Source organism: Rutidosis leptorrhynchoides, chromosome 5, assembly GCF_046630445.1.
Source record: "Rutidosis leptorrhynchoides isolate AG116_Rl617_1_P2 chromosome 5, CSIRO_AGI_Rlap_v1, whole genome shotgun sequence".
Taxonomy (NCBI): domain Eukaryota; kingdom Viridiplantae; phylum Streptophyta; class Magnoliopsida; order Asterales; family Asteraceae; genus Rutidosis; species Rutidosis leptorrhynchoides.
Window position 1 is genome coordinate 459,773,997 of NC_092337.1, and position 72,089 is coordinate 459,846,085.

The 72,089-nt window shown below is 35.0% G+C and overlaps 1 protein-coding gene across 1 annotated transcript; it reads right to left on the reverse strand.

The window, feature by feature from the left end:
* Window positions 1-22,336: 22,336 nt before the first annotated feature.
* On the reverse strand, window positions 22,337-40,723 carry LOC139850215 (uncharacterized). Its single transcript, XM_071839801.1, has 4 exons — window positions 40,582-40,723; window positions 25,222-25,413; window positions 24,191-25,071; window positions 22,337-23,647 (listed from the first exon to the last, which is right to left on the reverse strand). Exons 1-4 carry the CDS (start codon window positions 40,721-40,723, stop codon window positions 22,337-22,339), a joined length of 2,526 nt encoding a protein of 841 aa, XP_071695902.1.
* Between the last annotated feature and the right edge of the window lie 31,366 nt (window positions 40,724-72,089).

Sequence of the window (72,089 nt, forward strand, 5' to 3'; positions counted from 1 at the left end):
TCCGGTCATATAAGATTTCAAAAGGTGTGACGTTAAGACTTGAATGATAACCATCGTTGTAAGAGAATTTGGTTAAAGGTAAATGAAATGTCCCGTTCTTATTGCTTAAAAACGTTCCATATTAATTGATTTCGTTGCGAGGTTTTGACCTCTATATGAGACGTTTTTCAAAGACTGCATTCATTTTTAAAACAAACCATAACCTTTATTTCATAAATAAAGGTTTAAAAAGCTTTACGTAGATTATCAAATAATGATAATCTAAAATATCCTGTTTACACACGACCATTACATAATGGTTTACCATACAAATATGTTACATCGAAATCAGTTTCTTGAATGCAGTTTTTACACAATATCATACAAACATGGACTCCAAATCTTGTCCTTATTTTAGTATGCAACAGCGAAAGCTCTTAGTATTCACCTGAGAATAAACATGCTTTAAACGTCAACAAAAATGTTGGTGAGTTATAGGTTTAACCTATATATATCAAATCGTAACAATAGACCACAAGATTTCATATTTCAATACACATCCCATACATAGAGATAAAAATCATTCATATGGTGAACACCTGGTAACCGACATTAACAAGATGCATATATAAGAATATCCCCATCATTCCGGGACACCCTTTGGATATGATATAAATTTCGAAGTACTAAAGCATCCGGTACTTTGGATGGGGCTTGTTGGGCCCAATAGATCTATCTTTAGGATTCGCGTCAATTAGGGTGTCTGTTCCCTAATTCTCAGATTACTAGACTTAATAAAAAGGGGCATATTCGATTTCGATAATTCAACCATAGAATGTAGTTTCACGTACTTGTGTCTATTTTGTAAATCATTTATAAAACCTGCATGTATTCTCATCCCAAAAATATTAGATTTTAAAAGTGGGACTATAACTCACTTTCACAGATTTTTACTTCGTCGGGAAGTAAGACTTGGCCACTGGTTGATTCACGAACCTATAACAATATATACATATATACCAAAGTATGTTCAAAATATATTTACAACACTTTTAATATATTTTGATGTTTTAAGTTTATTAAGTCAGTTGTCCTCGTTAGTAACCTACAACTAGTTGTCCACAGTTAGATGTACAGAAATAAATCGATAAATATTATCTTGAATCAATCCACGACCCAGTGTATACGTATCTCAGTATTGATTACAACTCAAACTATATATATTTTGGAATCAACCTCAACCCTGTATAGCTAACTCCAACATTCACATATAGAGTGTCTATGGTTGTTCCGAAATATATATAGATGTGTCGACATGATAGGTCGAAACATTGTATACGTGTCTATGGTATCTAAAGATTACATAATATACAATACAAGTTGATTAAGTTATGGTTGGAATAGATTTGTTACCAATTTTCACGTAGCTAAAATGAGAAAAATTATCAAATCTTGTTTTACCCATAACTTCTTCATTTTAAATCCGTTTTGAGTGAATCAAATTGCTATGGTTTCATATTGAACTCTATTTTATGAATATAAACATAAAAAGTATAGGTTTATAGTCGGAAAAATAAGTTACAAGTCGTTTTTGTAAAGGTAGTCATTTCAGTCGAAAGAACGACGTCTAGATGACCATTTTAGAAAACATACTTCCACTTTGAGTTTAACCATAATTTTTGGATATAGTTTCATGTTCATAATAAAAATCATTTTCCCAGAATAACAACTTTTAAATTAAATTTTATCATAGTTTTTAATTAACTAACCCAAAACAGCCCGCGGTGTTACTACGACGGCGTAAATCCGGTTTTACGGTGTTTTTCGTGTTTCCAGGTTTTAAATCATTAAGTTAGCATATCATATAGATATAGAACATGTGTTTAGTTGATTTTAAAAGTCAAGTTAGAAGGATTAACTTTTATTTGCGAACAAGTTTAGAATTAACTAAACTATGTTCTAGTGATTACAAGTTTAAACCTTCGAATAAGATAGCTTTATATGTATGAATCGAATGATGTTATGAACATCATTACTACCTCAAGTTCCTTGGATAAACCTACTGGAAATGAGAAAAATAGATCTAGCTTCAAAGGATCTTTGGATGGCTTGAAAGTTCTTGAAGCAGAATCATGACACGAAAACAATTTCAAGTCAGATTTCCACTCGAAATAAGATTGTTATAGTTATAGAAATTGAATTAAAGTTTGAATATGATTATTACCTTGTATTAGAAAGATAACCTACTGTAAGTAACAAAGGTTTATTGATCTTGGATGATTACTTGGAATGGATTTAGAAAACTTGGAAGTAAACTTGCAATCTTGGAAGTATTCTTGATTTTATGAAACTAGAACTTTTGGAATTTATGAAGAACACTTAGAACTTGAAGATAGAACTTGAGAGAGATCAATTAGATGAAGAAAATTGAAGAATGAAAGTGTTTGTAGGTGTTTTTGGTCGTTGGTGTATGGATTAGATATAAAGGATATGTAATTTTGTTTTCATGTAAATAAGTCATGAATGATTACTCATATTTTTGTAATTTTATGAGATATTTCATGCTAGTTGCCAAATGATGGTTCCCACAAGTGTTAGGTGATTCACATGGGCTACTAAGAGCTGATCATTGGAGTGTATATACCAATAGTACATACATCTAAAAGCTGTGTATTGTACGAGTACGAATACGGGTGCATACGAGTAGAATTGTTGATGAAACTGAACGAGGATGTAATTGTAAGCATTTTTGTTAAGTAGAAGTATTTTGATAAGTGTCTTGAAGTCTTTCAAAAGTGTATGAATACATATTAAAACACTACATGTATATACATTTTAACTGAGTCGTTAAGTCATCATTAGTCGTTACATGTAAATGTTGTTTTGAAACCTTTAGGTTAACGATCTTGTTGAATGTTGTTAACCCATTGTTTATTATAACAATTGAGATGTTAAATTGTTATATTATCATGATGTTATGATATATAATATATCTTAGTATGATATATATACAGTTAAATGTCGTTACAACGATAATCGTTACATATATGTCTCGTTTCGAAATCATTAAGTTAGTAGTCTTATTTTTACATATGTATTTCATTGTTAATACACTTAATAATATATTTAATTATCATTTAACATAATTAACCAAGTGTATCAATATCTTAATATGATTCATATGTACCTAGTAAGACGTTGTTATAACGATAATCGTTATATATATCGTTTTCGAGTTTCTTAAATTAATAGTCTCATTTTATGTATATAACTCATTGTTAAAATACCTAATGAGATACATACTTATAATAAAATCATGTTAATTATATATATAACCATATATATGTCATCGTATAGTTTTTACAAGTTTTAACGTTCGTGAATCACCGGTCAACTTGGGTGGTCAATTGTCTATATGAAACCTATTTCAATTAATCAAGTCTTAACAAGTTTGATTGCTTAACATGTTAGAAACACTTAATCATGTAAATAACAATTTCATTTAATATATATATAAATATGGAAAAGTTCGGGTCACTACAGTACCTACCCGTTAAATAAATTTTGTCCCGAAATTTTAAGCAGTTGGAGGTGTTGACGTATCTTCTGGAAATAAATGCGGGTATTTCTTCTTCATCTGATCTTAACACTCCCAGGTGAACTCGGGTCCTCTATGAGCATTCCATCGAACCTTAACAATAGGTATCTTGTTTTGTATAAGTCTCTTAACCTCACGATCCATTATTTCGACGGGTTCTTCAATGAATTGAAGTTTTTCATGGATTTGGATTTCGTCCAACAGAATAGTGAGATCTTCTTTAGAAAAACATTTCTTCAAATTTGAGACGTGAAAAGTGTTATGTACAGCCGCGAGTTATTGAGGTAGCTCCAGTTGGTAAGCTACTGGTCCGACACGATCTATAATCTTGAATGGTCCAATGTACCTTGGATTTAGTTCCCCCGTTTACCAAATCGAATAACGCCTTTCCAAGGTGAAACCTTAAGCATGACCATTTCTCCAATTTCAAACTCTATATCTTTTCTTTTACTGTCCGCGTAGCTCTTTTGTCGACTCTGGGCGGTTTTCAATCTTTGTGGAATTTGGATGATTTTCTCGGTAGTTTCTTGTATTATCTCCGGACCCGTAATCTGTCTATCCCCCACTTCACTCCAACAAATTGGAGACCTGCACTTTCTACCATAAAGTGCTTCAAACGGCGTCATCTCAATGCTTGAATGGTAGCTGTTGTTGTAGGAAAATTCTGCTAACGGTAGATGTCGATCCCAACTGTTTCCGAAATCAATAACACAAGCTCGTAGCATGTCTTTAAGCGTTTGTATCATCCTTTCGCTCTGCCCATCAGTTTGTGGATGATAGGCAGTACTCATGTCTAGACGAGTTCCCAATGCTTGCTGTAATGTTTGCCAGAATCTTGAAATAAATCTGCCATCCCTATCAGATATAATAGAGATTGGTATTCCATGTCTGGAGACGACTTCCTTCAAATACAGTCGTGCTAACTTCTCCATCTTGTCATCTTCTCTTATTGGCAGGAAGTGTGCTGACTTGGTGAGACGATCAACTATTACCCAAATAGTATCATAACCACTTGCAGTCCTTGGCAATTTAGTAATGAAATCCATGGTAATGTTTTCCCATTTCCATTCCGGGATTTCAGGCTGTTGTAGTAGACCTGATGGTTTCTGATGTTCAGCTTTGACCTTAGAACACGTCAAACATTCTCCTACATATTTAGCAATATCGGCTATCATACCTGGCCACCAAAAATGTTTCTTAAGATCCTTGTACATCTTCCCCGTTCCAGGATGTATTGAGTATCTGGTTTTATGAGCTTCTCTAAGTACCATTTCTCTCATATCTCCAAATTTTGGTACCCAAATTCTTTCAGCCCTATACCGGGTTCCATCTTCCCGAATATTAAGATGCTTCTTCGATCCTTTGGGTATTTCATCCTTTAAATTTCTCTCTTTTAAAACTCCTTGTTGCACCTCCTTTATTTGAGTAGTAAGGTTAGTGTGAATCATTATATTCATAGATTTTACTCGAATGGGTTCTCTGTCCTTTCTACTCAAGGCGTCGGCTACCACATTTGCCTTCCCCGGGTGGTAACGAATCTCAAAGTCGTAATCATTTAACAATTCAATCCACCTACGCTGCCTCATATTCAGTTGTTTCTGATTAAATATGTGTTGAAGACTTTTGTGGTCGGTATATATAATACTTTTGACCCCATATAAGTAGTGCCTCCAAGTCTTTAATGCAAAAACAATCGCGCCTAATTCCAAATCATGCGTCGTATAATTTTGCTCGTGAATCTTCAATTGTGTAGACGCATAAGCAATCACCTTCGTCCGTTGCATTAATACAAAACCGAGACCTTGCTTTGATGCGCCACAATAAATCACAAAATCATCATTCCCTTCAGGCAATGACAATATAGGTGCCGTAGTTAGCTTTTTCTTCAATAATTGAAACGCCTTCTCTTGTTCATCCTTCCATTCAAATTTCTTCCCTTTATGCGTTAATGCAGTCAAGGGTTTTGCTATTTTGGAGAAATCTTGGATGAATCTTCTGTAGTAACCAGCCAATCCTAAAAATTGACGTATATGCTTCAGAGTTTTTGGGGTTTCCCACTTTTCAACGGTTTCGATCTTTGCCGGGTCCACCTTGATACCTTCTTTGTTCACTATGTGACCGAGGAATTGAACTTCTTCCAACCAAAATGCACACTTTGAAAACTTAGCGTACAGTTTTTCTTTCCTCAATACTTATAGCACTTTTCTCAAATGTTCTTCATGCTCTTGATCATTCTTTGAGTAAATAAGTATGTCATCGATGAAAACAATGACAAACTTGTCAAGATATGGCCCACACACTCGGTTCATAAGGTCCATGAACACAGCTGGTGCATTAGTCAATCCAAACGGCATAACCATAAACTCGTAATGACCATAACGCGTCCTAAAAGCAGTTTTTGGAATATCATCCTCCTTTATTCGCATTTGATGATATCCAGAACGTAAATCGATCTTCGAATAAACCAACGAGCCTTGTAGTTGACCAAATAAGTCGTCAATTCTCGGCAGTGGATAACGGTTTTTGATGGTAAGTTTGTTCAACTCTCTGTAGTCAATACACAACCTAAATGTACCATCATTCTTCTTGACAAATAAAACAGGAGCTCCCCATGGTGATGTGCTTGGTCGAATGAAACCACGTTCTAATAGTTCTTGCAGTTGGCTTGCAGTTCTTTCATCTCGCTGGGTGCGAGTCTATAAGGAGCACGAGCTATTGGTGCAGCTACTGGTACAAGATCTATTTGAAATTCAACAGATCGATGTGGAGGTAGTCCCGGTAATTCTTTCAGAAATACATCAGGAAATTCTTTTGCGACGGGAACATCATTGATGCTCTTTTCTTCAGTTTGTACTTTCTCGACGTGTGCTAGAACAGCATAGCAACCTTTTCTTATTAGTTTTTGTGCCTTCAAATTACTAATAAGATGTAGCTTCATGTTGCCCTTTTCTCCGTACACCATTAAGGGTTCTCCTTCTTCTCGTACAATGCGAATTGCATTTTTATAACATACGATCTCTGCTTTCACCTTCTTCAGCCAGTCCATCCTAACTATTACATCAAAACTCCCTAACTCTACTGGTATCAAATCAATCTTAAATATTTCGCTACCCAGTTTAATTTCTCGATTCCGGCATATATTATCTGCTGAAATTAATTTACCGTTTTCTAATTCGAGTAAAAATTTACTATCCAACGACGTCAATGGACAACTTAATTTAGCACAAAAATCTCTACTCATATAGCTTCTATCCGCACCCGAATCGAATAAAACGTAAGCAGATTTATTGTCAATAAGAAACGTACCCGTAACAAGCTCTGGGTCTTCCTGTACCTCTGCCGCATTAATATTGAAAACTCTTCCACGGCCTTGTCCATTCGTGTTCTCCTGGTTCGGGCAATTTCTAATAATGTGGCCCGATTTTCCACATTTATAACAAACTACATTGGCATAACTTGCTCCGACACTACTTGCTCCGCCATTACTCGTTCTGACACCATTTGTTCCTTTCGTTCTATTAACCCCTGGTCCGTAGACCTCACACTTCACCGCGCTATGACCATTTCTTTTACACTTGTTGCAAAATTTGGTGCAGAACCCCGAGTGATACTTTTCACACCTTTGGCATAGCTGCTTCTGATTGTTGTTGTAGTTGCGGTTGTTATTGTTGTTGGGATGATTGTTGTAGTTGCTGTTGTTGTTGTTGTTGGGCCGTTTGTTGTAGTTGCGATTGATGTTGCGATTGTTGGGATAATTGTTGCGATTATTATTGTAATTGCTGTTGTTGTTGTATTGGTGATTCTTATCACCGTTTTCCTCCCACTTTCTTTTGACTTGCTTCACATTGGCCTCTTCAGCCGTCTGTTCTTTAATTCTTTCCTCAATCTGGTTCACTAGTTTGTGAGCCATTCTACATGCCTGTTGTATGGAGGCGGGCTCGTGTGAACTTATATCTTCTTGGATTCTTTCCGGTAATCCTTTCACAAATGTGTCGATCTTCTCTTCCTCATCTTCGAACGCTCTCGGACACAATAGGCACAATTCTGTGAATCGTCTTTCGTATGTGGTAATATCAAATCCTTGGGTTCGTAACCCTCTAAGTTCTGTCTTGCGCTTATTGACCTCGGTTCTGGGACGGTACTTCTCGTTCATCAAGTGCTTGAATGCTGACCACGGTAGTGCGTACGCATCATCTTGTCCCACTTGCTCTAGATAGGTATTCCACCATGTTAACGCAGAACCTGTGAAGGTATGCGTAGCGTACTTCACTTTGTCCTCTTCAGTACACTTACTTATGGAAAACACCGATTCGGCCTTCTCGGTCCACCGTTTCAATCCGATCGGTCCTTCGGTTCCATCAAATTTCAAAGGTTTGCAGGCAGTGAATTCTTTGTAGGTGCATCCTACACGATTTCCTGTACTGCCAGATCCAAGGTTATTGTTGGTATGTAGCGCAGCCTGTACTACGGCTATGTTTGAAGCTAGAAAAGTACGGAATTCCTCTTCATTCATATGCACGGTGTGTCGAGTAGTCGGTGCCATTTCCTTCAAAATAGTCAAATGGAACAAGTTAGTCATACAGAATATTAAGAGTAGTTAATAGTCTTTCGTAGCATAATATGAACTCATTTATAAAAGCTTTTTCTTCATATTAGCGTTTTATAAGTTTAAATTTGGGTAATACCTACCCGTTAAGTTCATACTTAGTAACTAATATACAATTCAACTACTACAATTCTATATGAAAAACTGATTATAATAATATTTCGCGTTCAAACTTTTATACAATATTTTACAAACTTACAATACCGCTTATTTTACATAAAGCATAAAATATAGCACAAAATAACTTTGATACAAGATAGTTGTGAAGATAATTCTAGCTAGTACACAAGTCGTTCAGCAAAGGCAATAAAGACACGTAATTCATACGTCCAGAAACAAGTCGTGCATTCTGGTTTTACTAGGACTACTTCCCATCCTTGGTCTTGTGGAACATAACCGTTATGGCCGTTGATAAGACAGCGTGTTGTAACGTCGTCAAAGGGACGAGGGTTACGTAATGACCAACAGTCTCGTAATAACCTAAAAACCTCATTTCTTACCCCAATTACCGACTCCGTCACTTGTGGGAACGTTTTGTTTAATAGTTGTAGCCCGATGTTCTTTATTTCACTTTGGTGAGAAGCGAACATTACTAACCCGTAAGCATAGCATGCTTCTTTATGTTGCATGTTAGCCGCTTTTTCTAAATCATGAAGTCCTATATTCGGATACATTGAGTCAAAATAATTTCTTAACCCGTTGCGTAAAATAGCATTTGGGTTCCCCGCAATATATGCGTCAAAGTAAACACATCGTAACTTATGAGTTTCCCAATGTGATATCCCCCATCTTTCAAACGAAAGTCTCTTATAAACCAAGACATTCTTGGAACGTTCTTTGAATGTCTTACAAACTGATTTCGCCGTAAATAGTTGTGCCGAAGAATTCTGACCAACTCTAGACAAGATTTCATCAATCATGTCTCCGGGTAGGTCTCTTAAAATATTGGGTTGTCTATCCATTTTGTGTTTTTATACTGTAAAATAGACAAGAGTTAGATTCATAAAAAAATACTTATTAATACAAGCAATTTTTACATATATCATAAAGCATAAGCACACTATATTACATATATTACACCACACGAATACAACTATCTTATTCCGACTCGCTCGTTTCTTCTTCTTCTTCGGTTTTGGTTCGTTTTGCCAAGTTTCTAGGGAAATATGATGTTCCCCTAATACGAACTGTCGTTTTCCACAACGGTTTAGAAAAACCTGGTGGTTTAGAGGTTCCTGGGTCATTGTTACAACTTAAGGGCTTCGGGGGTTGACGATACATATAAAGTTCATCGGGGTTGGAATTAGATTTCTCTATTTTTATGCCCTTTCCCTTATTATTTCCTTTTGCCTTTTTAAATTCAGTTGGGGTAATTTCTATAACATCATCGGAATTCTCGTCGGAATCCGATTCATCGGAGAATTGGTAATCCTCCCAATATTTTGCTTCCTTGGCGGAAACACCATTGACCATAATTAACCTTGGTCGGTTGGTTGAGGATTTTCTTTTACTTAACCGTTTTATTATTTCCCCCACCGGTTCTATTTCCTCCTCCGGTTCCTCCTCTTCCGGTTCTGATTCTTCTTCCGGTTCTGATTCTTCTTCCGGTTCTTCTTCGGGAACTTGTGAATCAGTCCAATATATATTCGACTGTTCGTTATTATTAGATGAGTCAATGGGATTTGTGCTAGAGGTAGACATCTATCACACAATATCAAATATGTTAAGAGATTAATATATCACATAATATATACATGTTAATAATATATAGTTTCCATCAAAAATGTTAAGCAATCATTTTTAAAGAAAACACGGTCGAAGTCCAGACTCACTAATGCATCCTAACAAACTCGATAAGACACACTAATGCAAATTTTCTGGTTCTCTAAGACCAACGCTCTGATACCAACTGAAATGTCCCATTCTTATTGATTAAAAACGTTCCATATTAATTGATTTCGTTGCGAGGTTTTGACCTCTATATGAGACGTTTTTCAAAGACTGCATTCATTTTTAAAACAAACCATAACCTTTATTTCATAAATAAAGTTTTAAAAAGCTTTACGTAGATTATCAAATAATGATAATCTAAAATATCCTGTTTACACACGACCATTACATAATGGTTTACCATACAAATATGTTACATCGAAATCAGTTTCTTGAATGCAGTTTTTACACAATATCATACAAACATGGACTCTAAATCTTGTCCTTATTTTAGTATGCAACAGCGGAAGCTCTTAGTATTCACCTGAGAATAAACATGCTTTAAACGTCAACAAAAATGTTGGTGAGTTATAGGTTTAACCTATATATATCAAATCGTAACAATAGACCACAAAATTTCATATTTCAATACACATCCCATACATAGAGATAAAAATCATTCATATGGTGAACACCTGGTAACCGACATTAACAAGATGCATATATAAGAATATCCCCATCATTCCGGGACACCCTTCGGATATGATATAAATTTCGAAGTACTAAAGCATCTGGTACTTTGGATGGGGCTTGTTGGGCCCAATAGATCTATCTTTAGGATTCGTGTCAATTAGGGTGTCTGTTCCCTAATTCTTAGATTACCAGACTTAATAAAAAGGGGCATATTCGATTTCGATAATTCAACCATAGAATGTAGTTTCACGTACTTGTGTCTACTTTGTAAATCATTTATAAAACCTGCATGTATTCTCATCCCAAAAATATTAGATTTTAAAAGTGGGACTATAACTCACTTTCACAGATTTTTACTTCGTCGGGAAGTAAGACTTGGCCACTGGTTGATTCACGAACCTATAACAATATATACATATATATCAAAGTATGTTTAAAATATATTTACAACACTTTTAATATATTTTGATGTTTTAAGTTTATTAAGTCAGCTGTCCTCGTTAGTAACCTACAACTAGTTGTCCACAGTTAGATGTACAGAAATAAATCGATAAATATTATCTTGAATCCATCCACGACCCAGTGTATACGTATCTAAGTATTGATCACAACTCAAACTATATATATTTTTGAATCAACCTCAACCCTGTATAGGTAACTCCAACATTCACAGATAGAATGCCTATGGTTGTTCCGAAATATATATAGATGTCTCGACATGATAGGTCGAAACATTGTATACGTGTCTATGGTATCTCAAGATTACATAATATACAATACAAGTTGATTAAGTTATGGTTGGAATAGATTTGTTACCAATTTTCACGTAGCTAAAATGAGAAAAATTATCCAATCTTGTTTTACCCATAACTTCTTCATTTTAAATCCGTTTTGAGTGAATCAAATTGCTATGGTTTCATATGGAACTCTATTTTATGAATCTAAACATAAAAAGTATAGGTTTATAATCGGAAAAATAAGTTACAAGTCGTTTTTGTAAAGGTAGTCATTTCAGTCGAAAGAACGACGTCTAGATGACCATTTTAGAAAACATACTTCCACTTTGAGTTTAACCATAATTTTTGGATATAGTTTCATGTTCATAATAAAAATCATTTTCCCAGAATAACAACTTTTAAATCAAAGTTTATCATAGTTTTTAATTAACTAACCCAAAACAGCCCGCGGTGTTACTACGACGGCGTAAATCCGGTTTTACGGTGTTTTTCGTGTTTCCAGGTTTTAAATCATTAAGTTAGCATATCATATAGATATAGAACATGTGTTTAGTTGATTTTAAAAGTCAAGTTAGAAAGATTAACTTTTATTTGCGAACAAGTTTAGAATTAACTAAACTATGTTCTAGTGATTACAAGTTTAAACCTTCGAATAAGATAGCTTTATATGTATGAATTGAATGATGTTATGAATATCATTACTACCTCAAGTTCCTTGGATAAACCTACTGGAAATGAGAAAAATAGATCTAGCTTCAAAGGATCCTTGGATGGCTTGAAAGTTCTTGAAGCAGAATCATGACACGAAAACAATTTCAAGTAAGATTTCCACTCGAAATAAGATTGTTATAGTTATAGAAATTGAATTAAAGTTTGAATATGATTATTACCTTGTATTAGAAAGATAACCTACTGTAAGTAACAAAGGTTTCTTGATCTTGGATGATTACTTGGAATGGATTTAGAAAACTTGGAAGTAAACTTGCAATCTTGGAAGTATTCTTGATTTTATGAAACTAGAACTTTTGGAATTTATGAAGAACACTTAGAACTTGAAGATAGAACTTGAGAGAGATCAATTAGATGAAGAAAATTGAAGAATGAAAGTGTTTGTAGGTGTTTTTGGTCGTTGGTGTATGGATTAGATATAAAGGATATGTAATTTTGTTTTCATGTAAATAAGTCATGAATGATTACTCATATTTTTGTAATTTTATGAGATATTTCATGCTAGTTGCCAAATGATGGTTCCCACATGTGTTAGGTGACTCACATGGGCTGCTAAGAGCTGGTCATTGGAGTGTATATACCAATAGTACATACATCTAAAAGCTGTGTATTGTACGAGTACGAATACGGGTGCATACGAGTAGAATTGTTGATGAAACTGAACGAGGATGTAATTGTAAGAATTTTTGTTAAGTAGAAGTATTTTGATAAGTGTCTTGAAGTCTTTCAAAAGTGTATGAATACATATTAAAACACTACATGTATATACATTTTAACTGAGTCGTTAAGTCATCGTTAGTCGTCACATGTAAATGTTGTTTTGAAACCTTTAGGTTAACGATCTTGTTGAATGTTGTTAACCCATTGTTTATTATAACAAATGAGATGTTAAATTGTTATATTATAACACATGGTGGTGATTAGGTTGATCGAGTCCAATCACCATCACGTGTCATTAGAACTTTAGTGTGAATTACCGTAATATAACCACGTTGATCGAGTGTCGTTATATTACGCTAACTCATACCTCCATTCCCACATCACTCCATAGATTCAGGTTTGTGTAATCGTGAAGATTTAAAATGAACAAAGTGTAACGACGTCTCTAACGTGACTCGTACTAAATCGAAAGAAATAGTGCAACTCTAAAGAAGCGTTCCCCGAGGGAAGTGTATAAATGATTGTTCACGTCAATGCGGTTCAAGTCGAACGATAATGTATTTAGGTATGAAAAGAGTAACGAATCATGATAACGAGTAGTACGCAACTGTAGTGATAAATAGTGATGACGATACTCACCTAGAGTAGTGGTGGTAATAACAATAAGTGGTAGATAGTAAGGAACACGGTGTGACACCGATAGTAAGTTGAAACGGTGGCGAATAATAATCTGGGAGACAGAGTTCCCGAACAAGTGTGACTAATGAAGTCGTCGTCATCCTTACGCGTATGAATCTTGAATTTACGTGTGTTACCAGAAAGTGGCAAAATACGGATTCGTAAGATGAAAACTTGGTACCATTAAGAAGTTTGCCTAAGAATGATTCAAGTATAATGCACAATTAGTCAAGTAAGTGCTATATATAGAAAATGTATGTCAGAATGCAATGGCTAACTATCCGGTTGTAGTCTAGATTCACTAATGCGTCCTAACGACTCTGTCAGACACACTAATGCACATCCTAGATCCCTACAACCAACGCTCTGATACCATCTGTAGCGACCCGACAAAATCGTCATTGACGGCGCCGCTAACTTAGGTCCCGTTACGTGGTCGTAGTCCCTATATGAGACTCGTTTGACCAAAATTATGTCACGTTCTTTTGAAACGTATCATGCTTACAAAGTTTAGTTTACAAAACCGTTCGACAACAATTTTAAGTTTACAAAAGTTACAAAGTGTAAATGAAATAACTTGCGACATAATATAAGTTGAAAATCACGGTTGCTATAAATAGCGTAAGTATGTAAACATTTGTTTGAATCCAAAGGTGCTATCACTAGCGTATGCATGTATGCTTGACTCCAATCAAAGTAATCAAAGTGTGCGGAAGCATGTATCAATTAGCCAAGTATGAACCTGACAAAACATGTAGAAAACTGTCAACGAAAAACGTTGGTGAGATCATAAATGTATTTGTAAAAGTATGTTTTTAAATCACAAGGTTTAGTATCAAAGCGTATACATCTATAAAGATGTGTTTGTATCAAAGCGTATACATCTCGAAAGATGTTGTTTGTAAACCATAATATTTAGTATAAAGTGAATATCAAGCGTATACATCCCAAAAGATGTTGTCTGTATCACGAGCACCCAATTACCAAAACTTAACTGAATCTTACCTCTGCATAATAGTGTTAGAACCTACACTATACACCGAAAATACGTTTCATCCGTCAGACGAGGGTTCGTCAAACCCGTATGGCCACACAAAATAAGTTCTCGCCCACACCCTACAAGTGTAACTAATGGTAATTGGACTTGAGGATTTTCGTTCTAACTCGTATGTATCTTTGCTCTTGTATTCGTATTTGTGTTCAAAGTATGAAAGTATAAACCGTATAAAATGTATATAAAGTATATGTTTCTCAGCCCACGATTTAAAAGTATAAAAGTATTTGAAAGGGTGGGACTATGATTTCACCTCGAGTGCACGAGTATAAATGTACTTCACAAAGTAAACGCGTGCATGAAAGTTGTTTAGCCTTGACCTAAACAAGTAAGTTGTATCAATTAACCGGTTACGACACAAGGTCGAGCGAAATGTGTTCGATTAGTCCTATGGCTCGTTACGACTCGAATAGTATAGCATGTGAATCACGTTGTCAAGTTTCATGCAAGAATCAAGTATAAACGAAGATTAGAACGATTGCATAAACGTTTGTTTAAGTTTGACTAAAAGTCAAACTTGGTCAAAGTCAACGAAAAAGTCAACATGTTCAGGTCGGGTCCCGAACTATTTTTCTGTGCTAATTATTCATATATAAGCATGTTCGAACAAGTTACATGTGAATCGGAGGTCCATAGCATAGCAAACATTTTGCGTGAAAATGAAAAGTGAAACAGTATCTGGAATGCGGCAAATGCCGCGCCGCGGCAATTGGGGTCGCGCTGCGCCATAAGGCGTGGCCTGATGCCTGGTCAGTCTCAATTGTTCAAGTCTTTTCCAAAACTAAATTTAGCACAAAATACAAACCGTAAACACTTAGAATGCGTATCTTATATCGTTGGAAAGCTCTTTTGACAAGGAATACAACTAACTACTTTTCATCAAGCAAAAGCATCAATTTCAATAACCGAAAACTCGTCAATCGATCAATAAAGGTTTATTTTCAAAGTTTCAAGTTCATCAAATGCATTTTAAGTTTCGGGAATCCAATTCACACATGTGATATGCCGTTTTGGAGTTAATGAAACATATATTACAACTATACATTTACAATTTACTTTTCATGGCATTCAAGCATCAAAAAGTTTAAGTCTATCAAACCCTAACCAAAATCCACAAAAATCAATATTCATGTTCTTGAAGTTTTCTTAATCAACCTATGCATCAAAACGAAGCTAGTGATACTAGTAACACAATTAAAACATGAACTTTAACAATTTAACAACATTAACTCATCCAAAATGCAAGATTAAGCAAACCCATTTCAAATGTTCAAACTAGTTACTCAAAATAACAAATCGAGCAAACAAAACATATATTCATGTTACACACGAGCCATAGACACTAACTAACACCATTTCAAGTCAAGAACACGAATTTAAAGAAATCTGGAGTTTTAGAAATGTTACCCAAACGAGATGAAATTGGTACCAAAATGTAGAGGATGAAGAGAGGATCACGAAAATGTAATTTGTTTTGTTGCAAGTCTCCTAGATCCGAAATGGATGATGAATGAATGATTTGAGTGAAAATGAGAGAAAATGGAAGTAGTGAAAATGGTGGGAGATGGTGAAATGAATGGGTGGAGGAGAATGGGGCTTGACTAGTTGACCTAGTCAACTAGTTTGGCCCCTTGGCAACTTCGGTCCCTCAAGTTTCAAAGCGGGTGCGGGAATTAACCAAACGAATATTTTAAAAACGCTCGAGTAAACGAGTGATGTTATAATTAAATAATGAAAATATTAAAACGCTAGTCAACGAAAGATACGAATTTAAATAACGAAGGATATTATTTTTTTAAAAAAAAAGGCAGTGTTAAAAATAAATTTAACGGAAAAACGCTGGATATTACACATTTGGATGCTTTGTTACTCCAAACTCTTCAAATATGTATATAATATTATAGTGTGTTAAAAGTTGTAAATTAGTGGCCAACATCCCATGATAATAAAATTTAACATTTTTAATATCGATATATATATATATATATATATATATATATATATTTAAAAAAAACATCCTTATTCTTAAATTCTGGCTTCGCCTTTGGCTGTTTCACCATCTTTCTTCCTTTTTTACTTCATTCTGAATCACTCCATATATATATATATATATATATATATATATATATATATATATATATATATATATATATATATATATATATGTCAAAAGTTCAAATGAGAACAAAAAAAGGGCGAGAATTGCCAGAAACATTAAATTACAAGGAATTTCACATTTGAGTAGGTTGAATCACATATAAATGTTTATGGAGAGTAAGATTGAACAAAAAATAATTTAAAAACCCTATAGTTTAACTATATAATCAAATATATAATTTCTCGTTCACATGTGCAGGTGTGTTTGTGTAACATACGAACATTTTATATAATTCACAATTGAACATGTAATTTGTGGTTGTGAACATTTCTTTTCCAATGATATGAACATTAGATAACACTTGTAAGCAATTTGTTGAATATAAATGCATATAAACCATTTAATTAAAGAGTTCTCGCAGTTCTCACTCTTTTTGTGATTCTCGTTTGGGGGTCTATGTAGCTGTTGCGCCCGCCCCCCTCTTAGTCAATGGGGCAGCAGGTTCGACATCTACTACATATGAGAGAATCTACTTCAGATAACCACGCCTCTGCTAGGCAGCGTGTCGACCTGGTCTACGAATCTATTCTAACTATTAACATTCTTCACGATCAATATTATCTTGAATGTTATTTTTGTCGATCGTTTTCCCGCCTAAATAATAACATTCATCACGAAATATCTTTTTTAAATGTTCATATTTTCGTGTAATCCTGATGCCTGAAAAAAATTCCAACAAAACGAAAAAAAAATAATTTTTTGCTTCCCCCCGCCTGGTTACTTCTCCATTGACCCTGGCTATATATATATATATATATATATATATATATATATATATATATATATATATATATATATATATATATATATATATATATATATATATATATATAACTTTTTTTAACGGCCACAGAATCGATTATATTAAAAAATAACAAACGCTCTCTAGCAAGGCGCTAAAAGAGAATTACAAAAACGTAGCAAGCCACAAGTTTCAATTTAAAACTAAATGACCCCTATTTAATATCCAACGAAAAGTAGGTAATCTAATAACATCAAAAAGACTACTAGAACGACAAAAAGGACTATCAAAGACAACGCCATTACGAAATCTCCAAATAACCCAAAGTAACGTGCATACGATCGCCACGATCCGGTTCTTACTCGAAGACGGCAATCGGATCCCTTGAACCCACGAATAACACGAGTCACACGAATCGAAAATAGGCATGTCACAATTTAACCAAACCCGAATCATACGCCACAACTCAACAACCATCGAACATTCGAAAAAGAGATGATCACGGGATTCAACACCATTATTACAAATAGGACACACAATTGAATTTAACTCTATATAACTTAATTGTAACTTTTAACAACTGGTACGAGGTGACGATAACTTGTTGAAGATAGAAGAAGCATTATGTATTAAAAAACTAAAGTCAATAAATACTTCATAGGTGCTCTCATACTTGCACCCCTACGACAATCATGCCGTTATATGTTTTGGATAAAGTTTCATTAGACGGTTGACTAATACTAACACCATATTTAATTATTAACGTGCAAACTTAAAAAACAATATATATGTAATGTACTCCGTAAACAATTAAGGACACAACGTTCATGTTGTTGATGGTAGATAAATTATATGCCGTTAATCCATAGCAATAATCTAATTTACATGTTTAATTCATCAACTTCTATTATCTAAAAAGTAAAAAGTATAAATTATTTAACCACAAAAGTTTCTATTTTCTAAAAAGTTACCACAAAATTTTTCATTTTTACAAAACAGCCACCAAAGTTTTCATCTTTTAACTTTTTAAAAATTAACCCCACAAATTATTTTTAAAAAATCAACCACAAAATTTATCATTTTTTACAAATTAATCACAAAATACCCTTCTCTAAAAAATAGAGTATAAATTGTATACTTTCAATCTTTTTAACATTAGCTACAAAATTTCAATTATTTAAAAAAATTACCATAGAACTTTTCATTTTTACAAAGCAACCACAAAAGTTTTTATATTTTTTATTTTTTTTAATCACAAAATTATCTTAAATGTAAAAAGTATATATAGTATACGTACTTCCAACCATTTTGTAACATTAAACACATAAGTTTTAAATTTTTAAAAAGTTACCACAAAACTTTTCATTGCTACAAAACAATCACAAAAGCTTTTATTTTTTAATTCTTATAAAATAACCCCACAACTTTTCATTTTTTACAAATTAATTGGAAACCTTTTCATTTTTAACAAACTAACCACAAAAAATAATATATAATATACTTTTCACTTTTTTCACCTTTTGAACACAAATTTTTCCGCTCTTTACAAATCAATCACAAAATTTTACTATTCTTACAAATCAACACATTTTTTTTACCATCTAAATTTATATCCTTTTTTTTGTCAATCGAATTTAACTAACGTTATCATGTTGTGAGGGCATCCGCACGTAGTTTATATTGTAACTTATAAGTTACGCTCTCTGTTTTGACCAACCACACCTTAGTTATTAGTTGATATTATTTAATTGTTTTTAGAAGCTAGCATATAATATTTTCTCAACAATGATATACGACCTAAAATTAGATAAAACTAATTCGACGATAGAGATGGAAGTGTTTAAATCTGGTAACTTCAACTCGGCCTACGTCAGAGCTACTTATGCCTATCGTGTGAGAGATAATTTGAGCTCAACTAAGAAGCCCGCTCAGATGGTAACCCAATCTAATTATTCAACAACGAATTGAAAGTTTTTTAACTAATAAATTATGTTCCTCATTGTTATTGATGAGGATTGAATAACAAATGTTTTTAATTGTCTATATCCTCTTTTTTAACTTCTAATCTAAGTGTTAAAAGAACCATCTCCATAATTAAACTTCGCGATAAATTTTTACTTGTAGTTATATAACATTGATTTTGATTATAAATAATAATTCAAAGATAGAATTATTCTTTCCGTTTATGAAATGTGGAAGTACAAAAAAAATGGGAAGTGATCCTAACACACCACTTTTTGATTCATATACGTACACCTAATTACGTATTTTAACCTTAATTATATTATACTTATAATAATAATAATAATATAAGTTTAACTTCTTAGGGGCATAACTGTAATTTTATGTGACAAAAGTATACATGGATCAAAAAGTGGTGTGTGAGAATCACCTCCCCAAAAAAATTTCACGAGCTGAGTAGGCACCATGCATATTTAATCACTAATTAACTAAACGTGTAAAACACTCCACTTGGAAGAAAAACATTCTTATTCTTTAATACGTTATACATATGCATCAATGACAATATATTCGATCTCACGCATATAATAAGTGAAGGCCTGTAGCATCAATATAAACCAAATTGTCAATTAAAGAACATGCATGTACTTACTTGTTGCAATAGCTGCATAATTTTCATAAAATAATGTAGTATTATTTATTGTTGATCGGCTAAATGATTTATTAATGACAAAACCAACCTAATTAATAACTACGTAATATTTATGTGAAGAGGATGGTACGTTGAAAGTGAGCGTTGTTTGCGTAGAATTGTATAAACACACTAAAATACACACTCCATCGCAAGAGTTCAACACTATTAAGAACACGCATGCAGTAACAAAAATTCAATCTCTCACAAGAAACACAAACACAAACTACAATCCTTGCTTAGACAATTTTTAGTGGTGACGGGGTGATGCGCGTGGTGAAGTGTTTTTGTGGGGTATATTTGGCAAAGGTGATGGCGTGATGGAGTTTGTAGCGGTATGGGGTGATGATTGTGTAATAGTATTGAAATAAAGAACAACAGATTTGTATGAAAACTGATCGTGTTATTGATAATGATAATACTTGAATTGGTTTTTTACAATTACAATGTGTATGTATATATACACAGACACCAACGGTTGTATTCTATCTAAGGCAAGGAGCCTAATGAATAAATAAGGAAACTATGAGCTGTATTCTGGGCTGTCATTGTGCTGTATGTCAGAAGGGAAATGATGTAGAGCTGATCCCAAATAAGCTAAGTCTTTTACTTGTTTTCTAACACTCCCCCGCAAGTTAAATAGTGGGATCTTCGATATTTAACTTGAAGAGAACATCTTTAAAGAGCCTTCCATTGACAGACTTTGTTAGGATGTCCGCTAGCTGGTCTTCAGATCTGATGAATGGAAGGGATATTATTTTGGCCTCAAGTTTTTCTTTGATGAAGTGTCTATCAATTTCAATGTGTTTGGTACGATCATGTTGAACAGGGTTTTCTGAGATTGCAATTGCTGCTTCGTTATCACATATGATTTCGATGGAGTTTTGAGGAGGAAAACCAATTTCGGTCAGAAGTTTCTTTATCCACAAGGCTTCGGTTACTCCTCTGGCAATTCCTCTAAATTCGGCTTCGGCGCTTGAAAGTGCGACAACCTTTTGTTTCTTACTTCTCCAAGTGACTAGGTTTCCACCAACGAGAGCAAAGTATCCTGATGTTGACTTTCTATCTCCTTTCTCTCCTCCGTAACCAGCGTCTGTAAAAATTCGTGTTTTTAAGTGATCGTTCTTCTTGAATAATACCCCATCTCCAACTGTGCCTTTAAGATATATGATAATTCTCCATACTGCATCCATATGGTGTTGTTGTGGTTGATGCATGAATTGACTAACAACACCTACATCATAGGCTATGTCAGGGCGAGTATGAGCAAGGTAGATGAGTTTCCCCACGATTCTTTGATATTGACTTCGATCAGCTGACTTTGCCTTGTCTTATATGTATAATCTTTGGTTCGGAATCATAGGAGTATCTGCTAGCTTGCAGTCGATCATTCCTGTTTCAGCAAGAAGATCGAGAATATTTTTTTTTTGACATATAAAGATTCCTTGATGTGATCTTAAAACTTCAATTCCCAAAAAATATTTAAGTCCTCCTAGATCTTTCATTTCAAATTCTTTGAAAAGATTAGTTTTTAAGTTTGAAATTTCTTCTTGATCATTCCCGGTGATGATCATATCATCTACATATATAATGAGACATGTAATAAGATTGTTTCTCTGTTTTAAAAATAAAGTGTTATCAGAGTTGCTCTGTTTAAAGTCGTATTTTTTCATTGCTATAGTAAAGCGCCCAAATCAAGCCCGTGGGGATTGTTTTAACCCATAAAGAGATTTTTTAAGGAGGCAGACTTCCCTTTCTTTAAAGTTTGATGTGAAACCGGGAGGTCCTTCCATGTAGACTTCTTCCTTGAGTTCTCCATGTAGAAAGGCGTTTTTTACATCAAATTGATGAAGTGGCCAGTCTCTGTTTGCAGCTACTGAGAACAGGACCCTAATGGTATCGATTTTTGCTACCGGTGAAAAAGTTTCTGAGTAATCAATACCATAGGTTTGAGTATAGCCTTTGGCCACAAGTCGAGCTTTGTATCTTTCAATTGTTCCATCAGCTTTGTGTTTTATTGTAAAGACCCATCGGCAACCAACTGGTTTCTTTGATTCTGGAAGAATACATTTTTCCCACGTATTGTTTGCTTTGAGAGCTTCCATTTCAATGTCCATTGCTTTCCTCCAGTTAGGAGATTTTAGGGCTTCTTCTACTGAGTTGGGAATTTTTTCAGAGTATAATGCGGAAGTGAATTGTTTGGCCTTTGTTGATAAGTTTCTTTTGACGATGTTTGCCATTGGATATCTTGATCTCCGGGGTTCCCTTTCAGGTGAGTACCTCCTTGGTGGAACTCCTCGAGTTGTCCTTGGAGGAAGAATGTACTGAGATTCAGTCGGTTATTCTGGTTCTGTTTGTTGTTCAGGTTCATTTTGTGGTTCACTGTCATTTTGTGGTTCAGGTTCATCTTGACCTGGTTCAGGCCCATCTTGGTGTTCGGTTTGACCTGTACTATTTTCCTGTACTGACATATTTCTTTCATTCTCAGGGTTAGTAGCATTAGTTTCAGTAAATTCAGTACAAACCTCAGTACGGTCGGGGAGATCTTCGGCTGTGGTACTGACAGATGGAGTACTATGAGTTACTTCTTCTGATGATGGTATGTCTAGCCAACTCACATTGTCATCGGATGTCGTCTCCCCCTGACTTGTGTGTTGGGTAGCATAGAAGTACTCGGTTTCCAAAAAATCACAGTTCATGGTAGTGAACATGTGCCTTTTCTTAGGACTGTAGCACCTATATCCCTTTTGATTGACACCATACCCGACAAAGACACATTTCTCAGCACATGCATCAAGTTTAGTTCGTTCATTTTTAGGTATATGAACAAACACAGAGCATCCGAAGATTCGTGGGTTAAGAGTGAGATTTGAAGGTGGTTTATAAAATTTTGTTAAGGCTTCGAGAGGATTTTTAAGATCTAGGGCTCTAGTGGGGAGTCGATTAACAAGATAAGTTGCGGTGGCAAGGGCTTCTGGCCAAAAACTTTTTGGAACATTTGATTCAATCATTAAAGCACGAGTAATTTCTAAGAGGATTCGATTTTTCATTTCTACCACCCCATTTTGTGGAGGAGTATGTGGACACGTAGTTTGATGAATAATGCCATGTTTTTCACAAAAAAGACTCATTTGGGAGTTGACAAATTCACCACCATTGTCGGATCGAAGAATTTGTATTGTACTTTTAAATTGAGTTTGAATCATGTTAAAAAACATGGTGAATTTGTCAAAGACCTCATATTTGTTTTTTTTAAAAAATGTCCACGTCATACGAGTACAATCATCGATAAATAACAGAAAATATCGAAAGTTATGGCCCCCATTTACCCTCGCAGGTCCCCATACATCAGAATGAACTAAAGCAAAAGGACGTTCAGTTTTTGTATTACTCGTTTTATAAGAGTTTTGGTGGCTTTTGGCCTGAATACATGTTTCACACTTAAGTGTTTTATTTGAAGAAAACAAATTCGGAAATAAAATACTTAAATAACTAGAAGAAGGATGACCAAGACGTCTATGCCATAACCAAGCTTGTCTGTCAGGGGTCCCGTGAGCTAGTAGAACATTACTGTCTTGAGTAACCTCGTCAACATAGTATAACCCATCACATTCAGTACCTCGACCAATTATCTCTCCCGTTCTGATGTCCTGTAAGATACAAAATGTTGGGTGTAATAACACAATACAATTAAGTTCTTTAGTTACGTGAGTGACAGATAATAATTTGTGAGATAGGGCGGGAACGTATAAACAATTTTTAAGTTTTAATGTTGGGGATATTTCCACCGTTCCTCCCCCTTTAACTTGGATAACCCCTCCATTTGCAGTATTAATCTTACTTTTGTTTGGTTTCGATTTATGAAAAATATCATTTTTATCAAACGTCATGGTGTCCGTAGCACCGGAATCAATAATCCATGCACCATTTTTTGTTGTATTTGAAACGACATTAGTATAAGAAACGTTGTTATTATTTTTTTTAAAAACGGATTTATTTTTTATTGTCAAATTATTGTTATTATTAATATTACTAATAGTATATTGATTATCAGTATTATGATTATTATTATTATTACTATTATTATTATTATTATTATTATTATTATTATTATTATTATTATTATTATTATTATTATTATTATTATTATTATTATTATTATTATTATGAATTAAGGACTGTCCAGAAAAAACATTTTGATTGGAGGGTTTTTTTTGTAAACATTGATATTTAAAGGTGTTATGTGGAGGGGTAGGGTCTAGGGAGGGTGTATTCTGTAAAATTGAAAAAGAATTTGGGGATAAAATCCCCAACCCTAATTCACCCGTTGTCATCCCCAAACCCATCTTACCTGCATTTGTCTCAGTGAGTAATCCGAAACCTGCTTTGGTGGTGGTGCCGGAGTTGTTGGCCTGTTGGTTACCTCCGGTAGCCGCCACCGGTGTTACAATTGCAGCTTTGCCTTTTTTATGGCCGTTGTTCGACCACTCAGGGTATCCTATGACCTTGAAGCATTGCTCCTTCGTATGCCTTTTCATGCCACATTCGTCGCATTTCAGATTGTCTCGATCCCGGGATGATGACGAATAGTCTGACCGGCGGTGATTATTAGATATAAGGCCATGGCCATCAGACTCTTTTGATCTTGATGCCGGAGCAACAAGGCCTGAAGCGATGCCGGAGTGGGTAGGAATATCGGTTCGAGTACCAAAGATGGTTTGGTGGGCATTCTCTTTACGAATGGCAGCATATGCTGCTTCAACAGATGGTAATGGTTCGATTCTCAATAGTTCTCTTTTGATATTATCATGTTTCTGATCTAATGCATTTAAAAACTGAAATAGTTTTTGTTCAGACCGAATGTTATTGTATTTGATAATATCATTGGGATGTTCCATGGGATTTGGATCCCTCATCTCAATTTCCCCCCAAATACCCTGTAATTTAAGCCATAGTTCCTCTACTGACTTACCTTCTTGTTTGATGTTGTTTGCTTTTACATGGAGGTCGAAGGTCTGCAGCTTATCTTTTCCTGAACTATAGGTTGTAACAAGGGCATTCCAGAGAGCTTTTGCTGTTGGAAATTGAGTTAAGTTGCTTGCAATCTGTGGCTCAATATTTTGAATAAGCCATGAGAAAACTACAAGGTCTTCTTGGATCCATTTCTAGTTCTTGCTGTCTGTTGGATCTTCAGTGAGATGATTGAGGAGGGCATCTGATTTACCTCCTATTGCAACCTTGATCATCCTAGACCAAAGAGCAAAGTTTGAATTGTTGAGGCTAACATTGATCTTCAATGAATCAGAAAGCCTTTGTGATTGAGATTCCAGGTTTGTTTGAAATAACTTAGCCAATTGGCTGGTTAATTCAGCAATTTGATTGTGTTGAGTTTGGCTGCTGTCACCCATGATGGCCCCTCAAACAGAAAAAAAAACAGGTAAATGATGAGAATAAAGTGTTTGATTCGATCAATCACTGCTCTGATGCCATATTGAAATAATGAACAAGAGATTTGTATGAAAACTGATCGTGTTATTGATAATGATAATACTTGAATTGGTTTTTTACAATTACAATGTGTATGTATATATACACAGACACCAACGGTTGTATTCTATCTAAGGCAAGGAGCCTAATGAATAAATAAGGAAACTATGAGCTGTATTCTGTGCTGTCATTGTGCTGTATGTCAGAAGGGAAATGATGTAGAGCTGATCCCAAATAAGCTAAGTCTTTTACTTGTTTTCTAACAGATAGGGTTATTTTATTATTTTTATTGATTTAATTAAAATGTAAATGCATTTATCTAAATTCTGATTGGTTGATCCTTTCTTCACTCCATTTTCCTGTCATGTGATGCTCCCATCACGCCCGCCATTTTTTCATCCCATCACGCCTCATAGTGGCGTGATAGGGGCTTGATGGTGGAGATTTTGAGACTATCACGTTGCATATTGAATGGTCTTATTACAGAACTAAGAAGGATTATAATCACTCTTCAAACAATCACAGTATCCAGATTATACTAATGAACTCACAAATCCTAAAGGTTACAACAAAAAGAAAGAGAGAAACAAGAGAGTAGATGAAAAAATATGAACGACTAAACACAATGTAATGTATAAACCCTAATTTAGTCCCTGAACTTTTATTTACTCACTTTAGGGTGTGTTAATGTATAAACACAATGTAACTATTTACTTATTGAAAATATAAAAATAACTATTTGACTTTTTTTAAATTTTATGTGGACATTTATTGAATGATTATGAATAAGAGAAATGAAAAATAAAGATAATGATTTGTTACAAATAAATATTATAAATGTATGTTAAAAGCTTATAATAACTTTATTAAAAGAAATTTTAAAATTTAACATTTGAGTACCTTTTTTTTTTTTTTTTTTTTTTGGCAATGGAGTTTACCCGGTGAATTTTATTAAAAAAAATAATGAATGTTTACAAAGAATAATGAATCTTACTAAAAAAAAATTATTACATCCATCCCTTTACAAGTGTTCATTATATATAAAATACACAAATTTTTATGAAATCCTACTAACTTCATTTTTTACCAATATAATTCATCAAGATGACACGTATGTGTCAAGTCATCTTCACATAAGCTTGACAAATATTTATCAAATCAAAACTTTATATATACTGATAATAGCACATAAACAATAGGTTTATATAGCATACACTAGTATTTTAGATATATAGCATACATCGAAATAAAAATGAAAACATATGATTGAGTTAGAACTTTGCATACAAGAGAACCCAAAAAATTTAGTGTATTTTACACAGACTGAGCTCAGTCTGCCGCATGCTGATGTCAGTTTGTATGTGATTCTTTGAGTTATCTTCTATGCAAAGTTCTCTATGAAATTTTATATATATATATATATATATATATATATATATATATATATTCTCTTGGTAGTCAGTGTATTGTAGCAAAGGAATTACCTTATTTTTGTAAGTAAATATTTATTAGTCTGTATGTCATATATTAAATTATGAACTCACACTTCATTATTAAACCAAGGAAATTCGAAGGGCGTTTGTGAAAAAGTTTCCAATTTAAGCATGAAGGATATCAAGGTGGGCATGTCGGGTTCGATCATGTCTTTGTATGATAACGTTAATGATACTGATATTTGTGAGACGATCAAAAGCTTGTTCGATGATGCTCGTGAAAATTGCGGTGGTGACGATTTCTCTAATGTCCTTCTCTTTCAATTTTAACAATAATCATGTAAGAGAATTCGACAAGAGACAGTCAACGTCAATTTAGAAAAGGTAGCTTCTTAGGTATTGTCGTCTAGTGATTTTGGTTGTAGTGCTTTCGATTCCTTGTATGTTGTTTTAGCCTGAGTTTGAGTTGCAATTTTTTTTTTTTTTTTTTTTTGCTTTGTATGCTGTTTGTGATTTTTGATTAGACGTGTGGGGTTCGATTATAGATACTTTCTAGTTAGTTTTTTGTAACTTTCTAGGTTAGAGCATTGTCTCATCACTTGTTTATGTTTCCCGGTTGAAGAAATTTTTTTTTTTCCGAAAACGTTTTCAGTTTTATATAACTTATCTTATTTTTAAACAAAAAGATAAACCCTCACTTTAAGTATCGAACAAGTACAAACCAAAACCAAATTTTAGCTGAAAAGCTAATTAATGCCTTAAAGGTACATATTAAATACTTTAAAATTATTCTAAATTATCGAACGTTCAAAAAAATGATTAACCGTTAATTGAATGTTTTAAATATAAAGGAATGAAAAAGAAATGTGAAAAAAAGAAGTGAAATAAAATTTGATCGGTTAATGGTCGGTTAATTGAACGGTTAAAAAAAGGTTAACAGTTGGTTATTTGAACGTTTAAAGTTAAAGGAATGAAAAAAGAAGATGAAAAATAGAAGTGGAAAAAGTACGATCGATTAATTGAAGTTTAAAAAATGGTTGACGGTTGATTAATTGAACGTTAGAGAATAAAAGATTGAAAAAGAAAGGTATGAAGTAAAAAAGGAAATGAAAAATTGGTGCTAAAAAAATAATTTTTTTATTGTTTTAGAAAAATTAAAATACAAATTGACCAAAATACAGTTGTGGACAAAACAAAGTGCTACTGTTTACAGGGGTATGGGGTATGATAGTAAAAACCCCAGCCCTTTTAGTATATGTATATAATATATAATATAATATAAATATAAATATAAATATAAATTTTATGGAATGTATTTATATATCCTTAAGTCTTTAATACACAAGATCCTCAAAATCTTATTTTCATGACTATATAGTTTATTCTAGCTATCAATAAGTGACTGATGTTTTGTTATGGGATTGATTGCGGTTGTATTTGAATTTCTAGTATAAATTTACTTTCTGGTTTATGATGGTAGTTGTCACAATTTTTTGCTTCTTTAGTTAAATATATATAGAGCATTCGGAGGTGTTTGGTTGATAGCAAGATTGTGTCAGGTGGTACTGTTTTTTAAGATGGCTTGTTTCTTCGGTTCACATGAATTGCATCTCTCGTTCCTTCACTATGGTTCATCAGATTGTCACAAGTCTACCGTCAAATCTAAACACGTGGTTTACTTTTTGATGGATGGTTGTAGAGTATGAAACACGAGTAGGTGTTTGTGTCATTGTTAGTTGTTTCTTCTGTGTTTGTATTAGTGCAATGTTTGCTAAAGTCTTGGTTATTGTCAATTAGACTGATTAGATTGAATCAATATGAATCTTATTTAGATCTTCGAATGTGTTATAAAGCTTATAAATAAAATGGTATACAATTATTTATTAAGTAAGAACAAGAAGATGTCTTCCTATACAGGAGGTCAGAGGTTCAACTCCCACTCGCTACAAAATTTATATTGTTGATACTCGTTCATTTCATGGGCCTCGGAGATTATGGACATCTTGAGTTTGCGCCTCAGCCGGTGGGTTACTGAGAACAAAGGAGAGGGATATGCTCTCAAATCCTCGATCAAACTTGTGTTCCCCAAGCGTTATGAGATGGGGGGGGGGGGGACTCGGGAAAATACTAATGAAATAAGCCATAACGAATGTCAAGATATACAACATTTCACGATTAGGACATAAATACTATAGGATGAAAATGATTCACTCACCAAGAAGACCGTCTACTCGAGCTGTAAGATCCAATATGACCATTCTGCCTCAAATCCAATATGATTGTAATTTTGTAAGTAAGAGAAGAAGAAGAATTTGAGGCCCAAACTAAAACAAATGATTGTGATTGTGTAGTTGAGGCAGGCGATCACTTCCTGCAAATACTTTCCTGGCGGGGTTCCGTGATCTAACCTTAACCTCTTTCATATATCTTTTCGTTTTTTCTATTTTTATTTGGTTGGCAGGGTCAGGGCCTCTCGAAACCAATTCACTTGAATGAGAGAGAGGCGGCAGTCGACTATAATACAGATTTCGAAACACAGTTAAGATATAACATTTTGTTATAGGCTGGCTTGGTTGGACAACGATGGATTGCCTGTCTGACTCGGCCTGGCCCAGTCCGGTCGCCCTACATGACTGATGACCCTTACACTCTTCCACGGACTGATACATTGATTGAATGCTCATATGGGAAAGTTGACTCCTGGCCCAGGAGTAACCTTCCTTGTCGCCAAAGAATTTGACCGAGCTTTCGAAGAACAGTTTCCAAAAATGTCAAATGCCCTTTATGATTATGAAATTTTCGTTTATCTTTCGACGTGTGAGTTTCCTCCCGAGAGGAGTAGGATTGTCACGATTCTTACCAAGAAAATAATCGGGTGATCAGTGGGTGTCGACATCGTGTTCGATCCTGTGAGTGACTCTTAACCGCCAATCAAAAAAATTTTTATCAAGAAATTCTCAATATAAGATTAAAAAAAAGTTCGTTTAATGAAGTTGGGAGGCATGGAATCAAAATACCAAACGGATAAGTTTTAGGTTGCTTACGAGTGGCCTTCGTAAGAGAACAAAATGTACGGCATTTCGTTAAGATTAGAAAGCCACTTCAATATTACTCCTTATATCTTGTTAATGTGTTTATTTTAATTAGTTCACAATTCATTAAATAAAATAGTAATAGTATGTAACTCTACAGAAGAATATTCGCAAAAACCACCACCTAACTACGTCGTCATTTGACATGCTCAGATCACTTCACTATTTCACATTTTCACCGTATGTATATGTGTTATATTACATAGTATGTACCAAACCAACAAATTGTAACATCCCGTGATTTTTCGTTTAATTTATTTTAACACCGTCTTTTTTTTTTATATAATATCTTTCGTTATTCAAATTTGTATCTTTCGTTAACTAACGTTCATAATATTCTCGTTATCTAATTATAAAGTCATCCGTTACTCGAACGTTTTTAAAATATTCGTTGGGTTAATTCCCGCACCCGCTTTGAAACTCGAGGGACCGAGATTGCCAAATGGGCAAACTAGTTGACTAGGTCAACTAGTCAACCCACTTACCACATCCATTCATTTCATCTCCACCTCCCACCTTCATCCTCCTCTTTCTTTCTACTTCCCATTTTTGAACTCAAAACCCTCAAACATAAAATCATCATCTAAATCCGATTGGAGAAGCAAACATCAAAACAAATTACATTTTCGTGATCCTCTCTTCATCCTCTACATTTTGATACCAATATCATCAAGTTTGGGTAACATTTCTAAAACTCTAGATTTCTCTAAATTCGTGTTTTTGACTTGAAATGGTGTTAGTTAGTGTCTATGGCTCATTGTGATGTCGTGTATGTAATTTGTATGCTCGATTTGTTGTTTTTGGTGTAACTAGCTTGAATATGAAAATTGCTTGCTTAATCTTTGATTTTGGATGATTAAAAGTTGTTTAATTGTTAAAGTTCATGTATTAAATGTGTTACTAGCATCATTAGCTTCAAATTGATGTGTAGGTTGATTAAGAAAACTTCAAAAACATGATTATTGATTTTGAGATGTTTGACTAGGGTTTGATAGTTCTTGACATGAATTTTTGGATGCTTGAATGTCATGGAATGTTAATTGTTAGTGTTTAGTAGTAATGTATGCTTCATTACCTTCAAAACGGCATATCATATGTGTGAATTGGTTTCCCGAAACTCAAAATGCAATTGATGAACTTGAAACTTAGGAAATGGACTTTTATTGTTCGCTTGATGAGATTTCGGCTATTGTAAATGATGTTATTGTTGGACCATAAGTGCTTAGTTGTATTCCTCGTCAAAATACCTTTCCAACGATATATGGTAGGCATTATAAGTGTTTGCGGGTCAAGTTTTGTGTTAAAATTGATTTTGGCTCGTGCATAGTTTTGCAAAAACAGAAAAATGTCTGTACAGGTGGTGGCGCGGCGCGCCCCTTACCCGCGCGGCGCGCAGATTATGCTGGACAGATTCTGACCTCTTGGTCCCAATTCATGCGAAATGTTTGACTAGTTACCGACCTCCGATTCACATGAAACTTGTTTTAATATACTTGTATATGAATAATTAGCATAGAAAATTTGTCCGGGACCCGACCCGAACGTGTTGACTTTTTGTTGACTTTGACCGACCAAAGTTTGACTTTTTGTCAAACTTAACCAAATGATTATGCAACCCTCCTAACTTGTTTATATACTTGTACCTTGCATGAAACTTGACAATTTGATTTCACATGCTACATAATCGAGTCGTAACGAGCCATAGGACTAATTGAACAACTTTGACCTTTCGTGACTATCGTTATTGATACAACCTAATTGTTTAGGTCGAGACTAGCATTGTTCTTTGCACGTTTACTCGTTGAAGTACTTTATTAACTCTTGCGCTCAAGGTGAGATCATAGTCCCACCTTTTCAACAACTTTTATACTTTTAAATCGTGGGCTGAGAAAACATATACTTTGTTACATCTTGTACTACTTACTTTTATGTTTTGAACACAAGTGTGAAAACAAACATTCCACGTGCGAGTTAGAACAAAAATGCCTCAATTCGATTATCATTAGTTACACTTGCAGGGTGTAAGCGAGAACTTATATTGTGTGGCCATACGGGTTTAACAAACCCTCATTCGGACGGTTCGCTACCGTTATGCGGATGAAATATATTTTTGTGTTTTAGTGTGGGTTCTAGCACTGTGTGATGGGGTAACGTTGGTTAAGTTTTGATAATTGAGTGCTCGCGTATAACAACACTTTTGGAATGCAAATGATTTGGATAATCTACGTTATGGAAATACAAAATCTTGTGGTTCAAAAACAACGTTTAATACTTACTAAACCTATGATTTCACCAACGTTTTCGTTGACAGATTCTTCTATGTTTTCTCAGGTTTTGAATGCTTAGTGATACATGCTTCCGCACTCTTTTGATACTTGCTTGGATGTCGAGTATACATGCATTTTGGAGCATCTTTTGAACTTATTTAAACTGTGTCGCATAGTTTTCATTTGTACTTATAACGTTGTAACTTAACTTGTGGTCAATTATCCTTGTAAACTTTGAAACAATCTTTACACTTGAATGGATGCGACATATTTTGGGTCAAACGTCTGTTTTAAAGACTTATGACCAGGTAATGGGACCTACGTAGTCGACGCCGTCACTTGACGATTTGTCGGGGTCGCTACAAGTGGTATCAGAGCCTTGGTTGTAGGGATTTAGAGTTCATTTGTGTCCACCCCGAGTCATAGGGTACATAGGTGAATCTAGACTACAACCGGCATATAGACTGAAGTAGGAATTACTTGACTATTTGTGCATTTATACTCGAACTCTTCAATCATATCTAACTCGTATTCGATCTTGATCTTACGTTGATAAATTTTGTTGACGCGCCACCTTGACTTTATGAGGTAATGTTAAATGCACATGAGAATCAGGGTAATATAATTTCCGGGATTATATTACGGTGATTCATATGGACATTCCGACATTATGACATAAAGAATTTAAGGCGAGTCAAGGAAAATTTTCTCTACATCATCATTCCCTATCATGATTAGTATTATTGAGAATACTAATCAACGATATTCTTGTGTCTTGAAGGAACAATGCCTCCCCGTCGCGGACCACGTAATGAAACTTCCGAACAAGCTTTTCAATGCATGATAGCCACCGCCATAGGTGCGGCTATGGCTAGTATCTCCTCCGACATCAATAACAACCACAACCACAACAACCATGGAGCCGGTAATTCAAACGAGGGTTGCTCCTACAAAACTTTCATGGGGTGCAAACCTCACACCTTCGATGGGACCGGAGGACCGGTTGTGCTCACCCGATGGTTTGAGCAAACAGAAGCCGTTTTTAGCATAAGCGGTTGTCGGGACCAAGACAAAGTCAAATATTCCACCCACACTTTTGCCGGTATCGCCCTCACATGGTGGAATACGTATGTGCTGTCGGTGGGTATCGATGAAGCCCACACACTCTCATGGGCCGACTTAAAGAAAAAGATGATCACCGAATACTTCCCGCGCGAAGAGACCCGTAAGCTCGAACACGAACTAAGAACTTTAAAAGCGATCGGGAATGACCTAAAGGCATATAATCAACGATTTTCTGAGCTATCCTTGATGTGCCCAAACCTCGTGACCCCCGAACCTCTAAGGGTTGAACTTTACATGGATGGTCTTCCCAAGAGCATCAAACAAGGAGTAATGTCATCCAAACCCAGTAATCACCAAGAGGCCCTGAATATGGCCCGTCAATTGATCGAAACGGTAGACGAGATTGAAGTGCCGGCACCTAAAGCCGAGGATGAGTCGGGTGACAACAAAAGAAAATGGGAAGCCCCCCAATCGAGTAACTACAACAACAACTTTTCCAAGGAACCTCTCACCCCCGTCGGCAAGAAAAGTTATGCCGGGACACGACCTTTTTGCAACAAATGCCACAAGCATCATTTTGGTGAATGTGGCAAGCTAATTTGCCATCGGTGCCAAGGTAGTGGTCATATTGCCAAGTATTGTGGAAGTACCGCCCCCGTCACTCAAAAGGGGCCCGACGCACCAAAGCCGAGTATTTGCTACAAATGTGGCCAATCGGGTCATTTTAGGAATGAATGCCCAAAGAATAAAGCAAAAACCAACGCGCGCCGTTGAACTTACAACATCGACACCTAGGATGCCCGAGACGATGATGGACTAGTCACGGGTACGTTTCTTCACAACAAATCGTATATTTCATACTTATTCGATTCGAGTACCGTTAGACGTTTTATAACCAAGGATTTGACTCGTGCTCTTTATATTCCACCTCTTTCCCCCAGATACTACTTAGACGATTTAAGCGACCAACGGAAAAATATTGTGTGCCTATAAATATTATCGGAGGATATACGTTAAGAAATTGAACTCGACACCAATAAAACTAAGGAACTCAAAACCTATTCATTAAGGAGAAATTGTTGCCCTACAATTATGTATAGATTATTGTGAACTAAGAAATTTTCGGTTGGAAACCGATACCCTCTCCCTCGCATCCATGACCTCATGATTATTTGCACGAATCCCGTATGTTCCAAATCGACCTCCGTTCCGGTTATCATCAATTGGGGGTTAAGGGAGACGATGTCTCCTAAGCCATTTTTCCGAACTCGCAACGTTAGTTGTAAATCTCTCTTAGTACCGTTTGATTTATTTAGGACTCTGTCCGTATTCATGAACCTCCTAAACCACGTATGCAACTTATCTAGACAAATTTGTTATCGTATTTATGGATGACATCTTAACTTATTTAAGTAAAGAAGGAAAACGAACAACATCACCATCTTACGCTCGAACTTTTGAGAAAAGAGCAACTCTATACCAAATTCTCCGAGTGAGAATTTCTGTTGAACGAAGTCCTATTTTCTAGACCATGATGTTAATGGTCAAGGCATTACAATCAATCTCGAAATCAAGCCACATGTAATCAGGAAACTCTACCAACTCGGACTTGTATTCGTAAAAATCTTAGATCTCGTCTGTTATTACCGAAGATTCATTTCTGACTTTTCTCGTGTTACACGACTTTTAAACTCGTTAACTCGCTAAGGAAAACTTTAAACCTCTCCGTGTTCGCACCTTGAGCGTGATTTTTCACACCAACATTTCTAGTTAAAAATCGTATAGCAACAGATGGAACTCAAACATGGAAATATTTCTACTTGAACGCCGAAAGGCATACTCCCTCGACTCGAAATCAACGGAACGGAAATTCGTTATTTTGCACGAAGAATTCGAATACTAAATTGTGGATCCGATCAATATTCTTGTCATCACGTACCACACTACATACCTCTGTTATTTCACCGTTACCGTCTGATATTACTGGAAATTAAGATAACACACAATCCAACGATACTTCACTCTTCTTTGACTTAACGCCCTTGTATTTCTAATAATCGGCCAACTATTATTCAACCCCGAACTATACAACCACGTGTACTATCTCGTTCTCTTTCAGACTTCAACTTTTGACAACTAGAGGCACGTTATGGCAACCTCGAGATGCAAGCTCATCCTATTCTAAGTCCTCATTTCACTCCTATCTTTATCGCTCGCATTTCCGTTTAAAGAAACTCCTTGTAACATTTCTCCATGGATAGAGAAATTCATCATATTACATTAGTATTCGCCACGAGGGTGAATAGTCCTAACGAACATTTTTCGAACCCTAACTGACTTGTTCAAACGTATCTTAATAGATTCTATTCCAACACGGTGTATCTTTGTCAATTATTCCGTATCGAAATACTCGTTTCACTTCTAGTTTTACAAGAAACCTTGGAGACCCGCTTAGACATGAGTACCGCGTACCACCCACAAACAGACGAACCGAACAAACGAACGATTTACGTCTTCGAAAGACATGTTTCAAACTTGCATGGTCGCTTTTAGTAGATCCCTCATACAACAGTAGTTACCACTCGTGTGTTCACACGCACTTTCCGAAACCCTATATGACCGCTAATGTCATACCCCTATTCGTTGGACCAAAGCATGTGGCAAACAAAACACCGAATCTTAACTCATCCAAGAAACAACAATTGAGATAATCCAAGTCCGAGAAGGGCTCGAGACGACCCGTAGTCGCCCAAAAGAGTCATACCAAACTTAGATGAAAACCTCACAAATCCCAGTGTGTAACCGCGTAATATTGAAAAACCGCACCTTGGAAAGGTGTGATCCATTTTGGGAAATCGAGAAAGGCTATATCCGCAATATCGAACCTTTTGAAACCTTGGGGCGTATTGGAACCGCTTCCTATCGTTTAGAACTTCCGACTCAATTAAGTTTCCGTTTACCCTACATTTCGTGTAACAAACTTAGAAACGTGTCCTGCGGAACAGGAACGTGCAATCCTTCTAGATGCACCAACTATTGATGACAAACTCCTCCTCATAGGAAAAACCGGCTGAACTTGTGGATCGTAAAACCAAGCCCTAATACAACGTAACACCCCGACTATCCGGATTCGTGGAATGTCCAAGAAAGTACCTTCAATAATTCGTAGAGTTACTACACTAAGTCTCGAGTAAGAGACATCGACTATTACTTCCAACTAAATTTCGGGACGAAATTTCTTTTGAGGTGTGGATAATGTAACATCCCGTGATTTTCCGTTTAATTTATTTTAACACCGTCTTTTTTTTTATATAATATCTTTCGTTATTCAAATTTGTATCTTTCGTTAACTAACGTTCATAATATTCTCGTTATCTAATTATAAAGTCATCCGTTACTCGAACGTTTTTAAAATATTCGTTGGGTTAATTCCCGCACCCGCTTTGAAACTCGAGGGACCGAGATTGCCAAATGGGCAAACTAGTTGACTAGGTCAACTAGTCAACCCACTTACCACATCCATTCATTTCATCTCCACCTCCCACCTTCATCCTCCTCTTTCTTTCTACTTCCCATTTTTGAACTCAAAACCCTCAAACATAAAATCATCATCTAAATCTGATTGGAGAAGCAAACATCAAAACAAATTACATTTTCGTGATCCTCTCTTCATCCTCTACATTTTGATACCAATATCATCAAGTTTGGGTAACATTTCTAAAACTCTAGATTTCTCTAAATTCGTGTTTTTGACTTGAAATGGTGTTAGTTAGTGTCTATGGCTCATTGTGATGTCGTGTATGTAATTTGTATGCTCGATTTGTTGTTTTTGGTGTAACTAGCTTGAATATGAAAATTGCTTGCTTAATCTTTGATTTTGGATGATTAAAAGTTGTTTAATTGTTAAAGTTCATGTATTAAATGTGTTACTAGCATCATTAGCTTCAAATTGATGTGTAGGTTGATTAAGAAAACTTCAAAAACATGATTATTGATTTTGAGATGTTTGACTAGGGTTTGATAGTTCTTGACATGAATTTTTGGATGCTTGAATGTCATGGAATGTTAATTGTTAGTGTTTAGTAGTAATGTATGCTTCATTACCTTCAAAACGGCATATCATATGTGTGAATTGGTTTCCCGAAACTCAAAATGCAATTGATGAACTTGAAACTTAGGAAATGGACTTTTATTGTTCGCTTGATGAGATTTCGGCTATTGTAAATGATGTTATTGTTGGACCATAAGTGCTTAGTTGTATTCCTCGTCAAAATACCTTTCCAACGATATATGATAGGCATTATAAGTGTTTGCGGGTCAAGTTTTGTGTTAAAATTGATTTTGGCTCGTGCATAGTTTTGCAAAAACAGAAAAATGTCTGTACAGGTGGTGGCGCGGCGCGCCCCTTACCCGCGCGGCGCGCAGATTATGCTGGACAGATTCTGACCTCTTGGTCCCAATTCACGCGAAATGTTTGACTAGTTACCGACCTCCGATTCACATGAAACTTGTTTTAATATACTTGTATATGAATAATTAGCATAGAAAATTTGTCCGGGACCCGACCCGAACGTGTTGACTTTTTGTTGACTTTGACCGACCAAAGTTTGACTTTTTGTCAAACTTAACCAAATGATTATGCAACCCTCCTAACTTGTTTATATACTTGTACCTTGCATGAAACTTGACAATTTGATTTCACATGCTACATAATCGAGTCGTAACGAGCCATATGACTAATTGAACAACTTTGACCTTTCGTGACTATCGTTATTGATACAACCTAATTGTTTAGGTCGAGACTAGCATTGTTCTTTGCACGTTTACTCGTTGAAGTACTTTATTAACTCTTGCGCTCAAGGTGAGATCATAGTCCCACCTTTTCAACAACTTTTATACTTTTAAATCGTGGGCTGAGAAAACATATACTTTGTTACATCTTGTACTACTTACTTTTATGTTTTGAACACAAGTGTGAAAACAAACATTCCACGTGCGAGTTAGAACAAAAATGCCTCAATTCGATTATCATTAGTTACACTTGCAGGGTGTAAGCGAGAACTTATATTGTGTGGCCATACGGGTTTAACAAACCCTCATTCGGACGGTTCGCTACCGTTATGCGGATGAAATATATTTTTGTGTTTTAGTGTGGGTTCTAGCACTGTGTGATGGGGTAACGTTGGTTAAGTTTTGATAATTGAATGCTCGCGTATAACAACACTTTTGGAATGCAAATGATTTGGATAATCTACGTTATGGAAATACAAAATCTTGTGGTTCAAAAACAACGTTTAATACTTACTAAACCTATGATTTCACCAACGTTTTCGTTGACAGATTCTTCTATGTTTTCTCAGGTTTTGAATGCTTAGTGATACATGCTTCCGCACTCTTTTGATACTTGCTTGGATGTCGAGTATACATGCATTTTGGAGCATCTTTTGAACTTATTTAAACTGTGTCGCATAGTTTTCATTTGTACTTATAACGTTGTAACTTAACTTGTGGTCAATTATCCTTGTAAACTTTGAAACAATCTTTACACTTGAATGGATGCGACATATTTTGGGTCAAACGTCTGTTTTAAAGACTTATGACCAGGTAATGGGACCTACGTAGTCGACGCCGTCACTTGACGATTTGTCGGGGTCGCTACACAAATAAACTCGATACATAGTACTCTTGAAGGTGAATATTTTTTTATATATTATCCTTGTTTCATTATAGTACTCTTTGAAAATTACTAAACAGTGATACAACTTCATATTATGTATAGTAAAATATAGGGCATTATCAATCAATGATAGTATTATATATATAAATCCAATTATATTCTTATTCATATTCATATTCATATTCATATATTGTTAAAATTAGGAATATATGTGGGGTCAAAAACGAGTCGTTTTCAATAATTTAATGAATTAGTGTGGTAGCTAGATATCGTCAATTGTAAGCATATATTTTTATATTATATTTTTAAAAATAAAAAGATGAAGAGCAGAATCAAAGTTATCCCTTGCCATTGGAGAGGGAACAATGAAAATGATTGACATAACCCTAGGAAATATTAGTATTCTTATTTTCATGCTTTCAAAATTATCACTAAAGTACTAAACTCAAATTTACAAGGATTAAAATTTGTCTTAATTTTTTTTACAGTCCATGTAACTTATACGTAATAAATTGGTGAAATAGTTTTTAGGGATTTTTTTATATAGTCCTTCTAGTTTGTAAATGTTGCTAAAACAGTCCTTTTGCTTGACAATCACATTCCTATACGGAGGTATTCCAGTCATGAAACGCTATGGGAAAATAAAAGGCGCATGCATTTTCTATTACTTCAAACTAGATAAAAGTCTTACGAAGAAATCTCTTTATCTATAGAACTTTGAGAGAGATGACTTTCTCTACTTTTGGAAGTTTTTCACTCCGGGTTAAAAAATGACTTGTCTTTATTCTAGAATACGGGAAAGATTTTCTACATCTCATCCCCCCATACCTCGCATATGCGAGATTGAGTTTTGTTGTTGTTGTGGAGATAAAAGTCTCTTCTAATATTGTACAATTTTTCTTTATGATAACTGTAGATGAAGATTTAAGGATCTTAGGTCGCTTGCAAACAATCCTAGCGGCGGAATACACTAGAATTGGGTTAAACCGAGATATGGGTCGTATCGGGATCGAATAGATCAAACCTAGGACAATTACTAGATTAGATCGACGCATAAACGAAGTATTTCGGTGGTATTTGGTGTTAGGGTTCGGCAGAGACGAAAACCTGTCGATTAGGGTGAATGGGATGAGTAACCTCAACAAAGAAGTCTCAACCCGAATATATACTGCATATCAGACACACTCGGTCGACTGTGTAACACAGTTGGTCGAGTGTGTAGACACACTCGGTCGATTGTGTGAGCAGTTTAACTAATTGATTGTTTAACAAATTAAGCCCGCACAATCACAAACGTAATCAATAGTCACAAATAAACATTATTACATAACCGAATGTATCAAACTATGAATCAATCTACGGCTGGGGATTCATGCACTAACAAACTCCCCCTAAGACCTAGCCGTAGAACATAAAAATTCAGTTATCAATCAGTAAATGGATCTGTCACCCAGTTCTTCAGATAGCAGAGTTTCACAACTCTGCAGTACTGTTCAGCTTGCACACGATTTTCTGGACGATACAGCATCCTGTTGTAGTATAAGGTGAACATATCTTCCTCACAGCAGTTCCTCAACCAAACTAGATCCAAAACTCTTATACTGTCATTTTCATCTCCTCCATCTTTGTCTAACACAATAACCGCTTCCTCCGAGCGTTCATCATAATACCACCAATGAAAACGAGGACTGAAGTGCTGCGGCATCTTTCGCAAAGGAACCTGTAACATCCCAATTATTTAAGGTATTATTTTATGTAATTTTATTATTATATATATACATGAATGGAATGATTTTGTATAAATAAATGGACAAGAGTTAAGTTTGTTAGTTAAGTTTGAAGGGACTAAAGGTGCAAAGCTAGAATTAAGGACCTCCCATAATAGAGTTTTGATGGGGAGGGTAGAAAGTGCAAATAAGGCAAAGTTATTTTAATAAAAGAAGTGAAAATGCTGGAAAATCATTTTATTTACAAAAATTTTTACAGAGAGTGTGTTTTTATGTGTGTGTGTCGACACATAGAGGAAGAAGAAGAAGGATTCATCAATTGATGAAATTGTGTTCATGCAATCATAAATTAGTGAAATCTAAGGCACTCTAAGCATCCTAGCAAGTCTTAATTCTTCAATTTCTCTTCCTTGTGCACAATTATGGTTCTTGAACTCTTAAAGGCAAGGTATGAATGTTTATGTCTAAGTATTGCTATTATTAGATGATAGTGATGAATCTTATGCTTAAATGATGTTGTTTGTTGAAATTGTGCACACTTGAATGATTCTAAACGAATTTGTTAGTAATTTTGGGAGTAAGTTCAAATATGAACTTGCATTTTGAGTAAAGGATATGAATATGGTGAATTTGGTGATGTTTTAGCTTAGAATCAAGTCATGCACACTAGGTGTTTGATGAAATGCCTCAATAAAATGTTTATGTGTTCTAGTTGATAATTATGAAGAAGAAAGTTCATGTATGAATTGTTGTTATTGTTGTAAGTCATAGAATTTGGATAATTGATGATTTAGGGTTGCTAGTAATGGAAATGGATTTATGTACATTTGATGTTTAATGGAAAATTTGAAGGAATTGCATGTTATGTTTATAAAGAGATGAACTAGAGATTTGTATGATTAAGGAAATAATGTTGGCTTGATAATGATGTTATATTGAAAAAGGTAAGTTAAAATGCTATGTATGTAAGTGTTTATGTGTATATGGTAGCAAATAGGGGGTTAAGTCAATGTATAAGTGTATGAAGGTGTGAAAGTTTATGAATGTTGTAATTTTGATTGAGTTATGTTATTGATGAGATTAGCTCATGTATAGGTGCTAATCAAGGTAAAGGAGCCTCAAGTGATCAAGGAAATCCGTTTAATCAAGGTGAGTTTATAGGGGGTAAAATGGGCGGGTCAAGAGTGACTTAGTGTTCTCGGATTGCATCCGTGAAAGAGAGCAACGACTAAGTGCACTAGTTGAGTAGCTTAGATGGAATTATTAGGTTCACCTAATGATTTCATTTATGGTTGATGTTTAGCTTAGGCAAGATTATTACATTGCTAGTAATCTTGTCTATGGATGGTTTAGCTTAGACACTTTGGGTGTCTATGTGCATATGTATTAATGAAATGTGATTTAAGTAGCTTAGGCATAAGAGTATGCCTATGGTTAGCTTAGACATGATTACTAGGGTCGGCCTAGTAAGTTATGTCTATGGTAAGTAAGAGTCGGATCCGAAAGTAAGTAAGCAACAGTTAGGTTGAAAGACAAGTAACGTGATTGTTAAGCCCAATGTTTTATGATATATTATTCACCTATAACTCACTAAGTGTAAAAGCTTACCCCCGTGTTGTTTATGTTTTTAGGAATAAAAGGTCATCGAGAAGGTAAAGAACCCGTTTGAAGAGTAGCGGAGCATTGGCATTAGAGTAAGTGGTAATGAAAGTCTCTTTTTGAATCAAGCTCTATTGGTACCGCTTATCGACGCCGAGTCTTTTGTACTTGTCATTTATGTTTTCGTTATGTTTTGGGACCAAATGATGTGTTTGAAAAGTGTAAACGCTTTTTCTTGATTTAAAGGATGTTTGTAGTGTTGAAAGATGTTAGAAACTGGTTTCATCAAGTTTAAATATGCTTTATGATGACTTGTTGTGTTTTGAGTTGAGGAATTGGTAAAATGTGGATTTAGTTTTAAGTTGCAGGTTAGTACCAGCCCGAGTGTTATGTCGCGCCGCGACAATTGGTGTCGCGCCGCGGCATAAAGCTTGATTTGGTAACAGAAAGGCAGCTAAACATGGGTCAAATTTCCATTGTGTGTCGCGCCGCGACAAAAGAAGCCGCGCCGCGGCATAAGCCTTGGTCTGGGCAAGCACTTAACTTTAAAAAAAAAAAAATTCTATCGTATAAAAGGCGTTAAAAGTTGGTATCAGAGTTGTGGTTTAAGGGACTTGGATAACCCACGATAGGGATTATCTATGCTTAAACCATTGTTGTTGAAGGACAAGCGGTTTAGGACTTGCATGATAGTTAAGGTCGAATGATTGTGCCATGCTCCATAGGATAGAGTTGTTGACCAGACCTATAGCGTAATGTTTAGGTTGTGGATGACATGAACGAAGAGTCTAATGCTCATTGGCCATGGGTCATGATAGACTAAGTGCGTAATAAGATGGTGTAATGACGACCGGCCATTGCCATTACTTCATTTTAGTATGCATGAACGTCTACTATGGACATGGTGAAATGAGTTAAGAATTCCTTCGGTTTTCTTGGTTATGGTAAGTAATGATGCAGGTATTGGAACTAATGAGATGGATGTTTTGTTTCAGAATGGCTATCGTATCCCCAAACAGATGTAATGATGAGGACGATGAGTACATCCACACCCCATCAATGGAGTCTATTGAAGGCTCACAAAATGAATCCGATGAGGTTATTATGCCAAACGATATATCAGGACAAATAGGACAAGCTTTGATAAGATACACCCCAACCCTTTTAGAGAAAATAAAGACGTTGATAAATGATCAATTGGATGAAATGTTAAAGACTCTCATGACCAATAATCCTACCTTAAGAGGAGAAGGGGGAAGTGGGGTAAGACAGGAAGAAGTAGAAGCCCCGAGAAGAAAAGATGATCGTTTTGAGTATAAGAATTTTGCTAATTGTCATCCACCGGAGTTCCATGGTAAGGTTGACCCGATTGTTAGTCAAATGTGGATTGATGAGATTGAAGAAACTTTTATGTTATGTGAATGTCCCGAGCACCTAAAGGTAATTTACGCGGCTCATCAAATGAAAGGAAGTGGTTATGAATGGCGGAATTTCATAGTTAAGTCACATGGGCGAGATGTGGCAACAAGTTTTTCGTGGGATAAGTTTCGTGAAATGTTTATGACACAATTTGCTCCACCCGCCGAAGTTAGTAGGTTGAAATCCGAATTTATGAATGTCGAACATGGAAGTAAATCGGTGACCGAGTCTAATGCCGAGTTTAATGATAAGTCCCGGTTTTGCCCGGACTTTGTTTCAAGTCCCAAATTGATGATGGATCACTATCATGAGAAGTTAAACCCCGAAATAAGTGAGTTTATTGATAAGAGCACTTATAAGACTTTAGCCGAAATGATGAATAGGGCTCTTGTGAGGGAACATGAACTTAGGAAGAAAGCGACGTTTAAACGAAAGTTAGATCAAGATTCAAAGTCAATGTAAAGTGTTAGCCCGAAGAAGGGTAAGTTTAGTTCCGAGTCCCCGCACAAGTCAAAAGGGGGTTTCATGTCGGGAAAGAGTGGTGGTAAAGAAGTGAAGTCATATAATAGGTGTGGTAAGAATCATGCGGGCGAGTGTAAAGCAGGTACTACCGATTGTTATTCATGTGGGAAGCCGGGTCATAGAGCCGCTGAGTGTCCTAAGAAGGGAAAACAATGTTACTATTGTTTTGAAAAGGGTCATTTTCAAGCCGAATGTCCGGAGTATAAGAAAGACTTGGCAAGTGGTAGTGTTAAGAAAGAGGTTAAAACGGAACCAAAGACTAGTGATAGCCGACCAAGAGCCCGAGCTCATCGGATTACCGCACTCGAAGCGAAGGAGTCCCAGAATGTGGTGTCAGGTACCTTTATTGTAAACTCTTTACCTGCGCATGTTTTGTTTGATTCCGGTGCTACGCGGTCGTTTGTTTCTTATTCTTTTTTTAAACATTTTGACATGACCCCAAGTATGTTAGAGCATCCTTTAGAGGTTGAAATAGCGGATAATAAAACCGTTATGGTGTATAGTATCATTAAGGGATGTGAAATTATTTTGGATGATGAATAGTTTGTTATAGATTTGATACCCATGCATATGGGAGAATTTCAGGTATGGATTGGTTAGACGACAATGAAGGGATAATTTTGTGTCGTAAGAAAATTGTATTAGTTCAATCGCCAAGTGGGAAAGTTATTTGGATTTATGGGGAACGGGCTAGATGTGCTATTCCTATATGCACGTATGCTAGAGCTAAAAGATTTTTATCTCATGGGTGTTGTGCGTTTTTAGCACATGTTGTTGATGATTTGAAGAAGGTTATGGGATTGAGTGATGTACCGATAGTTAATGAGTTTTCGGATGTTTTTCCGAATGAGTTGCCCGGTGTACCTCCCGAACGAGAGGTAGAGTTTAGAATAGATTTGATTCCCGGAGCCACGCCAATTGCTAAAGCACCTTATCAATTAGCCCCGTCGGAAATGAGAGAAATGATGACTCAACTACAAGATTTGATAGATAAAGGTTTTATACGTCCTAGTAGTTCACCTTGGGGAGCTCCGGTTTTGTTTGTTAAAAAGAAGGATGGGACAATGAGAATGTGTATAGATTATCGTGAATTGAATAAGGTTACTATTAAGAATAAATATCCATTGCCGAGGATAGATGATTTGTTTGATCAATTACAAGGTGCATGTTTCTTTTCAAAGATAGATCTAAGATCGGGTTATCATCAATTAAAGGTGAGGGAAGAAGATACCCTTAAAACGGCTTTTCGTACAAGGTATGGTCATTATGAATTTGTGGTTATGCCTTTTGGGTTAACTAATGCTCCGGCAGCGTTTATGGATTTGATGAATAGGGTTTGTCGACCGATGCTCGATAGGTTTGTGATTGTATTTATTGATGATATTTTTGGTGTATTCTAAAGGGGAAGAGGAGCATGCGGTGCATTCACGACAAGTATTAGAAACGTTAAGAAGAGAAAAGTTGTTTGCTAAGTTCTCTAAATGCGAGTTTTGGCTTTGTGAAGTTCAATTTTTGGGACATGTCATTAATAAGAAGGGTATTTGTGTTGATCCGGTAAAGATTGAGGCGATAATGAGATGGGAACCACCTACAAATCCCACCGAAGTTAGGAATTTTCTAGGCTTAGCGGGGTATTATTGACGGTTTATACAAGATTTTTCTAGAATAGCCACCCCACTCACAAAGTTGACTCGTAAAAGTGTGCCTTGGAGATGGGAAGAAAAGCAAGAACAAGCGTTTCAACTCCTTAAGGAGAAACTTGTTCAAGCTCCTATACTAGTTTTACCGGAAGGGAATGAGAATATGACGGTTTATTGCGATGCTTCTAAGAAAGGTTTAGGGTGTGTGTTAATGCAAAATGGGAAAGTCATAGCTTATGCGTCCCGACAATTTAAGGGACATGAAAAACGTTATCCCACGCATGATTTAGAATTAACGGCCGTGGTTTTTGCTTTGAAAATTTGGCGTCATTATCTTTATGGTGTTAAGTTCTCTATTTATACCGATCATAAGAACCTAAAGTATTTATTCGATCAAAGGGATTTGAATGATAGGCAAAGGAGAGGGCTCGACTTGGTGAAAGATTATGATTGTGAAATTTTGTATCACCCCGGGAAGGCTAACGTAGTGGCAGATGCTCTTAGTAGGAAGTCAAGTCACCAACCGATTAAGATAACGAGTTTGGCTATGGTAATATCACCTCAAATATTTGATAGTATTCGAGTTGCACAAGGTGAAGCATTATCACCTGAAAACGTGAGAAAAGAAAGGATCAAGGGGCAAGTTGGTGATTTTGTGGTAGATTCTCGTGGTCTAAGGCTTAGATATAGGAGAATTTGGGTACCTTTACAAAGTGGTGTTAGAAGTGAGCTCCTTGACTTAGCTCACAAATCTAAGTATTCGATTCACCCCGGTGCTACGAAGATGTATAGAGATCTAAGGAAAGACTATTGGTGGCCGGGAATGAAAAGGGATATAGTTAAGTATGTGCATAAATGTCTTACTTGTCTTCAAGTGAAAGCCGATCATCAAATGCCTTACGGTAAGTTGCAACCATTAGAAGTACAGGTTTGGAAATGGGAACACATTACAATGGATTTAGTGACTAAGTTGCCTAAGACCCCTCAACAACACGACGCAATTTGGGTTATTATTGATAGATTGACTAAGAGCGCACTATTTTTGGCAATATGAGAAGCTTCATCATCGAAAGCAATGTCTAAGTTATATATGAAGGAGGTTGTTGCAAGGCATGGAGTACCGATTTCTATTGTTTCGGACCGTGACACTCGATTCACCTCACGATATTGGAGAAAATTTCAAGAAGAGATGGGCATTAAGTTGCATGTGAGTATCGCGTTTCACCCACAAACGGATGGTCAAAGTGAGCGAACTATATAAACTCTTGAGGATATGTTAAGGGCGTGCGTCATTGATTTTGGTGGTAGTTGGGATGCTCACCTACCTTTAGTTGAATTTTCGTATAATAATAGTTATCATTCAACAATCGGAATGGCGCCTTATGAGATGTTGTATAGAAGGAGATGTAGAACCCCAATATGTTGGGGTGAAGTGGGTCAAAGGGAATTAGGAAGCACGAAAATAGTACAACAAACAACCGAAATGATAGATCAAATTCGTGAAAGAATGAAGGCGGCACAAGATCGACAAAAGTCCTATGTAGATAAAAGGAGGAAGCCAATAGAATTTCAAGTGGGTGATAGGGTAATGCTAAAGGTTTCCCCATGGAAGGGTATTATTCGTTTTCGAAAAAGGGGAAAATTGGGTCCAAGGTTTGTGGGACCATTTGAGATAGTGGCGAAAGTCGGGAAGGTAGCCTATCGTTTGGCCTTGCCCGATGAATTGAGTAATATACATGACACGTTTCACGTGTCACAATTAAGAAAGTGTTTGGCGGATGAATCGACTTATGTTCCTTTGAACGAGATTGAGGTTGATGATAAGTTAAGATATGCGGAAAAGCCAATAAGGATTTTGGATCAAAAGGTTAAGCAATTGAGAAATAAGTCGATTATGTTATTGAAAGTGTTATGGCAATTTAGAAAGGGTTCCGAATGTACATGGAAACCCGAAGAAAGGCTTATGAAGTATTATCCATCGTTGCATCAAGAATGGTTCGCGAGGACGCGAATAATCCAAGAGGGGGAGAGTTGTAACATCCCAATCATTTAAGGTATTATTTTATGTAATTTTATTATTATATATATACATGAATGGAATGATTTTGTATAAATAAATGGACAAGAGTTAAGTTTGTTAGTTAAGTTTGAAGGGACTAAAGGTGCAAAGCTAGAATTAAGGACCTCCCATAATAGAGTTTTGATGGGGGGCAAAGTTATTTTAATAAAAGAAGTGAAAATGCTGGAAAATCATTTTATTTACAAAAAAATTTGCAGAGAGTGTGTTTTTATGTGTGTGTGTCGACACATAGAGGAAGAAGAAGAAGGATTCATCAATTGATGAAATTGTGTTCATGCAATCATAAAGTAGTGAAATCTAAGGCACTCTAAGCATCCTAGCAAGTCTTAATTCTTCAATTTCTCTTCCTTGTGCACAATTATGGTTCTTGAACTCTTAAAGGCAAGGTATGAATGTTTATGTCTAAGTATTGCTATTATTGGATGATAGTGATGAATCTTATGCTTAAATGATGTTGTTTGTTGAAATTGTGCACACTTGAATGATTCTAAACGAATTTGTTAGTAATTTTGAGAGTATGTTCAAATATGAACTTGCCTTTTGAGTAAAGGATATGAATATGGTGAATTTGGTGATGTTTTAGCTTGGAATCAAGTCATGCACACTAGGTTTTTGATGAAATGCCTCAATGAAATGTTTATGTGTTCTAGTTGATAATTATGAAGAAGAAAGTTCATGTATGAATTGTTGTTATTGTTGTAAGTCATGGAATTTGGATAATTGATGATTTAGGGTTGCTAGTAATGGAAATGGATTTATGTACATTTGATGTTTAATGGAAAATTTGAAGGAATTGCATGTTATGTTTATAAAGAGATGAACTAGAGATTTGTATGATTAAGGAAATAATGTTGGCTTGATAATGATGTTATATTGAAAAAGGTAAGTTAAAATGCTATGTATGTAAGTGTTTATGTGTATATGGTAGCAAATAGGGGGTTAAGTCAATGTATAAGTGTATGAAGGTGTGAAAGTTTATGAATGTTGTAATTTTGATTGAGTTATGTTATTGATGAGATTAGCTCATGTATAGGTGCTAATCATGGTAAAGGAGCCTCAAGTGATCAAGGAAATCTGTTTAATCAAGGTGAGTTTATAGGGGGTAAAATGGGCGGGTCAAGAGTGACTTAGTGTTCTCGGATTGCATCCGTGCAAGAGAGCAACGACTAAGTGCACTAGTTGAGTAGCTTAGATGGAATTATTAGGTTCACCTAATGATTTCATTTATGGTTGATGTTTAGCTTAGGCAAGATTATTACATTGCTAGTAATCTTGTCTATGGATGATTTAGCTTAGACACTTTGGGTGTCTATGTGCATATGTATTAATGAAATGTGATTTAAGTAGCTTAGGCATAAGAGTATGCCTATGGTTAGCTTAGACATGATTACTAGGGTCGGCCTAGTAAGTTATGTCTATGGTAAGTTAGAGTCAGATCCGAAAGTAAGTAAGCATCCGTTAGGTTGAAAGACAAGTAACGTGATTGTTAACCCCAATGTTTTATGCTATATTATTCACCTATAACTCACTAAGTGTAAAAGCTTACCCCCGTGTTGTTTATGTTTTTAGGAATAAAAGGTCATCGAGAAGGTAAAGAACCCGTTTGAAGAGTAGCGGAGCATTGGCATTAGAGTAAGTGGTAATGCAAGTCTCTTTTTGAATCAAGCTCTATTGGTACCGCTTATCGACGCCGAGTCTTTTGTACTTGTCATTTATGTTTTCGTTATGTTTTGGGACCAAATGATGTGTTTGAAAAGTGTAAACGCGTTTTCTTGATTTAAAGGATGTTTGTAGCGTTGAATGATGTTAGAAACTGGTTTCATCAAGTTTAAATATGCTTTATGATGACTTGTTGTGTTTTGAGTTGAGGAATTGGTAAAATGTGGATTTAGTTTTAAGTTGCAGGTTAGTACCAGCCCGAGTGTTATGTCGCGCCGCGACAATTGGTGTCAAATTTCCATAAAGGCAGCTAAACATGGGTCAAATTTCCATTGTGTGTCGCGCCGCGACAAAAGAAGCCGCGCCGCGGCATAAGCCTTGGTCTGGGCAAGCACTTAACTTTAAAAAAAAAAAAATTCTATCGTATAAAAGGCGTTAAAGAACCTTTCGCATATACTTCACAGGTTGATATTTTACTATCTTCCTCCTTACACCTGTTTTCCTGTTCGTTCTGTAAGAGATCTTTGGAAATTGTGGTCGAAAGCCTACAAAATTAGGTGACCGAAATGATCTTCTTATCTTACGAACAAAATATCAGGAATTCCACAATAATCCTGATACAACATCTTAAGCCTGGCCACCTGCATAAACTCAAATATGGTAACGATTTGAACTCGTATGCATACTTGATATAATCCACTCCGTGTTCTTTCTTGATTGCATATATATCAAATTCTTTTATATAAGCCCAGGCTATTATCTTTCCCTTAGCAAGTAAACTTTCACAGTGCTCGATAAACTTTAAAAACTGCGGCTCCGCCTTAGGCTTCATAACATACTGCCTAATTCGCATCAAAATCTTCCATTCTTCTTCCAAAACTTCAACCTTTTCTTTGTTGATTTTCACCGGCAAAAACCCTTCCGGCAACATACTTTCTTGTTCTTTCTGTTCTTTTTCCTTGCACTTTCTATCCAAAAGTTCATCATTCATTTGAAAGTAATCAGCAAAAGTTGGAAGATCATTATCAGCAAAACCTTCATAACGTGGATACGGCTCTGTCGGCTCATCCTCAATAATCACTTCATCAAAACTATTATAACTTTCATCAACAACTTCTTTATCACTCAACTCATCATCAAAATTATGAGCCTCTGAAGTCGAAGCTTCAGTCAAGGTCTTTGATGCAGCGTCAGCAGATTCCTTAGCTTGTCGCTCTAGATGCTCCATCAATTCTTGTTTAGTCTCGGTGAGATCCGGAGGGATCTCCCCTTCTTCTAAATCAGTGTAAACAGTAGTGTGATTAAGACGATCCTGCATAGCTAAAAATTCAGAAAATGTTATTACTTGAAGTGGAGTTACGTACAGTGGGTGATCCTCAGTGTAACCTTTAGCAATCTCAACTGCCATGTCCTCCTCATTACCTAGGGTACCAAAAGGATCTGGACCCTCCTCCTCTTCTTCAATCACTATTTTCTTCTCCTATTCATTTAACCTCTCAGTCAATTCTTGATTTTGAGTCTGAAGAGTCAAAATTTCTCCAGCCTGACTTCCAACATTTTTCTCAAGTTCCTCAATTTTCAACTGTTGTCGATCAACTAACTCCTTCAACGCCGACATTTCAGTTTCTCTTCTTTGCTTATCTTCATCAGCAGCCTTTTGAAATTTAGCAAAATCAGTAGTCAACTGAATCAATCGCCGATTAACTATTCCTGTCAGATCACCTGTAACTCCTTCAGGACGCTGAGTAGTTTGGACTTGTTGAGTCGACGGAGTTTGTTGTTGGTGAATGGGTGGCACTTGAGTAGAACCACCAGCATCACCAGTAGCTTGAACAATCGGAGCAACCTTCGATTGTGACTTTGTTGTAGAAGATGAACTTCCGTCTTTAACCAAGATCTTCAAACGCTTCTGTCTCTGTCTGGTTGACACCTTAGGAGCTTCAGCTAACTTTCTTTTAACCAAATTAACTTGACTATCATCAAGCGCAGTCACATCCTCTTCATCAACTAATTGAGGACCAGTGTGCTTCGGTGAAGGCTGTTTTACCTCTTCCTCACCTACGATAGTAATGTCGGTCTCATCTCCAGAAGTACTATTTTCATGTCGGCAGCTTAAACCTTCTGAACACACGTACTTTTCATCAGCTAGATGACCGATCAACCTCTTCTCTGGAACCTCAACCCTGTTCTGCAAAAACCTATTGAAGGACTGATCATTCAAATGATTCTGCTTCAGTTCATCCTGAGGAATTTTCACTAAACCTTGAACTTGCTTCTCTAGCATAATTTGAAGAAACCTCGGAAACACCAGATGTACCTTCCTTTTAACATTCATAACCATTCCATCAAATATAACTTGAGAAAAGTTAAAATCAGCATTCAAGACCAACGCAATAAATATAGAACTATATTTTGCAGTCATCTCATTGAAACCACCCTGCATCGGGCTCAAACACCTCAGAAGAACGTATGTAAAGTATCTGTACTGCCTTGGGAGCTTAGTACGTTTCACAGCCTTGGTTATATCACCAACATAACTACATCTCTTCAAACACCTTCTTACCTTCAGAACTGGTAAAGAAGTTGGCATATCATCATTATCCGGGAACCCCAAATCTTCCCTGATAGTCTGAGCAGAGATCCGAACAATGGTATTGTTGACTGAGCTTAGAATCACTTGCCGATTGTTCTCTATAACAATGCTAGAAACTTCCCAAAACTTTCTCTGATGTGAGTAGTATGGAGTGTACTCAGCTGTAATTGCCTTAAAGATTCTGGATCGCTTCAGAAATGCGATAATTGGACCAAAACCTCCTCTTTGAGCTTCCGTTCTGGTGTCATCAACACAAGCAAGCACATTAGTATCTTCTCATCCGATTAGACCTGGAAGTTCAGATGACAGCGGGATCTGTTGTTCTTCTACTTCCTCTTCTATATGTTGTTGCTCTTGAGACATCTCAAATAATCTGTACGAAACTCAAAACAATACAAATATTAAGCGTTTACCACCATGAATCATGGGGTATCAAGTTAATTTCATGAAACCATTGATAAACAAACATAATAAGCACATTAACTAAGAAACGCACAAATACATCGTTCAGAAGTTATCGTTTATTACAGGTCATAGTTCCAAGGCTAACAGACTAGCCTTATCAAATTACACAATGTACCAATCTAAGTATAAAAATTGAAACTCATAATCACTTATCCCACAATGGGATTCTCTGGCACCAGCCTTGTGACATATTGCACCATGCCAAGTTTGTCAAACAAGTTATGTAATAAGGCTGAATAGGGAAATGGTTCTTCCATCTCAAGAAAATCTTTCATCACATTAATGAGAAAGTGACCCATATTCACCTGAATACCCTCTAGTAGGAAATACAATAGCAGTGCTTCAGTACTGCTCAATAGATTGTCTTCATAATTCCTAAAAGTGACATTTTGCTTGATTATCCTTAGGTGAATTTCAAGTTGAGGTAACACCTCGTCATCACTAATCTCAATCCTACCAGAACTAACTTCTTTCCCTGGCTTACAAATCTTTGCAATTAGCTCAGATAGGTTGAACTTGTTGGGAATCTTTCTCATGTTCTTGCTAGGATACAGTATCTTGACACAGCAGTGTGAGGAATATTCAACAAAGTTGAAAATTCCTCCAAGGTCCATTTGTACTGTTGCTCAAACAGTGTGGAATGAATAAACTTCCTCTTACCATATTCTAATGTCACATTGGCATAGAATTCACGCACCAATACTGGACAAAAATAATCTCCAATATCTAGGAATGCCTGACACTCAATTTGTTCCCAAGGAGCATAAGTCAGTCGAGTCGCAATGACCTTCTGTTCCACTAGAATGCGATGATTACTAGCTAGAATTCTCCTACGCTCAATGTCAAACATCCATTGTCCAACAAAAGAACCACCTGACATTCTTACACAATACTATATAGAACATTCAGAATAATATGGCATGAACGCAACAAAATAATCAAAAACAACAAAAAATAAAAATTAGGGTTTCTATACACTCGGTCGAATGTGTATACATACACGATCGTGTGTGTCGACAAACGGTGGAGTATGTGAACTCACTCGGTCGAGTGTGTCACACACTCGGTCGAGTGTGTTCTTCAGATCTGTGTTCACCCAACTTATCAAATCGATCAAATTTGTTATTTTTGGTTCGATTCCTGGTCATATTAGCATCTAAAGAGGCCGATTAACAAGCTTATATCATCAATTTTAACAGATTAAGTCTAAAAAGTACTCGATTCGTGTTTAGCACTTCAAACATAAAATCAAAGATTTAGGCCAAACGAAAACGAGTTAGAATACCTTGTTAGTGGCGCTGGAATCACGATAAGAATTTGTATCTAAAACACAGAATCAAAACCTCCTTCCTTATCGACGAAAAACTAGGTAAAATTCGACTCCAAAATCACCAAGTGTTCTGAGCCGTTCGTGACTCAATCCTTTTTATACCCTCAGACACACTATGTCGAGTGTGTCACTTACTCGGCCGTGAGAGTGTGCATACTCGGCCGAGTGTGTTTATGAAGCGTCCCGTTCATATCGATTATAAACGTCACGTACTTATTGGTGTCATTGCGAGGTATTGACCTCTATATGTGACATTTTTCAAAAATCTGCATACATTTTTATGATACAAAGCATAACCTTTATTATAACCAAAGGCTTAAACAACATAATAATGATTATCGTTTAGCGATAATCTTAGTCTTACAAACTTTACATTTGATAATAACAATACGATTTCCAACATATTTCACATTACAAATCTTTCAGTATGCAGTTTTATTTTTGACACAAATATGCATACTCCAAATCCTGCTTAAATTCGGCATAATGCAGCTGAAGCTTTTAATTATCACCTGAGAATAAACATGCTTAAATCGTCAACATAAAGTTGGGGAGATATAGGTTTAATGATAGCAGCGTTATAAATATAGACCACAAGATTTAATATACATAAACGTTTTAATAAAAATATTCTAAGTGGTTGAGCACTTGATAACTATACTTAACATTTAATCAACGTCGCATATTCCCTTTATTATGAAATCTCACTACACCGTACCAAGTGTAGTCACTGAAACGAAGTACTGTGCAACCGTTGAATACTGGTCGTCCAGTCCGGTTGGGGTTGTCAGGCCCGATAGATCTATCAACAGGATTCGCGTTTATAATACCGCATGTAAATAGTAGTTACCAAGTTACAGGGAAGTATGCCAGTGGTACAACTCAACGTAGAATATATATTTTTAATCACTTGTGTCCATAACGTAAATTATAAAATGCATGTATTCTCATCCCGAAATATTTAGAGTTTAAAAGTGGGACTATATACTCACTTTTACCTTGAAGATATTTAACACGACTTGGTCTCCGATAGATATCACGAACCTAACCATATATAATATATCAACATATTTTCTTTTCAAATAATCGTTACATATATACTTATAATACTTTTAATATCTATTAGTCCGTAGTTAGCAGTCTGATGTTAGTGGTCCACAATTAGTTGCTCAATAAAATAAATAAAGACCCCATCGTATTCGAATTGATCGGAATTAATCTCGACCCATGGTACCGTGTTGTCAAATGACGTGTTGCGTACATAAAGTACCGTGTTGTCAAATGACGTGTTGCATACAATCATGAGGTCTTATAATTAATCTTCTCGTGTTGTTTACGGGTGGTCCTGAAATATGAAAAATCAAATCATGAGTAAATATATATAAAATATCATGTTAAGTAGCCAAGATATGATTAGTTTCGTTTTAGTCAAAATATTTTCGTAGCTAAACTAGCTTCGGATACCCGATTTTGTTTTAGCCGTAGTTTTTCAATACAACTCCGTTTTTGTTGGTTCAACTTGGCACTTCCTTGGATCGAGCAATTATTTATGAATATGAACTGTAAATACCTTAGTTTTCATTCGAAATCACAGGTTATAGGTCAAACTTGGGTGAATCTTATGAAAGTGATCATTTTCGTCATAAAAACAACATCTAGATGATCATTTTTACAAAAATACTTACACTATGAGTTACACCATAAGATTTTTATATATTAACATATTCATAAGAAATATCATTTTTTCAGAATATAAACTTTAATTCAAAGTTTAAGATGGTTTTTAATTATCCAACCCAAAACAGCCCCCGGTTGCACTCCGACGACGTAGATTCAGTTTTAAGGTGTTCTTTGTAAAATCAAGTTGTATCTTGTTAAGTTAGCATATCATTATGATATATTATAGGTCTTGAAGTGTTTTAAAAGTCAAGTTAGAAGGATCTATTTAGTTTGCGAACAAGTTTGAAATCATTCAAACTAAGTTCTTGTTGTTATAATTTATAACTCAAAATAAGGTAGCTATATAAATATGAATCGAATAAGATTATGAATAAGGTTACTACCTCAAATTACTTGGATAAAGCTACTGGAAAGGAAGTATAACTCTTGATCCTAAAGAGTGGTGAAGTTGGATTGAAAGATTGGAAGTAAACTTAGAATATAGACTTGAAATGAAAGTAGTATCTTGTAGTGTTCTTGTTTGATCTTAATATGATGGTTATTAAGGTGATTCTTGAGAGAGTTTTTGCTGGATTTCTTAGAGGTGAATGAAGCTTACAAGTAGGTGTTTTTTGGCTAGAGAAAATGTGTAGTAAAAATGAAAATGGAATGGAGTATAAATGGTGGTGAAATGATGTATAAGTTTGTAATATTGTGTAAAAGTCTTGTAATATGCCAAATTGATTAATCATGCATGCTAAGATCCAAAATTTTCTGACTCATGGCTGCTAATAAAGTGATTGTGATGTGTATATACCAATAGTAAATACGTATAGAAGCTGGGTATGATACGGGTACATATACCCTAGGTATACGTGTAGAAATCTTGAAGAAACGGAACGAGAATTCAAATATAACTATCTTTTATAAATATACTTATATTGTTTTATGTATATAAGCCCTTTAAAAGTGATTAAATACATATTTATATGATACTTGCATAAGCATTATAAGTTATAGGTATATATGTCAAAGAACGTTACGTATAGTTATCTTTTTGAAAACCTAAGTTAGTAGTCTCAAAGTATACTTATAACTCATTGTTATTAGTACACAATGATATGTTAAACCATCCTTAGATCATGTTAAATATGTATAAATATGTATATATACACAATCGTATAATTATCGTACGTTATATAGTTCGTGATATCATCGGTCAAATTGGACGGTCAAACGTTGTGTAAAACTCTTTTCAAAAACACAAGACTCAACAATTTGGATTGCTTATCATGTTGGTAATGTTTAATTTATGTAAATATTAATCTTATATGTATAAAATGATCGGAAAAATCTGGGTCGTTACAGTACCTACCCGTTAAATAAATTTCGTCCCGAAATTTTAAAGTTGTACCTATTTTGCATTCTTGGGAAACAAATGTGGGTACTTTTGTTTCATCTGATCCTCTCATTCCCAAGTAAACTAGGGACCCCTTCGAGCATTCCAACGAACCTTAACGATTGGTATGTTGCTCTGCTTGAGCTGTTTAACTTCACGATCCATGATTTCGACTGGTTCTTCTATGAATTGTAGTTTCTCGTCGACTTGGATTTCTTCAAGAGGAATGGTGAGGTCTTCTTTTGCAAGGCACTTCTTAAGGTTTGAAACGTGAAACATATTATGTACTCCGATGAGTTGTTGTGGTAACTCAAGTCGATAAGCTACCGGTCCAATGCGTTCGATAATCTTGAACGGGCCTACATACCTTGGGTTCAGTTTACCCCTTTTGCTGAAACGTATTACACCTTTCCAAGTTGACACCTTTAGCATAACCATGTCACCGATCTGAAACTCTAATGGTTTCCTTCTGATATCGGCGTTGCTCTTTTGGTGACTACGGGCTGTTTTCAATCTCTCCTTGATTTGTACTATCTTCTCAGTAGTTTCGTGTATGATCTCGGGACCAGTTAATCATCGATCTCCTACTTCATTCCAACAGATAGGGGATCTACACTTACTTCCATACAGTGCTTCAAATGGTGCAGCTTTAATGCTCGCATGATAACTATTATTATACGAGAATTCTGCTAATGGTAGATATTTATCCCATCCGTTTCCAAAATCAATCACACATGCCCTGAGCATGTCTTCAAGAGTCTGAATTGTTCTTTCACTCTGCCCGTCAGTTTGCGGATGATATATGGTGCTCATATCCTAACGAGTTCCCAGGGCCTCCTGTAGTGATTGCCAGAACTTTGATGTAAATCTACTATCACGATCGGATATAATGGAAATAGGTATTCCATGCCTTGAAACAATTTCCTTTATGTATAATCGTAATAGTTTCTCCATTCTATCCGTTTCTTTTATAGGCAAGAAATGTGCAGATTTGGTGAGATGATCAACTATTACCCAAATGGTGTCATAACCCCGTGCCGTCTTGGGTAACTTCGTGATAAAATCCATGGTAATACCGTCCCACTTCCATTCTAGGATTTCTGGTTGTTGAAGTAACCTTGACGGCTTTTGGTGTTCTGCTTTGACTTTGGAACAAGTTAAACTTTCCCTGACATATGTTGCAACGTCTGTCTTTAAATTAGGCCACCAATAATGCGTCTTAAGATCTTGATACATCTTTCCAACTCCAGGATGTATCGAGTATCTTGTCTTATATGCCTCATTCAATATCAACTTCCTTAATCCACCCAACTATGGTACCCAAATACGTTTTACAAAATATCGAATTCCGTCTTCTCGTATAACGAGTTGCTTCTCATACTTCTTCATTATTTCATTTCCTATGTTTTCCTTAGTAAGAGCTTCTCGTTGAGCCTCTTTGATTTGTGAGTTGAGATTCATGCGAATTTTTATGTTCATCGCTCGTACTCGAATTGGCTCTCATTCCTTTCTACTTAGAGCGTCAGCCACTACATTCGCTTTCTCGGGATGATAGCGAATCTCACAATCATAGTCGTTTATCAGCTCGACCCACCTACGTTGCCTCATGTTCAGCTGTTTTTGATCGAAAATATGTTGAAGGCTTTTATGATCGGTAAACACAGTGCATTTAACCCCATATAAGTAGTGTCTCCATATCTTCAATGCAAACACTACTTCTCCTAGTTCTAGATCATGCGTCGTATAATTTCGCTCGTGAATCTTCAATTGTCGGGATGCGTACGCAATAACTTTCTTTCGTTGCATAAGGACGCAACCAAAACCTTGTTGCGAAGCGTCACAATATATCTCAAAATCATCGTTCCCTTCAGGTAACGATAAAATAGGCGTCGTAGTCAACTTCTTCTTCAGTAATTGAAATGCACTCTCCTGCTCAGAGGTCCATTCGTACTTCTTCCCTTTTTGCGTTAACGCTGTCAATGGTTTAACAATTCGGGAAAAATCTTGAATAAACCTTCTATAATAACTGGCTAAGCCCAAAAATTGACGTATTTATGTTGGTGTCTTAGGAGTCTCCCATTTTTCAATGGCCTCAATTTTAGCTGGATCAACCTGAATTCCTTTGCTACTAACAACGTGGCTAAGAAATTGCACTTCTTTCAACCAAAAAGCACACTTAGAAAATTTGGCGTATAACTGTTCTTTTCTTAATAATTCTAATACCAACCTTAAATGCTGCTCATGCTCTTGCTCATTTTTGAAATAGATGAGAATATCGTCAATGAAAACGATAACAAACTTATCTAAATACGGACTACAAACTCGATTCATGAGGTCCATGAATACAGCTGGCGCATTCATCAATCCAAACGGCATGACCAAAAATTCGTAATGACCGTAGCGTGTCCGAAAAGCAGTTTTAGGAATATCTTCTTCTTTGACGCGTAGTTGATGATAGCCCGATCTTAGGTCGATTTTTGAGTAAACACATGATCCTTGCAATTGATCAAATAAGTCATCAATTCTCGGTAGTGGATACCGATTCTTGATAGTTAACTTATTTAATTCACGGTAATCTATACACATTCGGAAGGATCCATCTTTCTTCTTGACGAATAAAATAGGAGCTCCCCACGGTGAAGTGCTCGGTCGAATGAAACCACGGTCCAGTAATTCTTGTAACTGGCTTTATAACTCTTTCATCTCAGATGGTGCAAGTCTGTATGGAGCACGAGCCACTGGTGCAGCTCCTGGTACTAGATCTATTTGAAATTCTACAGATCTAAATGGAGGTAATCCCGGCAACTCTTCCGGAAAGACTTCAGGAAAATCTCTTGCCACAGGCACGTCGTTGATGCACTTCTCTTTTTCTTTCGTTTCCACTTTATTAACATGTGCTAGGATAGCATAGCACCCTTTCTTCAAGTACTTTTGGGCTTTCAAACAGCTAATGAGTTTTAGCTTTGAGTTACCCTTCTCTCCATAAATCATTACTGGCATTTTATCCTTACGAGGAATGCGAATTGCCTTCTTGGCACACACAACTTCAGCTCCTATTTTGGACATCCAGTCCATGCCGACTATTACATCAAAACTTATTAATTCTACGGGTATAAAATCAATTTTAAACGTTTCTCTGGCTAAATTTATTTTACAATCACGGCAAATTTTATCGGTTTTAATTAATTAACCATTAGCTAACTCAATCATGTACTTAGCATCTAGAGGTAATGATGAACAATTCAATTTAGCGTAAAAGTCTCTACACACGTAACTTCTATCGGCACCAGTATCAAATATAATAGATGCTGATAAGTTATTAATGGTAAACGTACCCGTAACAAGCTCCGGGTCTTCACACGCCTCTCTAGCATTAATAATAAATGCTCTTCCACGTGCAGATCCGTTATTTTTCTCTGGATTCGGGCACTGGCTCTTATAATGACCCTGTTTCCCACACCCATAACAGGTAACAGTGGCCAAGGAAGTTCCATTTGCATTGGTGGCAGGAGTCTTGGTGCCATTTGCATTTGTAACGGGAACCCTACAATCTTCAGTAAGATGACCCCTTCGATTACAATTGTTGCACACCACATTACAATAACCAGAGTGATGTTTGTGGCATCTGTTACATAAAGGATTTCGTCCCTTGTAACCTGAGCTTGAACCACTACCCGCACCTTGCGTGGTTTCTTGTTTCTTGTTGGATTGTTGATGATTACCTTCCCACTTTCTTTTGTTTTCCGATGTCTTGACATCGATGTTCTTATCCAGAATAATCTGGTCCATCAACTCATTTGCCATGGTGATGGCTTCATGAATAGTCTTGGGTTTCGATGCTGTAACATTTGCCTTGACATTTTTAGGCAAACCATCTTTGTACAGTTCTATCTTCCGTTCTTCGGTTGGTACCAATTCAGGACATAGCAAAGCTAATTCCATGAATCACTTATTGTAGTTGGTGAGTTCAGTACCAATAACTTTCAGGCTTCGTAATTCAACTTCCAACTTCCTAACCTCGTTCCTTGGACAATACTCGTTGATTAGCATTGTTTTGAATTCTTCCCATGGAGTATCATAAGCTACATCTCCTCCTACGGCCTTCACATAGTTTTTCCACCACGTGAGTGCACTATCCTGTAAGGTGCACGAAGCATACTTGGTCATGTCTTTCTCAATACAACCACTGATTTTAAACACAGACTCAATCTTTTCGATCCACTGGGTTAAACCGACCGGTCCTTCTGTTCCACTGAATGATGAGGGCTTGCAACCTTGAAAAGTTTTGTAGGTGCATCCCACACGAGGATTTGGGTTAACTGCAACACCTCTTGCATCCTCGACCCATAACATTCTGTCGTTCACTCGCTGATTGATGAGTTCCTCGATTTCTTGTTCCGTCATTAGGTTCAATCACGCCATATTCTTCAATAAGAATGAAAAAAAAAATTTATTCACATGGAATATTATAGATGTAGTGTGTATTTACAGTACATTGTAGCTCATTAATAATATGAACCAGTTATTATTATAAAAGCATTTTCTTCTTATTAGCGTTTTATAATTTTATCTAGGGTAGTACCTACCCGTTAAAGTTCATACTTAATAGCTTAGTACGGAAATCAATTACTACCACCCAAATAATACTCAACCATGGAAAATTATTGCATTTCACACTTCACTATTTTACATATGCTTATCTTACATCAAACATCAAGCAAACCACACTAGTAATATTATACAAAACGTTATATGATCCCATGGTTTAAAACAACAGCGTATCATTTAGCCTATATCCCAAAACGTTTGTGTTCAGGGAATCGCTTAACGCTAATTCTAACTGTCTCCCTACGTTTTGGCTGAGGGGCCAAAGAACTGGATGCCGGGATAGAACTAATAGGAATAGTGGGAATATGGGTGGAAGTGTCTGGTGGAGTTGGTGCCACAACATCCTCACCAAACTCGGGATTTGGATTTTCCAATTCAGTAGTCTTTTGTTTCTTTCCTCGTTCGAACTTGTCTTTCGTAATTTCCTGTATTTCTTCCTCCTCAGGATCACTTTCCGGTTCCTCTTCAATTGATTCATCCGAAAATTGTGAGTCTTCCCCAAAGGTGTCGTTTTCATCGTCGGATAGATTAATGACTGGAACACTATCTGGGGATTCTGGTTCGGAGTCGCTGAATGTGTTAACAAGTTTTAAGCCAGACATCTATCACACAACAATTAGCACGTTAGTACCACATAATATTTACATATTAATTTTTAACCAACAAGGATAAGCAATAGTTTTCGAAATCAGACACGGTCAAAGTCAAGACTCACTAATGCATCCTAACAAACTCGATAAGACACACTAATGCAAATTTTCTGGTTCTCTAAGACCAACGCTCTGATACCACCTGAAGCATCCCGTTCATATCGATTATAAACGTCACGTACTTATTGGTGTCATTGCGAGGTATTGACCTCTATATGTGACATTTTTCAAAAATCTGCATACGTTTTTATGATACAAACCATAACCTTTATTATAACCAAAGGCTTAAATAACATAATAATGATTATCATTTAGCGATAATCTTAGTCTTACAAACTTTACATTTGATAATAACAATACGATTTCCAACATATTTCACATTACAAATCTTTCGGTATGCAGTTTTATTTTTGACACAAATATGCATACTCCAAATCCTGCTTAAATTCAGCATAATGCAGCGGAAGCTTTTAATTATCACCTGAGAATAAACATGCTTAAATCGTCAACATAAAGTTAGGGAGATATAGGTTTAATGCTAGCAGCGTTATAAATATAGACCACAAGATTTAATATACATAAACATTTTAATAAAAATATTCTAAGTGGTTGAGCACTTGATAACCATACTTAACATTTAATCAACGTCGCATATACCCTTTATTATGAAATCTCACTACACCGTACCAAGTGTAGTCACCGAAACGAAGTACTGTGCAACCGTTGAATACTGGTTGTCCAGTCCAGTTGAGGTTGTTAGGCCCGATAGATCTATCAACAGGATTCGCGTTTACAATACCGCATGTAAATAGTAGTTACCAAGTTACAGGGAAGTATGCCAGTGGTACAACTCAATGTAGAATATACATTTTTAATCACTTGTGTCCATAACGTAAATCATAAAATGCATGTATTCTCATCCCGAAATATTTAGAGTTTAAAAGTGGGAATATATACTCACTTTTGCCTTGAAAATATTTAACACGACTTGGTCTCCGATAGATATCACGAACCTAACCATATATAATATATCAACATATTTTCTTTTCAAATAATCGTTACATATATACTTATAATACTTATAATATCTATTAGTCCGTAGTTAGCAGTCTGATGTTAGTGGTCCACAATTAGTTGCTCAATAAAATAAATAAAGACCCCATCGTATTCGTATTGATCAGAATTAATCTCGACCCATGGTACCGTGTTGTCAAATGACATGTTGCGTACATAAAGTACCGTGTTGTCAAATGATGTATTGCGTACAATCATGAGGTCTTATAATTAATCTTCTCGTGTTGTTTACGGGTGGTCCTGAAATATGAAAAATCAAATCATGAGTAAATATATATAAAATATCATGTTAATTAGCCAAGATATGATTATTTTGGTTTTAGTCAAAATATTTTCGTAGCTAAACTAGCTTCGGATACCCGACTTTGTTTTAGCCGTAATTTCTTCAATACAACTCCGTTTTTGTTGGTTCAACTTGCCACTTCCTTGGATCAAGCAATTATTTATGAATATGAACTGTAAATACCTTAGTTTTTATTCGAAATCACAGGTTATAGGTCAAACTTGGGTGAATCTTATGAAAGTGATCATTTCCGTCGTAAAAACAACATCTAGATGATCATTTTTACAAAAATATTTACACTATGAGTTACACCATGAGATTTTTATATATTAACATATTCATAAGAAATATCATTTTTCCAGAATATAAACTTTCAATTCAAAGTTTAAGATGGTTTTTAATTATCCAACCCAAAACAGCCCCCGGTTGCACTCCGACGACGTAGATTCAGTTTTAAGGTGTTCTTTGTAAAATCAAGTTGTATCTTGTTAAGTTAGCATATCATTATGATATATTACAGGTCTTGAAGTGTTTTAAAAGTCAAGTTAGAAGGATCTATTTAGTTTGCGAACAAGTTTGAAATCATTCAAACTAAGTTCTTGTTGTTATAATTTATAACTCAAAATAAGGTAGCTATATAAATATGAATCGAATAAGATTATGAATAAGGTTACTACCTCAAATTACTTGGATAAAGCTACTGGAAAGGAAGTATAACTCTTGATCCTAAAGAGTGGTGAAGTTGGATTGAAAGATTGGAAGTAAACTTAGAATATAGACTTGAAATGAAAGTAGTATCTTGTAGTGTTCTTGTTTGATCTTAATATGATGGTTATTAAGGTGATTCTTGAGAGAGTTTTTGTTGGATTTCTTAGAGGTGAATGAAGCTTACAAGTAGGTGTTTTTAGCTAGAGAAAATGTGTAGTAAAAATAAAAATGGAATGGAGTATAAATGGTGGTGAAATGATGTATAAGTTTGTAATATTGTGTAAAAGTCTTGTAATATGCCAAATTTATTAATCATGCATGCTAAGATCCAAAATGTGCTAACTCATGGCTGCTAATAAAGTGATTGTGATGTGTATATGACAATAGTAAATACGTATAGAAGCTGGGTATGATACGGGTACATATACCCTAGGTATACGTGTAGAAATCTTGAAGAAACTGAACGAGAATTCAAATATAACTATCTTTTGTAAATATACTTATATTGTTTTATGTATATAAGCCCTTTAAAAGTGATTAAATACATATTTATACGATACTTGTATAAGCATTATAAGTTATAGGTATATATGTCAAAGAACGTTACGTATAGTTATCGTTTTGAAAACCTAAGTTAGTAGTCTCCAAGTATACTTATAACTCATTGTTATTAGTACACAATGATATGTTAAACCATCCTTAGATCATGTTAAATATGTATAAATACATATATGTACACAATCGTATAATTATCGTATGTTATATAGTTCGTGATATGATCGGTCAAATTGGACGGTCAAACGTTGTATAAAACTCTTTTCAAAAACACAAGACTCAACAATTTGGATTGCTTATCATGTTGATAATGTTTAATTTATGTAAATATTAATCTTATATGTATAAAACGATCGGAAAAATTTGGGTCGTTACAGTTTATTTAACAAAACACATTTTTTCAACCTCAGTCGGTTGTGTGAGTGAGTCACACGGTCGAGTGTGTATACTCACTCGGCCGACTGTCTTTTGATTTCAAAACTTAAAACTTTTAACTTCAACTTCACAGGCTTTTCCTGTCCACTCCCCCTGGGACTGATCTCTACAGTATAGAAACAAACACACTTTATTCCTTTAAGAGCCGAACAACTTATTTTCAAGTGTAACGTAAAACATAGGATTCCTTTCACAGTAAATCTTTCCGAGAACTGAGTTGCGAAGCTTAATAAACAAAACTAAAATTCACACGCAACTAACTTATGAATACAAATATTTTTGATTTTTCAGATATGTATGCACATGCAAATTTACAAAGCGAACAACTGTACAAGATCCACCGTGTCATGATCAACAGTATTAAGACATACATAGTAAATAACATATAACCTTACAGGTCTATAAAAATCCACCTTCTAACATCAATTTCATTACACGATAGCGTTGTAGTGACCCGGAAAATTTCGACTAATTTTGAACCAAACTCATGATACGATTTCATAATTCTGACATGATAAGCAAAGTTCGTTATGTTGCGTCACAAAAATTTTGAACTGTTTCATATATTCAATTGACATTCGACCATTCTCGACGATTCACGAACAACTATTTGTAAATAGATGCATATATATTTAAAAATATAAATATATATATTAATTCGAAATATAATTCAAAATATTATATTATTTAATTATTAGAATTAATTTTGTAAAATAATATAAGATATAATAAAGTTTATTATTAAAATGAATATATATATATATATATATATATATATATATATATATATATATATATATATATATATATATATATATATATAATAAATGTAATTATTTAATGATTGTAATACTCGTTGGACATTTCGATTATTATTTAGAGAAGTTTAATACGAACTTATGTGATTTTAAAATAAACGGTGATCCGAAAATGTGTTCTATAAATTTTAGGCTTACTAAAAATGTATTTAGGATCTAGTTATTTAATTTTAATACTTTTTGTATTTTACCCAGAATTGAAAGGGACAGTTGATGTAATTTTTATTTAATAAATTAATGATCAAATTTAATATCATAATGACTGAAATAAATAAAGGAAGTTAATTTAAAATTTTGAGAATTTTCAGAGGACATTTTATCCGCCACTGATTTATCAACGGAGCACGAATTTCAGTCCGTGAATGAAATAGTAGACGACGGCTAACCAAATGCACGTTTAATTTCTTTAATTATATTATAATCATTATAATATTTAATATTACTATTTATGATTGAATTATAATTAATTTACTGTGTCTAATTGATTCTTGATTGGTACTATATTGATTGATATCATTTCATTTTCTCACTACACGTTTTATTTTCTTTCTAATAATGCACCAGGATGGATATTGATACATATATATATATATACATATATATATATACATATATATATATATATACATATATATATACATATACATATATATATACATATATATATATACATATACATATATATATATATATATACATATATATATATATATATATATATATATATATATATATATATATATATATATATATATATGTGTGTGTGTGTGTGTGTGCGTGTGTGTGCGTGTGTGTGTGTGTGTTAGGAAAAGCAAAAACAACACCAATTGAATTACGTAGTACTTTTTCTGTTTCCTTTCAATTTAACCACAGCTGTACACTATTTACATACAATAATGAATGATAGATAAAATGGTACATAAACATATATATATATATATATATATATAATATATATATATATATATATATATATATATATATATATATATATATATATATATATATATATATATATATATATATATATATACACAATAATGAATGATAGATAAAATGGTACATAAACATATATATAAACACAAAACCACCTTCACCCTCAAACACGAGCCACCCCTGAGGTACTAATCCAAGAACTAAAATTGCCACCCTACAACACCCTTGACAACCACCATGAACTACCGCCTATCACCGATCACCTTCGTTACCTGTTTTCGTTTTAGTTCAATAACCATCACACATACCTACACCCGTGAACTACTGCCCACTGCTACATCTATTTTCCTGTTTGTGAAACATATCGACACCATCACTATCGAAGCTAACCTACTGCAGATGTCTTTCTACCATCGTAAACCACTCAAAAGTCCCATCAACCGCTGCTATACTCCTGTTTAATTCGAAAGAATTGCTTCTGTTCAGTTGTTCCTAATTGCAGCCATCAACACATAAATTACAACTCAAACACCACATAAACCATTCCTTCATCATTAGTCATATGAAGAAATAAAACAAGATATATGATGTGTGTTCTAATTCTTATCAATATAAACTATCATTATTAATAAGCATTGATATGAATATAGGTATACTACTGAAGTTTTTCGATTTAAATTGGATAGATTTTTTTATAAATTCAACTTATTAATTATGACTAGCTGACATATAAAAATCAAAAATGTTGGAAGCTAGATATCTGATATCTAACAGATATTAAGAGCTACTATGACACCCAAACCACTTGCCATCACCTTCAAAGACACCACTCAATCACCACCCGATCTTATTAAATTCCTGCTGCAGTGCATTATGTTCGGTTAACACCCCAGGATCCAAAACAACCACTTCTGTTCCTACTATTTGATACTTGAAGCCAAACACATACAGCTACCATTAGTTCGTTTCAGTTTCCTATTCAGTCACCAAATTTTATGACCTGCAACTGCTGCTACTAAATAGCCATTTCTAAACCCCCATGAATAACCCTATCAAGACCTACTTGACCTAAAAACATAAGACTGCCTTCTAATTGCTATCCAAACAAATAACACATGCCATTGTTGACTCTATATTATTCGCTAGTACTGAAATTAAAACTGAAAATCACAAACAAACCTTTAACTATAATCGATTATCGTTTAACCTTCGTGAACACAATTTATTACTACTCATGTACAATTCAATTGAAAAATACATAATATATTGATAAATGAAGAAATTAAGGGTATCGATGAACTAATTACCTACTTCATCAATTGATGAACCAATTTCTTGATCGATCGATGAATCGAAGAACCTCGTGAACCATCGTGATATCTTCTGCGATTTGCTTCTGTATATCTGGATCTGTTTTTGAGCCGTCGACAAATGAAAGAGAAAAACTAGTGGCCCCTTTTGATTAGGTATAATTATATTATTATTGATTATTATTAATTATTTCTAATTCTTATTATTCTAATTATTATTATTAATTATTATTATTATTATTATTATTATTATTATTATTATTATTATTATTATTATTATTATTATTATTATTATTATTATTGGTATTAGTAATTATTATTATTATTATGTTATTACAAACATTAAAAATATAAATATTAGTATCATTATTAATATTAGTAAAATCATTATTTTTAGAGTTATTATTATTAGTATTCATTTTTTTTAGTTAACATTTTTATCATTAAATATTACAAGTATCATCTCTAACTCTATTATCATTATTATTAAAATTATCATCTTTATTAAAACTGTTATTTTTTTTATTTTATCATTATCAGTATTATTATCATTACTATTATTATTTCTATTAACATGACTTTTATTATTATTATTATTATTATTAACATTATTTTATAAAATAAATATTAGATACATAGAAATATATTTGATACATAATATATTAGTATTACATAAAATTATAGAATATACATATTAACATTAATTATATATAACAAATTATTGATTTTTTTATGTAATAATAATCACATATATATATATATATATGTATATATATAAAACTATATATACATTAATTATTTTAAATAATAAATATACAAACTAAATATATGAGGTATATAGTTTAAAATATATTATATAATTTAGTTCGATTACAACTATGTGTATTAATATATATATAAACATTATAGGTTCGTGAATCCGAGGCCAACCCTATACTTGTTCAATGTTGTCATATGTATTTTTACTACAAAATACAGTACAGTGAGTTCATTTGATTCCCTTTTACTCTTTACATTTTTGGGACTGAGAATACATGCGCTGTTTTTATAACTGCTTTATTAAATGCTTTTGAAATATATTTTTAACTGCGAATACATGAAATGCTTTTATAAATGTTTGACGAGATAGACACAAGCAAAACATTCCTTGAATGAATTATTATGCAGACAGAAGTTCTGCGGATTATTGTTGAATTATGTGGACATGATAATTGCCACCGTTGAATTATGTGGACATGATAATTGCCACCATTGAATTATGTGGACATGATAATTGCCACCATTGAATTATGTGGACATGATAATTGCCACCAATTGATATGAATGTTATGTATCGAGAGAATGATTTTATACACAGGTTAAGTGTATGTTATTTTTGTGCATGAGATATGTGTACGGTTACTAAAATTTATGAAAGATAATTTCGTACAAGAGAAAGGTGTACTGTATTTAAAAGATATCGCATGTGCATTACAGGTGGGTATAGGATTCGAGCTTATTTGTACCATGCAACATTTAAATCTTGTGGTCTATCAAAATGATGAATTTTATTGTTTTACGATAAACCTATGAACTCACCAACCTTTTGGTTGACACTTTAAAGCATGTTGATTCTCAGGTATGAAAGAAATCTTCCGCTGTGCATTTGCTCGTTTTAAAGACATTATTTGGAGTCGATCATCGCAATGGAACCAGATGTTGGTGACTTCGTCCAGATGGATTAGGACGGGGATCACAAGCGTAAGCAGATATATGATGTTATTAGCATGAAAATAAGTGATACAGCTTATCATGAATCACACTACGAGGAGCATACCACATATTTTTGTGAGTTGACATATCAAATTGATTTAATCTTATGATTCGGGGATCAGAACTGAACTACGTTGACATGATTCACTCATTTTATAGCATAAACAGAATAACTTTCAAATATATCAATAAACATTCACCAACTTTCACCCTAGACTTTGATGATCACGTTAGATTAATTACTTTAACATCTTACAATGTTAGTTTTTGATCACGAAGTTAGTCCTCATTTGAGATCGCACGATGTTTCAGGTAGAACAATTGAGCACAAGTATATTGACGCTGTCCTCTTATCACCTCAATGTACTTTCAATTTGATTGAACAGAACCATCTCACAATGTTTCTAGCAACCCTGTCAGACATGAGCTTCTACCTTAAACTTATACCTTTCAGATAACATTGTTTATCTCAAATTTATTGCATACTTTGAAAAGACGCATACCAGCCGCTATAAACCTCATACTTAAACGGAAATCGTATGATGTATGATGTTGGATGGATGGTAGTGATATATATTTGAGTGATGGAACGCTAAGGTATCCTACAGACGATATTCCGTGCTATCCAGGTCAATAGGTACAATCCCATATTATAGAATGATTTAAGTTCTCTAAATTTGAAAATCTGATACAATTCAATTCTCCCCCTCGGATGTAGATAACTTAATCATCCAAACATGTCTCGAACAAAAATACTGTATGAATCCATCAATCTTGTTCAATTCTTGCTCCATGATTCTCTTGCAATGATGTGGTGCATCAATGTATTTACAACTTGAGAAACAAACCAGATTTTTTTTTTTTTTTGGTTTTATGATGTTGCAATTATCTCCAAGCTAGATTACAAAAAGTAAACAAAATAAATAAAATATAACTGTACATGATGATTCACCATTGTCTTTAACTTTTGTGGTATCTGCACAGAAAATCAATCTTCTGATGTTGAAGTCTATAACCCAATAACGTTGCATTGTTCAAATCATTCTATGTATGTGATACAGAATTGCACTTCTCAACCCATCTAGAGAGAACACCTCCCTTTGGATACCCGACATAAATTTTGTTGACTTTCGGTCCAAGCATTAAAGGTAAATAGAAACAAGTATGCACTCTAGACAAAGTATGCTCACCTTGGGGACTCACAAAATTATCCTTTGCTACTGAGTATAAATCGTAATAGGGGAGACCTCAACCGTCTGTTGAGTTTCTGAACAATCATTTCTCAGTACATATTCAGTGATAAGTAGGTGACTACCCTCAACCGCTGTAAATCTTTCCATGATATTTACGCTTTATTAGTGTGATCATCTCTATCTAGAATTAGGTCAATAAAGTCTACCAATACATTATCAATCATTATGTATTACTTGTTTTCCACAACTTACATGTCAGTTCAGTATTGCAATCACTTCCCCACAACATAGAGTAAGCAACTCATTTTCAGGCTTTCAATTTTTTAATGATTTCCCATTTTTCAATTTTTATTTGTTTTTCTGGTTTTTCCGATTTTTATGGCTTTTTAATTTTCTCTGTACAAAAGCATAAAACTATCTAAAAACATAAGCAAGCATGCAGAAATATCATGAAAAACTAACATATCATGCAAACGAAATGAAAATAAGCAAATGATCTACAAATTACCATGCAAACTACACATACTATACAAGTAGTATCAAGGGCATTCACAACTCAGTTTCTTTGGAAGGTTTCTCTGTGTTAGGATCCTCAGTTTCAGGAACCACGTCAGTTAGCAATTTAATTCCGATTTCTTTTAACAAGAACTCAAGGCG

Excerpts from the sequence above, each read along its gene's own strand:
- LOC139850215 (XM_071839801.1), bottom strand. The coding sequence starts at position 40,723 with ATGCCGCAGCACTTCAGTCCTCGTTTTCATTGGTGGTATTATGATGAA. Across the intron at positions 25,072-25,221 it reads GATCAAGGTTGCAATAGGAG|CAAAAGCTCTCTGGAATGCC; the intron begins GTAAATCAGATG and ends AATTTCCAACAG. Across the intron at positions 23,648-24,190 it reads AAAAACCCTCCAATCAAAAT|GACATCAGAACGGGAGAGAT; the intron begins GTTTTTTCTGGA and ends TGTATCTTACAG.